Source organism: Equus przewalskii, chromosome 8 (assembly GCF_037783145.1).
Source record: "Equus przewalskii isolate Varuska chromosome 8, EquPr2, whole genome shotgun sequence".
Lineage (NCBI taxonomy): Eukaryota > Metazoa > Chordata > Mammalia > Perissodactyla > Equidae > Equus > Equus przewalskii.
The window spans coordinates 36,919,919-36,992,007 of NC_091838.1; the positions used below are offsets into that span (position 1 = coordinate 36,919,919).

The 72,089-nt window shown below is 36.6% G+C and overlaps 1 long non-coding RNA gene across 1 annotated transcript; it reads left to right on the plus strand.

The window, feature by feature from the left end:
* Positions 1-22,484: 22,484 nt before the first annotated feature.
* On the plus strand, positions 22,485-41,439 carry LOC139085071 (uncharacterized). The gene is made up of 2 exons (XR_011543096.1): positions 22,485-40,541; positions 41,290-41,439. It is a non-coding gene; the product is annotated as an uncharacterized lncRNA (long non-coding RNA).
* Positions 41,440-72,089: the final 30,650 nt, after the last annotated feature.

The window sequence follows — 72,089 nt, forward strand, 5'->3', positions numbered from 1 at the left end:
ATGGATTAAAGAACAAGATCCAACAATTTGTTGCCTCCAGGAAACACACCTCAGCCCCAAGGACAAACACAGGCTCAGAATGAAGAGGTGGAAGACAATACTCCAAGCTTATAGCAAGTAAAAGAAAGCAGGTGTTGCAATGATTATATCAGACAAAACAGATTTCAAAATAAGACAGATAAAGAGAGACACAGAGGGACAATATATAATGATCAAAGGGACATTATTTCTTCTTCATCAAGAAGAAATAATGCTTATAAATATCTATGCACCCAAGACAGGAGCAGCAAATTTCATAAAGCAACTATTAACAGACCTAAAGGAAGAGGTAAAAACAACACAATAATAGTAGGGGACCTCAACAACCCACTCACATCAATGGACAGATCATCAAGACAGAAAATCAACAAGGAAATAGTGGAGCAAAACAAAAAGCTAAAACAATTGGACTTAATAGACATATATAGAACACTTCATCCAAAAACAGCAGAATACACGTTCTTCTCAAGTGCACATGGAACATTCTCAAGAATAGACCATATGTTGGGAAACAAGGCAAGCCTCTACAAATTGAAAAAATTGAAATAATAACAAGCATATTCTCCAATCATAATGCTATAAGGCTAGAAATTAATTACAAGAAAAAAGCTGAGAAAGGCACAAGGAGGTGGAGACTAAACAGTACGCTATTGAATAAGCAATGGATCATTGAGGGAATTAAAGAAGAAATCGAAACATACCTGGAGACAAATGAAAATGATAACATGCCATACCAACTCATATGGGATAGAGCAAAAGCTGTATTAAGAGGAAAACTCATTGCAATACAGACACACCTTAACAAACAAGAAAAATCCCAAGTAAGCAATCTTAAACTACACCTAACTGAATTAGAGAAAGAAGAACAAACAAAGCCCAAAATCAGCAGAAGGAGAGAAATAATAAAAATCAGAGCAGAAATAAATGCTATTGAAATGAAAAAGGCAGTAGAAATGATCAGTGAAACAAACAGCTCATTCTTTGAGAAGATAAATAAAATTGTCAAACCCCTAGCCAGACTTACAAAGGACAAAATGGGAGAAAGCTAAAATAAACAAAATCAGAAATGAAAGAGGAGAAATAACAACAGACTCTGCAGAAGTACAACAGATTATAAGAGAATACTACGAAAAACTATATGCCAAAAAAATAGGATAACCTAAAGGAAACGGATAAATTCCTTGTCTCCTACAATCTCTGAAAGCTCACTCAAGAAGCAGCAGACAATTTGAACAGACCAATCACAAGGAAAGAGATTGAAACAGCAATCAAAAACATCCCAAGAATAAAACCCCAGGACCAGATGGCTTTCCTGGGGAATTCTACCAAACTTTCAGAGAGGATTTAATACCTATCCTTTTCAAGCTATTCCAAAAAATTAGGGAGGATGGAACACTTCCTAACACATTCTATAAGGCCAACATCATGCTGATACCAAAGCCTGACAAGGACACCACGAAAAAGGAGAACTACAGGCAAATATCACTGATGAACATAGACGCAAAAATTCTAAACAAAATTTTGGCAAGCAGAATTCAGCAATTCATCAAATGGATCATATATCATGATCAAGTGAGAGTCATACCAGGGACACAGGGATGGTTCAACATCCACAAATCAATCAATGTGATACACCACATCAACAAACTGAGGAATAAAAACCACATGATCATCTCAATAGATGCAGAGAAAATGACAACATCCAACAGCCATGTATGATAAAAACTGTGAACAAAATGGGCAGAGAAGGGAACTACCTCAACATAATAAAGGCAATATATGACAAACCCACAGCAACATTATACTCAGTGAGCAAAAACAGAGTGCCATCCCCCTGAAAACAGGAACAAGACAAGGATGCGCTCTATCACCACTCTTATTTAACATAGTAGTGGAGGTCCTGGCCAGAGCAATCAGGCAAGGAAAAGGAATAAAAGGAATCCAAATAGGGAGGGAAGAAGTGAAACTCTCGCTGTTTGCAGACGACATGATCTTATATATCAAAAAACCCAAAGAATCCATTGGAAAACTCTTAGAAGTGATCAACAACTACAGCAAAGTTTCAGGGTATAAAATCAATTTGCATAAATCAGTAGCATTTCTATATTCTAATAACGAACTAACAGAAAAAGAACTCAAGAACACAACACCATTCACAATTGCTACAAAAAGAATAAAATACCTCATTGTGAATTTAACTAAGGAAGTGACAGACCTATACAATGAAAATTACAAGGTCTTTCTGAAAGAATTGGATGACGACCTAAAGAGATGGAAAGACATTCCATGTACATGGATTGGAAGAATAAACATAGTTAAAATGTCCATTCTCCCTAAAGCTATCTACAGATTCAACACTATCCCAATCAGAATCCCAATGACATTCTTTACAGAATTAGAACAAAGAATCCTACAATTCATATGGGGCAACAAAAGACCCCCAATTGCTAAAGCAATCCTGATAAAAAAGAACAAAACGGGAGACATCGCAACCCTTGACTTCAAAATATACTACAAAGCTACAGTAACCAAAACAGCATGGTACTGGTACAAAAACAGGTGCACAGATCAATGGAACAGAATTGAAAGCCCAGAAATAAAACCACACATCTATGGACAGCTTATCTTCGACAAAGGAGCTGAGGGCATACAATGGAGAAGAGAAAGTCTTTTCAACAAATGGTGCTGGGAAAACTGGAAAGCCACATGTAAAAGAATGAAAATTGACCATCCTTTCTCACCATTCACCAAAATAAACTCAAAATGGATCAAAGACATAAAGGTGAGACCTGAAACCATAAGGCTTCTAGAAGAAAATGTAGTCAGTACACTCTTTGACATCAGTATTAAAAGGATATTTTCGGACATCGTGTCTTCTCAGAGAAGGGAAACAATAGAAAGACTAAACAAATGGGACTTCATCAGAGTAAAGAGCTTCTTCAAGGCAAATGAAAACAGGATTGAAACAAGAAAACAACACACTAACTGGGAAAAAATATTTGCAAGTCATATATCTGACGAAGGCTTAATATCAATAATATATAAAGAAATCACACAACTCAACAAGAAAAAATCAAACAACCTGATTAAAAGAATGGGCTGGAGACATGAACAGACATTTCTCCAAAGAAGATATATGGATGGCCAATAGGCACATGAAAAGATGTTCATCGTCACTGATCATCAGGGAAATGCAAATCAAAACTAAACTAAGATATCACCTTACACCCATTAGAATGACAAAAATATCTAAAACTAATAGTAACAAATGTTGGAGAGGTTGTGGAGAAAAAAGAACCCTCATACACTGCTGGTGGGAATGCAAACTGGTGCAGCCACTGTGGAAAACAGTATGGAGATTCCTCAAAAAATTAAAAATAGAACTACCATATGACCCAGCTATCCCACTTCTGGGTATCTATCCAAAGAGCTTGAAGTCAGCAATTCCGAAGTCCTATGCACCACAATGTTTATTGCAGCATTATTTACAATAGCCAAGACATGAAAGCGACCTAAGTGCCCATCAACAGATGATTGGATAAAGAAGATATGGTATATACATACAATGGAATACTACTCAGCTGTAAAACAGAACAAAATCATCCCATTTCTAACAACATGGATGGACCTTGAGGGAATTATGTTAAGTAAAATAAGCCAGATAGAGAAGGACAATCTCTATATGACTCCACTCATATGAGGAATTTAAAAATGCAAAGAGATCAGATTAGTGGCTACCAGGGGAAAGATGGGGAGGGAGGTGGGCACAAAGGGTGAAGGGGTGCACCTACAACACGACTGAGAAACAATAATGTACAACTAAAATTTCGCAAGATTGTAACCTATCATTAACTCAATAAAAATTAAAAAAAGAAAAAGAAAATGTGTATTGTGTAGAAAATAGACTAGAGGATATATTTCTCAGTATTAATAATATGTCTCTGGAGTGGTAGGATTATAGGTGATTAAAACTTCTTTTTATTATCTGCCTTCTCTTCAATTTTTTTTATGAATAAGAGTTGGATATAATAAAAATTTTTAATATAAATTACTTTTTAAATTTTTATTTTGTCACATTATGTGATTTTTATTTATTTATTTATTGATTTGATTTTTTTTGGATGTACATAATATTTTAAATTCTGTGTACATTACATCATGTTCACCACCCGAACACTAATTATAGTGCATCCCCTCACATGTGAACCTAATCACCCCTTTTGCCCTCTCCCCTCCCTGCTTCCCCAATGGTAACCACCACTCCAATCTCCAATGCTATGTGGGGTTTTTTTTTTTGTCATTTTTATCTTCTACTTATGAGTGAGATCATATGGTATTTGACTTTCTCCCTCTGACTTATATCACTCAGCATAATACCCTCAAGGTCCCTCCATGTTGTCACAAATGGCCAGATTTCGCCATTTCTTTTGGCTGAGTAGTAGTCCATCATGTATAAATACATCTTCTTTATCCATTCGCCCCTTGATGGGCACCTAGGTTGCTTCCATGTCTTGGCTATTGTGTATAATGCCGCAATGAACATAGGGGTGTAAGTATCTTTATGCCTTTGTGTTTTTAAGTTCTTTGGATAAATACCCAGCAGTGGAATAGCTGAATCATATAGTAGATCTATCCTTAATTTTCTGAGGATACTCCATACTGCTTTCCATAGTGGCTGCGCCAGTTTGCAGTGCCACCAGCAGTGAACAAGGGTTCCCTTCTCGTCACACCCTCTCCAACGTCTGTCATTTCCTGTCTTGTTAATTATAGCCATTATGACTGGAGTGAGGTGATACCGCATTGTAATTTTGATTTGCATTTCCCTGATAGCTAATGATGTTGAGCATCTTTTCATATGTCTGTTGGCCATCTGTATATCTTCTTTGGAGAAATCTCTGTTCAGATATTTTGCCCATTTTCTAATTGGATTGTTGGGTTTTTTTTGTTGTTGAGCTGTATGAGTTCTTTGTATATTTTGGATATTAACCCCTTATCTGATATATGGTTTGGAAATATCTTCTCCCAATTGTTAGGTTGTCGTTTTGTTTTGTTGATGGTTTCCTTTGCTGTGCAAAAGCTTTTTAGTTTGATATAGTCCCATTTGTTCATTTTTTCTTTTGTTTCCCTTTCCTGGTCAGACATGGGACTTGAAAATATGCTGCTCAGACCAATGTCATAGAGCGTACTGCCTATGTTTTCTTCTAGAAGTCTCATGTTTCGGGTCTTACATTCAGTCTTTAATCCATTTTGAGTTGATTTTTGTGCATGGTGTAAGGGAATGGTCTACTTTCATTCTTTTGCATGTGGCTGTCCAGTTTTCCCAACACCATTTATTGAAGAGACTATCCTTTCTCCATCGTATGCTCTTGGCTCCCTTGTCAAATATTAGCTGTCCATAAACATGTGGGTTTACTTCTGGGCTCTCAATTTTGTTCCATTGATCTGTGTGTCTGTTTTTGTGCCAGTACCATGCTGTTTTGGTTACTATGGCTTTGTAGTATAATTTGAAATCAGGGAGTGTGATACCTTCTTTTTTCTCAGGAATCCTTTGGCTATTTGGGGTCTTTTGTTGTTCCATATAAATTTTAGGATTCTTTGTTCTATTTCTGTAAACATTGTTGTTGGAACTTTGATAGGGATTGTGTTGAATCTATAGATTGCTTTAGGAAGTATGGACATTTTAACGATGTTAATTCTTCCAATCCAAGAGCATGGAATATCTTTCCATTTCTTTGTGTCTTCTTCGATTTCTTTCAACAATGTTTTATAGTTTTCGGTGTACAGATCCTTTACCTCTTTGGTTAAGTTTATTCCGAGGTATTTTATTCTTTTTGTTGCAATTGTAAATGGGATTGTATTCTTAATTTCTCTTTCTGCTACTTCGTAGTTAGTGTATAGATTTTTGTACATTGATTTTGTATCCCACAACTTGACTGTATTCCTTTATTATTTCTAAAAGTTTTTTAGTGGACTCTTTAGGGTTTTCTAGATATAAAATCATGTCGTCTGCAAAAAGTGACAGTTTCACTTCTTTTCCAGTGTGGATCCCTTTTATTTCTCTTTCTTGCCTGATTGCTCTGGCTAAGACTTCCAATACTATGTTAAATAAGAGTGGTGACAGTGGGCATCCTTGTCTGGTTCCTGTTCTTAGAGGGATAGCTTTCAGTTTTTCTCCATTGAGAATGATATTTTCTGTGGGTTTGTCATATATGGCCTTTATTATGTTGAGGTGTTTTCCTTCTATACCCATTTTATTTAGAGTTTGTATCATAAATGGATGCCGTATCTTGTCAAATGCTTTCTCTGCATCTGTTGAGATGATCATGTGATTTTTATTCTTCATTTTGTTAATGTGGTGTATCACGTTGGTAGATTTGCAGATGTTGAACCACGCCTGCATCCCCAGAATGAAACCCACTTGATCGTGATCTTTTTAATGTATTGTTGTGTTCGATTTGCTGGTATTTTGTTGAGAATTTTCGCATCGATGTTCATCAGTGATATTGGCCTGTAATTTTCTTTTTTTGTGTTGTCTTTGTCTGGTTTTGGTATCAGGATAATGTTTGCTTCGTAGAAGGAGTTAGGAAGCCTCCCCTCCTCTTTAATTTTTTGGAAGAGTTTGAGAAGGACAGGTATTAAGTCTTCTTTGAATGTTTGGTAGAATTCACCAGGGAAGCCATCTGGTCCCGTACTTTTATTTTTTGGGAGGTTTTTGTTTGCTGTTTCGATCTCCTTACTGGTGATTGGTCTATTCAAATTTTCTACATCTTCTTGGTCCAGTTGTGGAAGGTTGTATGTTTCTAAGAATTTATCCATTTCTTCTAGATTATCCAATTTGTTGGCGTATAGCTTTTCATAGTATTCTCTTATTATCTGTGTATTTCTGAGGTGTCCATTGTAATCTCTCCTCTTTCATTTCTGATTATATTTATTTGAGCCTTCTCTCTTTTTTTCTTGGTTAGTCTAGCTAAGGGTTTGTCAATTTTGTTTATCTTTTCAAGGAACCAGCTCTTGGTTTCATTAATTTTTTCTACTGTTTTTTTTAGTCTCTATTTCGTTTATTTCTGTTCTGATTTTTATTATTTCCTTCCTTCTGCTTATTTTGGGCTTTGTTTGTTGTTCTTTTTCCAGTACCTTTAGGTGCACGTTTAGATTGTCTATTTGGGATTTTTCTTGTTTGTTGAGGTAGGCCTGAATTTCTATAAACTCCCCTCGTAGAACTGCTTTTGCTGTATCCCATAGATTTTGGCGTGTCGTGTTTTCGTTTTCATTTGTCTCCAGGAATTTTTTGATTTCTTCATTGACCCAATCATTGTTCAGTAGCATTTTGTTCAATCTCCACATTTTTGTGGCTTCTCTGGTTTTCTTTCTGTAGTTGATTTCCAGTTTCATACCTTTGTGGTCAGAAAAGATGCATGGTATTATTTCGATCTTCTTAAATTTATTGAGGCTTGTTTATGGCCTAATATGTGATCAATCCTGGAGAATGTTCCATGGGCATTTGAAAAGAATGTGTATTCTGTGGTTTTTGGATGGAATGTTCTGTATATATCTACTAAGTCCATCTGGTCTAATGTGTCCTTTAAGGCAAGTGTTTCCTTATTGATCTGTTTGGATGATCTATCCATTGGTGTAAGTGGAGTGTTAAAGTCCCCTACTATTATTGTGTTACTGTCTATTTCTCCTCTTACGTCTGTTAATAATTGCTTTATATATTTAGGTGCTCCTATGTTGGGTGTGTAGATATTTACAAGTGTTATATTTTCTTGTTGGATTGTTCCCTTTATCATTATGTAGTGCCTGTCTTTGTCTCTTATTACAGTTTTTGATTTAAAGTCTATTTTGTCTGATATAAGTATTGCTACCCCCTCTTTCTTTTCTTTGCCATTTGCATGGAATATCTTTTTCCATCCTTTCACTTTCAGTTTGTGAGTGTCTGTAGGTCTGAAGTGTCTCTTGTATGCATCATATACATGGATCTTGTTTTTTTATCCAGTTGGCCACCCTATGGCATTTGAATGGAGCATTTAGTCCATTGACATTTAAAATAGCTATTGATAAATATGTATTCATTACCATTTTGTCACTTTTTTCTTTTTTGGGGGGTGTTTTAGTAGGTTTTTTCAGTTCCTTTCTTTTTCTCTTGCTCTCTTCCCTTGTGGTTTGATGGCTATCTTTATTAATATGTTTGATTTCTTTTGTCTTACTTTTTTTCCTGCTTGTTATAGGTTTCTGGTTTGTGGTTACCATGAGGATCCTATTTAATATACTATGCATATAACAGTCTATATTATGTAGATAGACTCTTTAGCTTGACCTCTTTCTAAAAGCTCTACTTTTTCACTCCCCTTCTCCGACATTATATGTTTTTCACATCATATATAGTCTTTTGTTTAGTGTGTGTCTATCCATTACCCTCTTATCATTGAAATAGGTGATTTAAGTACACCTGTCTTTTAACCTTCATATTATCTTCACAGGTCATTGGTCCGCTGCCTTTACTATACTTTTACCTTACAAGTGATTTTATTGCCTGTTTTTTGCTGTTGTTGTTGCTTTGGGGTTTTTTTGATAATATTTTTATCTCTATTTGTGGTCATTGCTTTCCCACTTAAATAAGTCCCTTCAGCATTTCTTGCAGAACTGGTTTCTTGGTGATAAACTCCTTTAATTTTTGCTTGTCTGGGAAGCTCTTTATCTCTTCTTCCATTCTGAATGACCACTTTGATGGATAGAGTATTCTTCGTTGTAGGTTTTTCCTTTTAGCACTTTAAATATGTTGTGCCATTCTCTTCTCGCCTGTAGGGTCTTGACTGAGAAGTCTGCTGAAAGCCTGATGGGCTTCCCTTTATATGTCACTTGTGGCCTTTCTCTTGCTGCTTTTAGGATTCTCTCTGTCTTTAATTTTAGACATTTTGATTATAATATGTCTTGGTGTGGGACTTTTTGGGCTTATCTTGTTTGGAGCTCTCTGTGCTTCCTGAACTTGGATGTCTGTTTCCTTCCTCAGGTTAGGAAAATCTTCCTCTATTATTTTGACAAATAAATTTTCTGCCCCTTTGTCTCTCTCTTCTCCTTCTGGGACCCCTATAATCTGAATTTTGGCACACTTCCTTGGTGCCCTTTCTTCCTTTGGGAAGAAAGGCCCTGGGCCATGGTCCTCAGATTTCAGCTCAGAATAAACTCACTCAAATTTTCATTTAAGATTGGTTATGGATTATTTTCATCGACAGGCTGATCCTTTTTATGGCTGTTTGTGAAGCACAAGTCTTCTGCCTCTGATAAGCCTCACCTCCCACCGGACCACATACACTGTCAACACAGTCCTGGTCCATGCACATTTCTAAACCCCCTGGAGCGTACCCCAATGCCCCACTGCAGAGTCCCCCACCTCTCCCCCAGTGCCCCCCACAGTTCACCTGGTCCTTACACAGGCCCTGCCCCACAGAGGCAGACACCCTTGCCTGCCTATAGAGGATAAAGGCACTGAGTCAATGCAGGCTGAAAAGTAGCCTGAGGGCTTGCTGTTAGGTGGGGCCAGTCCCTAGGGTGGCTTGCCTGCCCTGGCTGAACTGGATAAAATCTGTGCTCTAGTGAGTGTGGCAGAGCCCTGGGCTAACAGCCCAAGGGATGCACCCCAATGGCCCCCACTGGTGTCTGTATCAGCATGCCTGGACCAGCTCAGAACAATGGCCCCCACTGAGTCTCAGTCTCCAGAGAGGACCCTCCTCTCACCAAGATGCCCCCAGAGCCCACCAGGTGAGTCTCATTTCACCAAAGCACAGTCAGCCTTCTCTCTAGTGATTTTAGGTTGCTGCAATGAGTTTGTACGTGGGTCCTTTAAGACCCGGATATTTTTGGCTTTCAGACGATAGCTTTTCTGGGGGTGTCCTCACTGCAGGTAATAGCCAGCAAAGCCAGAGAGTAAGACCCCCATCTCAGTTGGGCTGAGTCCGAAGGATGGTTATAGCAGTATTGCACCTGCTCCGGAACTCACTCCTCCAGGGAGGGCTTGTACCTTAGGGTGGCTCCTGCCTGGCTAGCTGAGAAGCTCTGCTGCTCCCAAAGGTGGCTTTTTTCCTGTCCAGCTGGAGTTACTGCCTCTTCTGCCTTCCTCAGGACTGTCCCTTGTCATGGGGGTTCTTTCTATCCAGTTTTCAGTTTTCAATCCAAGGTGATTCCTCCCAAAATTGTTGTAACCTGGTTGTGTTCATGGGAGGAGGCGAGTTCAACGTCTGCTCACATCTCCATCTTGACAAGAATCTTCTAAATTACTTTTTTATCTAGGAGTGAATAAATATTATACTTTAGATAATAAACTTTGAGTAAGGGAAATTTTAAAGACTTCAGATTTAAAATATTTAATTTTAAGGAGGTTAGATTTTAAATAGATTACTAAATAACCTATGAATAGTATGTTGTCTCCTACTGATTTAAAATATTTAAATGTATTCAGATTCATAATTTCTAAAAATATCTTAAACAGGTTAATATTCTATAAGAAATATGAGTGGAATTTACCTAATTAAAAGTTGTTATTGGCTCATTATTTAATCTTCTGGTTTTAAAAACAATATCCAGAAGTTTTGTCTTAAACATCTTCCTACACTGTAATTATCTTTTGCATCCAGGTCATATCTAATAACTTCTACCTTCATATGCACTTATTTTCCATGTACAATGTACTTAACTTGTCATATACATTCATATCCATTAATTATTTATTCTGCATAATTTAGGCCTTAAATTGAACCATTGTGTAATTTGAATATATGGTATCATCTGGTTCATTCTCCTTTGTTGTAAAGTTTTCAGGGCCTGGATCCTGTGTGTTGTGTATTTTATGCCACCCAGGACTTTAATGTAACTCATTAGGCCCTCAACAAGCTTTTATTGATGTAGAGCCATTACCTGGCTCTCAGACTCCAAAGCACTGGATAGTGAGATGAGAGGAAAAGATTTTCCTGATTTGATACTCTTCCCACTGGTCTCACCTCTGCCACAATGTCAATTAGCAGAGATCCTTTGGGATACTTGGTTACAGAGTAGGATTTAAAAAATACATTTTCTTAAAATTCCTACTACAAAATATTGGCTATTCCCCCATTCAAAATATAGGATAGAGTGGACAACTACACAGCATCATCTCTTCCTTTAGAGGGGATATGGACAAGTAAACTTGTGTGATAACTGATGAGATTGGGAGACTAGAGTTGGTGGGGCAGGATGTAAAAGGCATGAACCACCCCTTGCCTCCCCACTTCTGCTTCCTGATATAGTCCTCTCTGTTTCTAATCTCAGTACTTCTTTCCTTCTATCCTTTCTTTCCAATCTGAACAGTACAGGTCCCAATAAGGTAGGGCAGAGAAGAATAGGTCAGGAAAGAAAAATACAAGATTGGACAGAAAATGAAGGCAGTTGGGTGGTAACTCTGAGAGGTATTTTGGGGTGACTTCTGGTCATGCTAAAAGGGAATTAGAACTCTTAGAGGAAAGGGAAAGTCCCTTCCTTTTTTCACTTTAACTGAAGCCCAGAAAATTGAAAACTCCCTGGAAACAAGGAAACCAGCAGATTCGATTTTTAATCATTTTCACAGGAGAGTCAGGTGCATGCTTCTCGTCTCTTTTATAGGTTTCTTTTTGCTTTTTTCTTTTCGATAACTAGTGTGATTGAGCGTTCCCTATCTTTGCCACCACTTCCCAAATCAGCTTCCTTGGACAGGGTATACACTCTCTGACAAGCAGGGTTTTTTGGGGGGTTCTTTTGTAAAGAAGATTGGCCCTGAGCTAACATCCATTGCCTGTCCTCCTGTGTTTTGCTTGAGGAAGATTATTGCTGAGCTAACATCTGTGCCAATCTTCCTCTATTTGGTATGTGGGATGCCACCACAGCATGACTTGCTGAGTGGTGTGCAGTTCCACATCTGGGATCCCAGCCCACAAACCTTGGGCCACCAAAGTGGAACCCATGAACTTAACCACTATGCCACCAGGCTTGCCCCAACAAGCAGGTTATTTATTGGCTACATAGATTTTCTGTCTCTTGCTCCTCAAGATGTGTAGTTGTGTTTTATTTTCCATTTTTCATCCTTTGTTTTATTCCTTGCTATTTTCTCATAAGGAAAAAATTTTTCTGTTTTTCAGCTTATTTTTTTTCTCAAAATTTTTTGAGCAACTTTTTCCTCAGCTTTATACCTCTGATATGTTTATCCTCTGTGATAAAATACACTGCCTGCATGGAAAATATGTACACATGAAGTCATGAAAATAACATGTTTTAGAACGCTTCTGGAATATACCTCATTTACTAAGGTTGATAAGTAAAACTTGTGCTTATTTTTTTGGATTTCCATTTTTAGGTGTAACACTTTGTTTTATGTTGTGGAATATTAATAGGTTAAGGTTACAGAGGCCTCAGGCAACAGAGGCTTAATAATAACCATAAAGAGACCTATTCTTTAAAGAGAATTGGACCACAATCCTGGAAGAGATGCTCAAAATCATTAAATTGTCAGAAGTGCAAATTAAAATAAGATATCACTTTTCATCTATTAGCCTAGTAATAATTAGCAAAAATGAATATATCAACTCTTGATAAATATGTGCAGACACAAAAACCCTTATGTCTTGCTGGAGGGAGAGTGAACTCTGGCAGCCATTCAGAGAGCAACGTGGCAAGAGTTATGCAAATTAAGTGTATACATGCACTTTGACCAATAAATTCTGTTTCTGGATATATAACCCAGAAATTCTTTCATAAGTCCATAAAGACTTAAATTTACATACATAAATGGAAATATTACTGTACTATTATTGTTGTTGGTGGGAGTTGGAAGCAATCTGGGTGTCTGTCATGGGGAATATAGAGAGGTAAAATATGGTTGTATACCACGGGGTATTGTGCAACAATTAGAAGCAATGAATTAGAAGTACACATATCAGTGAATGGATCTTAAAAATATGACTGTGAAAGAGGAAAGATCAAAATGAAATATATCACACAATACTACTTATTTAATTAAAAACATTTATTCACTAATCAGAGCACATTTTACAAGAACACATGCATAAAAAGATATGCATTAAACATAACAGAATGGTTGTATGGAACATAAACAAATAAATAAAATAATACAGGTCCTTACATGGATCAATGGTGATGTATAATAAAATAAGAATCAAGATTAACTCAGCCCTATTCACCTGAGGTCTAAAAACACAAAGTTCAACTGGTAAAGTAAAGATTACATAAAATTACTAGACATTTTTCTGCCATGGTTCATTTTTTCCAAAGGTATAATTTAGGACTGAACTCAGTGTATAATACAAGCAACAAACATGATTACCTTATTCCAGTGTTCAAATAACTTTCCTAGTTTTCCCTTATCCCCCTCATTCTCAATCTCCTTTACTTACTTTTCATCTTCTGTCACCCTTCCCGCTGAAGTATTAGTATTCCTCAGGGCTTCATTTTCAGTCCTTATTTCTTGTACTACAAACATTTCCTGAGAATTTGATTCATGTCTGTGGCTTCAACAACTGAATCTGTCTCTAGCCCCCACATTTCCCGTGCCAATAGCTCCTCACTTGATCATCCCATTGGTGCTATAAGCTCAGCAGATCTGATATTAAAACCAGCTTCTCTTCTTCTCTGCCCTATAATGATATTATGATATAATGATAAATGATACTGTTACCCCAGTATCTCATGTTAATTTGAGAAACATCTTAGACTCTTCTCTCTTCCTCATTCCAGGTATCAAATTGTGTTTATTGTACTTCAGGATTATCTCTAAACCCAGCTCCTACTCATGTCTCCACAGCAACAGAAAGACACGGAAGGGTTTTAAGCACCAAAGTAATATAGGTAGAACGGCTTTAAAAATAAAAATGATTACTCTGATGGAGTGAGAGGAATTTATTGAAGAATTGGAAATATACAGACAAGTTGAGAATTATTGATGCAGTCCAAGAAAGAGATTATGGAGGCTTGGTGACAGTGGAGATGCAGGGAAGTGAATTACTTTCATAGAAATTTTGGTGGTGGAGTAGATGGAACTTGGTGATGGACTTGATACGAGAGGTCAGTAGGGTGGAAAGAGGTGTGAATATTAACTTTCAGGTTTCTATCATCAGCAACTAGGTGAATGGTTGTGCAATTTTCTGAAGAGAGAATAAGGAAGGAGAAAGGATTTTCCTGGGGGAATATTGTGACCATAGTTATGGACATCTTGTATTGTAGGATTTTTTACATACAAGTAGAGATGTTTAGAAATAAGTTGTATAAATAGATCCAGTTATCAAAACCGAGGTCTGGCTATTGATGCAAATTTGAAAGTAGTTAATATATTGATGAAATTGATGCCATGGGGGGGGGGTGTATGAGACCACCCAGGAAGAGAGTGGAGTATAAGAGAGGACTGGCTAGGGTAGAGTCCCCAGGAACAGCCACTTCTAATGGTTGGTAGAGGAGAAGCATTCACAGAAGGGAGAAAGAATGAGATGACAGTGGAGTTAGAAGAGATGCATTACAGAGTAAAGCCAGGGAAAAGTGGGGAAATACTGCTTCAAGTCTTTGAGCATGTCCAGGAGTGTCAAACGTTGCTAATGGGAAGTAGGATGAGTGCTAAAACCAAGCCTATTGGATTTAAAGACATTGTGAGTCACTTTGGTGGAATGGGGTGGGTGGAATTTGAGTTCAGGAAGTTGAGTTGACTAAGTGGGGGGTGAGGAAATGGTGGCAGCAAGTATGAACATTTCAGAGAAGTTTGGATAAGGAAGGTCGAAAGATATATGGCAGTAGTTGGAAGGTTGTGTGGAATCCAAGGAAGTTTTTGGTTCATTTTGCTTTGTTTTGAAGATGTTTGTACTGGTCTTTATCTTTCTTTCTCTGTTAGATGATATTTATCTACTTACATGTCAAACTCTGCTGGTAGATTTTGATTCCCTTGAAAGGAGAACCCATCTCTTATTTATTTTATTATTCTTATTGCTTAGCACCAAAGAAGGCCCACTATATGCAATTAATAAATATTAATGAATAAAATAAGGCTTGACTCCTAACCAAATCCAATTAATGAACAGTTAATCACTTTTGCAACAAGATTCTAATTTGAATGAAAACAAGCAGGGCTCATTGGTTATTATCACATTAAATTAACTGGTGTCACAGTTATTAGTTTAAAGTAAAGCATATGTCTCATAAGGCACTGGTTTCCTCCAAATATGAAAGGACTTTATTAAATAATACCAGTGGAGTCCCTTCCTTCACTTCCTGAGAAGAAGGAACTTTTAAAACAATCTAAGAATAGGAAATTCAGTTTGGGAGGAAAAGAATAAAAAAAAAACAAATGAGAATTATAACAATTAATAGGAAAAAAATGAAAGCATATATCTCTGCCTCTAGAAAGAGATTCTTTAAAAATGGCCATCAGCCAAATTTAATAAAATAATTATTTGTCAGTCATTTTACGAAATGTTTATCATTTCTTTCAAGATATCTTTTTATTTTATTATCTAAGTTTTATCTTCCTTGTAATGTTTTTCTCCCCCTTAACTGTGTTTTTTATATTTTATGTCAACATTCTAAGATATTATATACAGCTTTTATAACTTTATAGTATTTTTTTTCATTTAGTGGCTGCTTCATTGTATTTAAAGTTTATTATGTGATTTAAGTGAGACAAATGTTTCCTGGTTATTGCTAGTTGCTATTTTGAATTTAACTTAGTCCATCAACCTACAATTAATTAAAAGATTTATCACTATTATTGTTTAAGTTAAATGCTATAACAGCCCGGGTAGCATCCTTATTTAAGAACAGTCATTTCTGTGTCCTCTTAGGAATGAAATACGGTCTTTGCTATTTACCAGATGTGCAATGACATTTCTTTCCTTCCTAGAAACTTTCTGACTACTACAAGTGAAGTCTTCATCACTGAGGTAATTTCTTACAGTGTTGTAAGAAATTAAAGTCAGATTTGTTGAATTCTAAATTCCACTAAGCATGTAGAATTTACAAGTATTCTATAACAGATTTTGCTACACGGTCAAACGTAGTTTGGATATTTCTTAAAATGGGATTTTTCTCTCAAAATTTCCACAAATATTGACAATTCAACTATATTTTTGTACCTTATGGGTATGATATTCCAATGGAAAATGTGTTTTTATCTTTCTCTGACCATTTAAGGTTCTATTTCCCTCTGTAATGTTTTGGTGTCTGGCTTTAATGGATGGCATTACCTTGTTGGGTACAAAGAATGTGTTACCTAGGTACAAAATGGCTCTTTTTAACTGCTTCCTCTCTGAGTCTAAAAAACATTTAAAAATTTCTCTTAAAATTTATCTGAATTGTGGATCACAATAACTTTAGCTTGTAGTTAACATATACTAACAACTGATAGCTTGCAATTTGAATTGTGTTAGAAAATTCCATTTATCCTGGCTAATTTCCAAAATTTCCCAAGTTCATCTTTCATTCCTTAATTATATGTGCGTGTATAGATAGATAGCCAATAAAATAAAATGCATAGCAAAATTCTGATTGCCTTAATTGAGTCATTTATCCAACAAATAGTTGTTTATTAAACATCTGCTATTTGCTAGGCATTGTTTTACATGCTGTTTATACTGTATATACATAGATATTCTGCCCTCTTAGCCTTTGTATATTAGTGAAAGGAGTGAAGCAATAAACAGGTAAAAAAGATGGAAATGTAATTTCAGGTAGTGATTAGTGTCTGAAGGAACCAAAAAGGAGATACAATAATGAATGACTATTTGAGCAGAGAATGGTGGATACCACAATCAGTGAACTTCTCTGTAAAGAAGAGGCTTTAAACTGAAACCCAATTGATAAAAAACCATAAGCCCTGCAAAAACCTGAAGAGAAGCAACCTGGACAAAGAAATAAAAAAATTTCCAAGGCCAGCTTGGCTGGGTTTTACTTGGGAAGGGAAATAAAGTCTGTGGTGTTGGGTAGACACAGAGACAGAGAACAGACTGGTAGTGAGCAGAGGCAAAGGGACCTGGGGAGAGGGTGAAATGAGTAAAGGAGGTCAATTGTGTGGAAATGGATGGGAACTAGATTTTGGTGGTGAGCACGTTGTAGGGTATACGGAAGTTGAACTATAACGTTGCACACATGAAACTTCTGAATAATAGATAAATAAATAAATTATGAAGGATTTTAAAAAAGAATATTTTGTCTTCTCAATTGTAATACAATTGCAATAAGTCATTAACCAGTTAATCAGCGAGTAATTATTTATTTTAAATTCACTATGCATTGAGCTGATCCCTTGGGAGATAGAGGTTTAAAATTGCTCTTTTAGAATTTACAAAATGGAATGACAAGTAGTAAAATTCTTTAAAAATATTGTTTTTCAGTATATCAAACCTACAGAAACAGGCAAAGGATAATAATATAATGTCCACCAGATTTAAGAGGTTTAACCTGCTTATATTTTGACATTGTTTCTTCAGATTCCTTGTAGGAAATAAAATGTTACATATATACTTGAGTGCTCTTTGCACGTTGTTGGTGTCGTGATCCAATGTACACACCAGGATAGATGTGGAGAGGTCTGACGGCCACTCTGAGTTTATTATAAACAGCGTTTCAATATATACATAGCTTACATCTGTTAAACATACACAGGTGTTCTGGACAAAGTAATTAGCGAATGCCAAGAATTCTTAGTGATTTCTCAAGGAGCCCTCCCTCAGCCTCTGTTTTGATATCATGTTATTGCTGTGTTTGTACATTTTTATCTCAGAGCATTCAAGGCCTCCTAGGCAACGGCCCCTCTTGCTCCCAATATCGTGTCTCCATCTGTGCCCTCAGGCGACCGTGCCTGGCTTGGGTTGCCTTCCCCAGAGGTCATACCTGTCATTGGCTAACTGGCCTTCTCACCTCCAGGTCACAGTTTGTTGGCAAGCCTTTTCCAGTGATTATTAACCCTTCCTGCGTCAGGGGCGGCTACACACATCCTTGTTTGTGCTATTCTCTTCTCTTCTAGGGTATTTTTGTATGATTATTGACTATTTGGATATCCTCTTTTATAATGTAACTACCATTGTGGAGTTGGTATGTCCTCTTCCCTTCATGTTTCTATAAACCTTTCTTTATGGTGAAACATAGACATAGAGAAAAAGGCAAAATTCAAAAATATATGGATGCATGATTTATCACAAAACGTCATTTAATTCTCACCCAAGCAAAGAAAGAAAAATGCTAAGACAGAGAAGCCCCTGTTGTACCCATGCTGATCACTATTCTCTCCTTTCCCCCAGAAGTATATGCCATCCTGACTTTATTAACAGTTGCTTCCTATAATCTTCTCACCCTTAGATCCCCTTTGTCTGTTTTTTTAAAAAAAGTATGTAAATGGAGTAGTATAGTATGTAGAGTTTGTGTCTGGCTTCTTTTGCTCCATATGTTTGTGAGGTTCATTTATGTTTTTACATGTCATTGCAGTTTATTTGCGTTGCTGTAAATATTTTTTTGTATTCATATGACATCATTTACCCATTCTACTGTTGAAGGACATTTGGATTATTTTCAGCTCTTTGACTATCACAAAGAATGCAGCTACAAATATTCTTGTAAATATCTCAATGCATATGTGTTGCCATTTTTGTTGGGTATATACCTAGGAGTGTAATTGTTGGGTTATGGGATATGTGTATCTTGAAACTTAGTAGAAAATTCTGAACTGTTTTTCAAAATGTTTGTCCTAATTTACACTCCTACCAGCAGTGTAAGTCGTTCCATTGATCCACATGCTCATTACCCAGGCCAGGAGATGCCCACGCATCTTGTTCACTTTGTATTTCAGTTCTTTCAATTTTAGTCATGCCAGTGGGTGTGTAGTCTTCTCTCTCTCCAGTTTTAATTTGTATTTGTCTGTGACTAATGATGTTAAGGCATTATCATATGCATGTTGACCATTTATACCCTCTTTTATGAAGTGCCTCATTGAGTCTTTTGTCCAATTTTTAAATTGGGTTCTCTTTTTCTTATTAATGTGTAAGATTCTTCACATTCTACATACAAACATTTTATAGGTTATATATGTATTGAAGCTATTTTCTTCTATTCAATAGCTTGTCTTTTTACTATCTTAATAGGTCTCTTGATGTCCAAATTATTAATATTTTCCTTTCATGTTCTGTTTAGGAAGAGCTTTCATACCCAAAATTGTGAAATATTCTCCTATATTATCCTTTATAAATTTTATTGTTCCTCCTTTCACGTGTAAACCTACAACCCACCTAGAATTGATTTTTTTACTCTTGTGATCAGTGTGAGGTAGGTGTAGAGTTTCATTTTTTTCTCTGTCTATAGCCCATTTTCCTAGCATCATATAGTGAAAATACTTCTTTCTTCCACTGCTAGACAGTATCGCCTTTATTGTAAATCAAATGTCCTGATATATGAGTGTCAGTTTCTGTGTTTTTTTATTCTATTCCATTGGTCTATTTGTCTATTCTCATGCTTGTAGCACGTTATCTTATTATAGTTTTATAACAATTTTTGATATTTGGTAAGGCAGATCCTCTCTCCTCATTATTCTTTTTTGAGACTGTCAAGACAGTTCTCATTTTACACACACACACATCAAGATTTTGATTGAAATTGCTCTAAAACTATAGGCACATTTGGAGATATTTGACATCTTTATAATAATGAATTTTTAAATTCACAAATAGTGTATTCTTTGATTTATTTAGGTCTTCTTTAAAATTAAAGGGTCCCTAAGTATCCCATTATTATTTTAGAGTTTTCTACATAGACGTCACTGGAATCTTTTGTTAGATTTGTTTCTAGTATTTGATATTTTTGATGTTATTGAAAATGGTTCTTTTAAAAAAAGTTTATTTTTTAACTGTTTTTTACCAGTATATAGAAATACAATTGATGTTCTTATATTGACCTTGTATAAAGAAATCTTGCCATTCTTTTTTTTATTAATTCTAATAATTTTTATAGAATCTTTTGGATTTTCCTTGTATATAATTAAAAGATTGACGAGTAATATTGGTGTATTTTCTTCTGTTTTAATCTTTGATTGGAGGTGGTCATATCAACTATCTTTGTATTGTCCTAACCTCAAAGGGGAAATTTGTTACATTTCACCATTAAGTATAATATATTTCCATTGATAGAGTCTACCAGAGTAACATTTTCTCACTTTTTACTTTTCTTCACATGTCTTTATTTCACTTTCATTGTGAAAATGTTTTCACTGGACATAGATTTCTAGGGTGGAAGGTATTTTGTTTTCAGTCACTGTCACTTGAAAATATTATTCAATTGTCTTCTAGGTTCCATTTTTTCTTTCAGAGGTTCCCACAATAGATTTCACAGGAACTGGTCATCCCAGGTGGATTCTGGCCTCTCCTCACCTAGGCCAGCAGATGCCCACATATCTTACAGCTGACCCCCTCCACTACCCACCAGTGAGTTTCCATCAGTCACCCTCCAACTTGGGCTGGGTGGGGCAGAGTGACTTTATTTATTTTTTATTTCAATTTATTTAAACTAAAACAAAACAAAGCAGCTCACCCATTTCTTATACCCCACCCCCAGCCTCTGACAACCACCAATCTATACTCTGTATCTATGAGTTTATTTATTTGTTTAACTTTAGATTCCACAAATAAGAGAGATCATATGGTATTTGTCTTTGTCTGGCTTATTTCACTTAGCATAATGCACTTGAGGTCCACCCTTGTTACCGGTTTTTGTCACAAATGGTAGAATTTCATTCTTTTTTATGGCTGAATAATATTCCTTTGTGTATATAATATATATATTATTATTTATACATGTTAATTATATATACATTGTGTGTATATATATATCTCTCTCATAGTTTCTTTATCCATTCATTCATTGAAGGACACTTCAGTTTTTTCCATGTCTTGGCTGTTATAAGTAATGCTGCAAAGAATTTGGAGGTGCATATATCTTTTCAAATTACTATTTCATTTTCTTCAGATAAATACACAGAAGTGGAATTTCAGGATCATATGCTAGTTCTGTGTTTAATTTTTTGAGAAAACTCCATACTATTTTCCATAGTGGCTTCACCAATTTACATTCCCACCAACAGTGCACAAGGGTTACCTTTTCTCAACATCCTCACCAACACTTGTTATTTCTTGTCTTTTTGATAACACCCATTTTAATAATTGTGAGGTAATAGATCATTGTGGTTTTGATTGACAGTTCTATGATGATTAATCATACAGAGCATCTTTTCATTACCTGTTGGCCATCTGTTTGTCTTCTTTGGAAAATATCTATTTAGATCTCCTGCCCATTTTTTAATTGGATTGTTTTGGGGTTTTTTATTTGTTTTGTTTTTCTGCTATTGAGTTGTATGAGTTTTTTAATATACTTTGGATATTAGCCCCTTATCAGATATATGATTTGCAAATATTTTCTCCCATTCATTTCTCCCTTTTCATTTTCTTGATGGTTTCCTTTGCTGTGCAGAAGCTTTTTAGTTTGATGTAGTCCCACTTGTTTATTTTATTTGCTGCTTTTTCTTTTTTGTCAGATACAAAAAAATCATTGCCAACACCTATGTCAAAGAACTTTCTGCTCATGTTTTCTTTTAGGAGTTATATGGTTTCAGGTCTTAGGTTCAAATTTTTGTGTATGGTATAAGGTAGTGGCCCAGTTTCATTCTTTTGCATGTGGCTGTTCAGTTTTATTAACACTATTTATTGAAGAGACTATCTTTTTTCCGTTGTATATTCTTGGTTCCTTTGTCATAAATTAATTGATCATATATGTGTGGGCTTATTTCTGGGATTTCTATTTTCTTCCATTGATCTATGTGTCTGTTTTCATGCAAATACTATACTGTTTTGATTACTATGGCTTTGTAATATAGTTTGAAAGCAGGGAGTGTGATGCCTCCAGGTTTGTTCTTCTTTCTTAAGATTACTTTGATAATTTGGAGTCTTTTGTGGTTCCATGCAAATTTTAGGATTCTTTGTTCTATTTCTATGAAAACTGCCATTGGAATTTTGGTTGGGATTTCATTGAATCTGTAGATTGCTTTGGGTAGTATGGACATTTTAACAATATTAATTCTTCCAACCCATAAACACAGAATTTCTTTCTTTTTATTTGTGTCTTCTTCAATTTCTTTCACTACTGTCTTGCAGTTTTCAATATATAGGTCTTTCACCTCCTTGGTTAAATTTATTCCTAGGTATTTTATTATTTTGTTTTTTGGTGAGGAAAATTGTTGCTGAGCTAACATCTGTGCCAATATTCCTGTATTTTATGTGGGATGCTGCCACAGCATGGCTTGACGACAGGTGCTAGGTCCACGTGCAGGATCTGAACCTGTGAATCCTGGGCCACTGAAGCAGAGCACATGAACTTCACCACTATGCAACTGGGCCAGCTCAGGTATTTTATTCTTTTTGATGCAGTTGTAAATGGGATAGTTTTCTTAATTTCTCTTTCTGATATAATATAATATAATGAAATATCACATTATTAATGTATAGAAATGCAACAGACTTTTGTGTAGTGATTTTTTACCCTGCAACTTTACTTACTTCTTTTATTAATGCTAACAGTGTTTTGATGGAGTTTTAAGGGCCTTCTATATGTAATATCTTGTCATCTGCAAATAGTGATGGTTTTACTTCTTCCTTTCCAATTTGGATGCCTTTTATTTCTTCTTCTTTCCTAACTGTTCTGGCTAGGACTTCCAATACTATGTTGAATAAAGATGGCAAACGTAGGAATCCTTGTCTTGTTTCTGATCTTTGTATCATGTTAACTGTGGGCTTATCATATATAGCCTTTGTTATATCAAGGTGTGTTCCCTCTATACCTGCTTTGTTGAGAGTTTTTATCATAAATGAATGTTGAATATTGCCAAATAATTTTTCTGCATCTATTGAGACGATCATATGATTTTTATCCTTTATTTTGTTAATGTGATGTATAACATTGACTGATTTGTGAATGTTGAACCATTCTTGTATCCTTGGAATAAATCCCACTTCATTGTGGTGTATAATTCTTTTAATGCATTGTTGAATTCAGTTTGCTGATATTTTGTTGGGGACTTTTGCATCTATGTTCATCAGGGGATTAGCCTGTAATTTTCTTTTCTTGTGGTATCCTTGTCTGGTTTTGGTATCAGAGTAATACTGGCTTCATAAAATAATATTTGAATAGTTCTTTCCTCTTCTTTTTTTTGGAAGAGTTTAAGAAGGATTGATATTAATTCTTCTTTGAATGTTTGGTAGAATTCATCAGTGAAGCACTCTAGTCCTGGATTTGTGTTTGTTAGGAAGTTTTTGATTACTGATTCAATATCCTTACTAGTAATTGGTCTGTTCAGATTTTCTATTTCATTCATGATTCAGTCTTTGTAGTTTGCATGTTTTAGGAATTTATCCATTTCTTCTAGGTTTTCCAATTTGTTGGCATGTAATTGTTCATAGCGGTGTCTTACGATCTTTTGTATTTCTTTGCTATCAGTTGTTACAGCTCTTCTTTCATTTTTGATTTTATTTATGTGAGTCTTCTCTCTTTTTTTCTTTGTGAGTCTAGATAAGGGTTTGTCAGTGTAGGGGAGGAAGACATTTCCTCTATCTTCTCTGGGTTCTTCTGGCTGGAGAATGAATTAAATTCACATGAGACAGAATAACAGGAGAAAATTCAACAAAGCTTTATAACATGTATACATGAGAGAGGCTCAAGCAACCTGAGCAATGTGCCAAAATGACTGAAGCCACCACCTTAAATATCATCTTCAGCTAAAGACAAAGGAGGATGTTGGGGGTGGGGGGAGTCAGTTATGGGAGATTACCACACAAGTACAGTAAACAAGAGTCAGGTTATTATGCAGACTTGAGTCCTTGCCTTCCACATTGATGAGAGTTTCTAGAGATAAGGTCATCCCTTCTTCCTGGTACAGAGAGGGAGACAGATTTACAAATGGAGGTTTCCTTTACAATGTAAATGTCTCTTAACATAGAGTAGGTAAATTCTACTTTTCAGAGTTTCTTTCCTGTCCACAGTTTTAAAAACTATCCAGTCCAAAATAATCCTCATGCCAAAGAGACATATCTTGGGGTGACAAATTCCAGTCCCCCATGTTAGTGTTGTATATTTTTTCAAAGAACCAGCTCTTAATTTTATTGATCTTTTCTGTTTCTATTTCATTTACTTCTGCTCTAATCTTTCTTATTTTCTTCCTTCTACTAACTTGGGCTTCATTTCTTCTTTTTCTAGTTTCTTGAGGTGTAAAATTAGGTTGTTTGTTTGAGACTTTTCTTTTTTCAATCTTGGCAAACAAGAATAATAAGTTCTGTTTTATTAAAAGGTTAGCTGTTACTCCTTTGAGGGTAACATCTTTTTCACCCTCCTTCCCCAAGCCTGGCTACTTTTAAGATTTTCTACTTATATTTTCACCATTTAAACTTTTACGTGATTAGGTGCCAGCTTCTTTTTTATTTGTTCTGTTTGGGAGTTATAGGATTTTTTTTATTTCTAAATTAATGTCTTTTTTCAGTTTTGGAATGTTCTTTTCAACTATCACTTCTGCTTCCCCCCTCCCTTCTTTCTAGGACTCCATTTGCATGTGTTTTAAGCTATATCACTATTTTTATCTCTGTCTCCTACCTTCTATTCTCTATCTTCTTTTATTTTTCTCTGTGCCTACTAACTCCAACAGCTATAGTCCTTGTTGATCTATTTCTATTCCCTGTTTCTGCTGACTTTCATTCATGCAGATTTGTTCCCTTGGGTGTTTTATTTTTGATTATATAACAGATATTGTATTTGTAAAATTGTTTGTAATCTTATGTTCATTCAGAGAGGATTTATGTTTGAATATACTAGGTTCCTTGGAGGTATTAGCTATCATGAATCAACTTTAAAAATCTCCATGATTGACATGATTCAAATAGAGCTGCAATTCCTACAAAGAACTGTCTAGTTATAGTTTACCCATGCTCTAAGAATTCTCCTAGATGATCCAATCCAAAGCTACCAAGAGTCTTCAACACTTTCCACCTTACCCCTGGAAGCACAGCAAATCTGTTAAAAGCAGGCCTCAGCCTCTCTGTCATTCAGCAGCACCTTCTACAGTTAGCAAATGCCCTCGAAGATTAAGAATCTAAAACACAGGGTCTCTTTGACTTTCCTTTTGCCTTGGTTCTTGGTCTGGTAATTTTTCAGTAGTTTGTTATCTTTCCTATGACTCTGTGTATATTAAATTTTTTTTGTAGTATTTCTAATTGTCCCCAGTGGGATGACTGAATTGAACAAGTTGAAGCTCCATCTATTCACAGTTTATACTGTGACCATATGTGTCCAGAAACTTGTTTCTACTACTTACCATAACCTAATCTAGAGATTTGGGATATGTCATTGAAAAACCAGTTCTCTGCCATTGTGGAGTTTACAATCTAGTTTAAGTATTGAACTTATGTATTTGAATCATATAAAATTTTACAATGTGTTAAATGTTATGAGACAATAGAGGAGAATAAGGGAATTTGGGGAATGTGACCACTGCTTTTACAACTGTTGTTTGAACTTCATAATAATCCTGGAATATAGGAGAGCATTCATAGATATAAACTGCTATTCAGAGATTATAAATGCTTTGACTAACGTCATATGTTTAGGAGCTAATTATGAATTGGCAGGAATTAGAACTCAGGTCTATTTCTGCCACTAACATCATTGCCTTCTCTGATTAGAAGACAAGTACTGAGCATGCCAAATATTTTTCATATTTCTTTGCCACTCATTAGCTACATGGCCTTGGAAAAGTTATTTAAGCTCTCCATCTTGTATTTTCTCAAGTCTAGAGTAACACGACCTATGTCAACAGGTGGATATATGAATTATAGGAATTATATTAGATAATACATGAAAATCATTCCTGTGTAATAGTGAATTTGACTGGTCTTTATCCCTGGTTCCAGGGAGGTAGCCTCTAAATCCTTGGAATTTCTCTAGTGATAGGAGTATCTTTGTTGTTCATGATGGGCCATGATAGTTTATGCTAACAAGAGGATTAATGGTGGGCGCCTTGACATTTTAAGCTGATGAGTTGATTCAGGACAGGGACTGCTCATACTGGAGAGACCAATCATGTGCATAAAGAGTTAGAGCTTTAGCAATGTGATGTTAGCCTGACTTCCAGGTCAGAGAGAGGGGTTGGAGATTACCTTCAACCTCATGGCCAATGATTCAATAAATTATGTCAATATAATAAAACCCCAATAAAAACTCTGGACTCTGGGGCTCAGGTGACCTTCTCTGTGCATTGTATTATATTGCATAGTGCTTTTGGTGTATTGTCACACATCAATGTGCCTGGAGGGTGATATGTCTGACTCCCAGGAGAGAGGACAATGGAAACTTTGCATTTAGGACCCTCCCAGACCTTGCCCCATACATTTCTCCCTTTGGCTGCTTCTGATTTTTATTCTTTTGCTGCAATAAAACTGTAATCACAAGTATACTGATTTCCTGAGTTCTATGAGTTGTTCTAGCAAGTTATTGAACCTGAGGGGGTAGTGGGTACCCCTGAACTTATAATCATCTGGTGAGACATTTGAGGACCTCTGTAGCCATCTGGGGACTTCTGAACTTGTGTTGGTGTCTGAAGAGAGAGTAGTCTTATGTAGTACTGTCCTCTTAACCTGTGAAGTTTGGCATAACTGTGGGTGATTGTCATGAGAAGTCATTACAATCACCTAGCATAGTGTTCAGCAAATAATAGGTGTTAATTAATATTTATCATCATTAGTGATCAGAAATGTGATTCTTATATTCTTAATATGATAAGAATAGATGCTCAGTCACTACCACATATGGGGCATTTAAGTTTATCAATGCATATAAGTTAGTGAACAATTAATGAATTTGTTGAAAATAATTTCCTTTCAGTCAAAATGTATAATCACTGAGTAGTTTTACACCTGTATTCTTAGGTGGTTTGATTGACTAAAGTTTGAAAACTGTTCTTCCATTATGTGATATCGTATAGATAACAAGAACAATTCTTCCTGGATTATCTTCTTATAATCTATATTTTTAAAGTCTCTATTTAAATTTATGCCAAGTCCTCAACATTCACTGAGAGCCTTCTCTGTGTTAAGCATAATGCCTAGTCAGAGATAGAAAGTGAGGTAAGACAAGATCTCTCCACTCCAAGGCTCATTATCTAGTGGGAAAGGTAGGCATATTAACTAACAACTCTAATAAGATGGACTGTAATAAATTTTTTTGGCATAGTTACAAGCAAAAAGCTATGGAAATATAGGGGAGGAAAATATTAGTGTCAGATATTAAACTCTCTTAACATAGACTTAAATTCTTCACATAATTCAAATGTTATAAGAGAAATTTCTCTATAAATTGCTGTTGAGAGTTTCTTCCTTTTACTATTGTACCATTTACTTGTTCGATTACATCATGGATTCTCAATTGTTTGTTCTCAGGTAGTCTGTGATCCTAGAAAATTTTTTCCCTTCTATTTACTTTCTGTTTCTTTGAAAAATTATTGTGGAAAGATCCTTATTTGTTCCACATTATATGTTACAAGTATTCTTCCATTCCAAGTGAGTGTTAGGGGAAAGGGACATAAGAATCATGCAATGGATACTAGTTGTCATTTCATGATTTAAGTCTGACATAGTTTCTTATTGATGAAAATGAAATGTATATGACCTTGCCATTGTAATTAGTGACATCTGTCTTTGTTTACAACAGATTGGTTTAAGATGAAATATGTTAAACTTGAGGGGGGAATAGTAGTCAAAAGCTGCAGCACTTCTAGTATGACCATGTTTTTGCAAATGGAAATGGGGGACAAGGCTAGAAAAATGCCTTACCTTGGCCACCCTGAAAATATACTTTACGACGCTGATCAATTTTGTGTAAATGCTGGCAATTCAGTGCCTTGAAGCATAAGAGTTAGGCCATGGTATATCAGGCTTCCATAATTTGACTTTTCCTTACATCTCCAGCCTTGTCTTTCAGAAGCACTGTGTTGGTGTCTCTACTTTCTAGTTCTGTTTTTCCCAGAAGGGAAGAGGTGTTTCCAAGAGTATTTATCTCTGCTTGTGCTACATTCCCTGTCTAGATTGCCCTTTGCATTTTGGTCTGATGAATACCTACCCATGTTTTAAGACTTAGGTGATACCTAGGTCTTTATAAAGTCTTTCTTGTCACCTCTTACAATGAACTGTGTGGTAGACAACTTATAAAATATCCCCCAATGGTACCTGCCTATTGGTATTCACACCCTAGTGTAATCCTCTCCTCTTGAGGCTAGACTAGTGACTTGCTCCCAACAAGTAGAATACGTCAGAAGTGTTGATATGTCATTTCTGAGATTAAGTTATATAAAGACTGAGACTCCTTTATCCTGCTCAATTTTTATCCATCTCCTAGCAGTTTCTCCACTAGACCTAGCCTTGGAGAAAGCCCTGGAAAGTCCATCTTGAATGTTGGCATATGCTAAACTACACCTTCTTCTTCAGACTTTACTTTTACTAAGCCGTTATTGGAGTGGGCAAACCTATCCCAGTTTCTGTTGTTCTCAAATTATCTTGTGTTGCTTTCTAGAACTGTTGACTATTTTGAGGTTCTCCTGTTTTCAGATCCACCAGACATCCCTTTACTTCCTCTACTTCCTCCTGCAAGACCTATATCATGTAGGTCTTATGGCTATAGGTAGTTTGTTACCAAATATTTGTATTTTGACAAGGGATACCTTGTCACTTAGTTTTCTTGTAACTATTGCTCAGAAGTTTTGGGTTTTTATATTTAGTTGTTTGGGAATCCCAGCAGATCCAAAAATTATGATGCTTCCACTGCTACAAACAATCTAGAATTCTCTACCGTTTTTATGTTTTGATATAAGTACCTCAATGTTATTCTAGGGAACCAAACTCTTTCTCACTCTTAGTCCATGTGCTTCCGAAGGTGTTGCCTCCATCCCTAGGCTCCAGTGCTGGGTATGTGTGTCAAGCCTGGCCAATTAAAAAATTACATTTTAATAGTGATTGAATCAGTGAGAAACCAGTGATTCAAAAAGGAATTTTATTCCTAGGATATAAAAATTTAAATTTAAAATTCCTAGGAATTTTATTTGAATTATTGAAAAATACATATATTCTATTTTTGACAAAATTTTAACTGGTTGGCAAACATGTGGAGCCCAAGAATGATGCAAGCTTAGAGTAGTGCAAAACCAAGAGACAAAGAGAGAACAAGTCCTGACAATGTCACTGGGACCTCCTGATCAGCCTGTGCCTAAAGAAATTATACTCCCTAGACTTTTCACTTATCTGAGCCAATATATGTCTTCTAAAAGTAAACTTAAATGTGAAAAGTCATCATATAAGTAATAGTCAGTAAAACTTCATGCAGAGTTAAAATTGAGTTAACTCACAAAGAACTGATGGAATTTGGTTGAAGAAGAACACCAAAGAGGGGCTTTCATGTTGGAGAGGCAATAATAGAGGGATTATATAATGTATTTTCCAATCCAGGACCCTCTTAAGAGTTTAAGGGGTGTTATTAGTGATTACACTGGGACAACAGACGTAAAATGGGACTGTCCCAGGCCAACAAAGATACTGCTTTCCCTAGCCATGAGAAGGTGATGTGGGTAAAGGCAGGGAGGCAGAAATAAACCTGCTGAACTCAAGGGCACAGGGACTAGTGGAGTCATGCTGCCACACAGGAGTCTCAGATGACATCATGATTAATGAAATTTCTGATGAGCAAGTTTATGGGCAGATAGTAAAGGTCCTTGACTTCTAGATTAAGTAGTTCTATTTCTTATTATTCTTTCTGTGGGTTAAAGGGCAGATTGGAAGCAAGAGAAATGACTGAGCAAACAATCTGCTTGCTTGATTGGTCCTGAGTAAGAAAATGTAAAGAAATCAAGTGTCCCCTCTAGATATCATCTTAGGTTGGTAGAACTTGAGGGAGGCTCTCCAGTGATGCTTTCAGTTCCCAGAAGGGATGTCCTGTTGATGGCTCAGAAGCAATGTCGGTTAGTGGAAAGATACCTAATGCTGTTGCCACCTAGCCACATTATCTTGGACAAGTCACTTGATCTCTTTGTGCTTTACCTAGTGGTAACAGTAGCTCATACTTACTGAGTACTTACTATGATCTAACCTCTGGGGGTTACCTTCTTTACTTGCATGGATTCACTTAATTATGGCAACAACCCTGTAAGGATGCCTTCCCTATTTTTTTTTCCAGATAGGGAGAGAAAGGCTTAGAGAAATAAAATATGACTTGTTCAAGACACAGCTTCTAAGGGAAAGACACAGAATCAGAGTCCAAATCTCCTTGATCCTCAAATCTGTGCTCCCAACCATGTTTTCATGTGATTTCATCTTTATCTATAGAAAGGGAGATAACAAAGTTCTGCTCAACTCACTTAGCTGAGACTCAGTGAGATAATATATGGCCAACATGGTGTCCCAAATCTGGAGTGCCTATTCCAGTACAAAGGTCTGAAGATTATTCAGTTTGGCCCCAAAGTACTGGTAAGAGGCATCCTCATAATCATTCTCCTACTTGTCCTGGGAATCCCTCTTTGGGTTATGGAGATTCTAGGGTATTGGATTTGGAGATGTTCTAGGGGCTATGTAAAGTCGTCATTCCTGGTGAATAGACAAATCCTTTCTTACAGCTAAACAATACCTTTACTGTGGTCCTTAGCTGAGCCTATTCACCTGCTTTTCCTTGTGCCACGGCCTTCTTCCTCAGATTCCCAGGGCCCCATCTGATCATCAAAGAAACTTGCTCCTCCTCTCTGATTCCCTCACTAAACTCTCTATTTAAATCACATGAACTCTCCTCCCTGCCAAAACCCTCTATTTTCATTTGCTTTCATAAAGGCTTTGATGGCCCCATAAACTCAGAATTCATATCAAACGAAAAACTGGTTTCATTTCTCTGAAGTCAAGAAAAGCTCAAACTTCAGACACTCTTAGGAAGTGTGGGAAAATATAGACATTCTATCTTTCTAATTCAGTACAGAAAAGAAAGGTGAGCAAAACAATTGTTTCTATAATAAAGCATGTCGAATGCTCATACCATGTCACATATATGAAAGTGCTTTGAAAACTGAAAAGTGATCCAGAAATTCAAAGGAACATAAAAACCATTGAATCGCCCCCCAAGACTTCATGAATTTATTACTGAAGTATTCTGATATAGTGAGGTTTTCTAAATTTCTTCATACACATGAACCACAGTAATTGTTAGACACGCAACAGGCACACACACCTTGTGATTAATTAGAGGTTTCCTTAATAATAATGTATAATTCTTCAGGTGAGCATATTGGTTAACAAATATACAACTGAGAATAATACTCAATGGTATACCAAAAATTTATACATATTAACTCTTTGTCAATTTATTTAGAAACTTATTAGAAAAATGGCCCAAATAGCATTAGACAGTTTCATTGCATTTTTTGAGTGAGAATGAAGTGTTATCTTTAAAAGAAAAAAGTTGAGCTGAAAAGATGCTTAAAATAAAACATCCATTTTTACTGCAGATGTTAAAAATGGAATAATTAAATATAAAATGAAATAAATATTACTGAGCCATGATTCATCTCCCTCATTTGATAGGAAACTGATATGTCTCTATCATAACAATAAAACTGCCATCTGGCAATAAGCACGTGTGTGTGCGTGTTTTCATGAGCATATAATTTCAGAAGCATATGATTAGGAATAAGAAAGAAACTTAAATGAGCTGCCTGTAGGATCAATTGAGGTAAAGGAAAACAATGGAACAAAGGAAAAATCTAAGAGAAGAGATCAAGAAATAATTGGGAGATGATCAAGAAAACATGTATTTAAACAAAAAGATAAGACTTTGTGCAAGGATAGGAGTTGGAATTCTTCATATGAAAAATGAGGCTTCTCTCTCAAATCTGTGAGGTAGAGCAGGAAGGAAAAAGAATTGTGGTTGAATCACTCAAGGCCACAGAGCTAACAGCAGAGGTTCAACTCTATTCCATGATATGAAAGAAGAATTTCATGGCCTCGGGGTTGCTTATTTGACACAGGAGAGGAGAAGCAAAGGAGGGAAGGAATTCAATTTGGGCAGGTTGGCTGAGCCACCTAGATACCAGGTAGCAGGGTAAAGGCAAACAGGCATTTTTCATACTTTGAGTCTCTGAGGTAGAGTTGGGAAAAGGGGGATGTGGCAGGCTTTGGAATCACAAGGCAATGTACCAGCACTCTCTACATCTTGTAAGGGAGAGCCCAGGAGAGGTCATGCAGCAGGGACTCTGACAGCTGAGGGAGGGCAGCCCTTATGGAAGAGCAGGATTGGGCTCCTGTTCTGCACCCATCATCCCAGAAAACACCTTCAGATTTGAAGAACTGACCAGGTCCTTTCATTGGGAGAATCCTCCACTGGAGGGATAAGGAATTCAAGAAGAAGATGCACATTTTCTGGGTACTCAAGTCTGATGATCTCTTTGTTACCACTGACGGTCCTACAAGAATCAGGCAGGAGGCTTTATTGTAGAGATGCTGATTCCAACCTTAGTGCCTTCTTTTTTTCCCATTACATCACTAGCAAAGTGAAGAACATTGTCCCACAGTATATTGGTGTCAAAAACTGGGATAGTTTTGCATATTTCTTCCTCAAAAAATAAGAGGAAAAAAATTGCATGAGGATGATTTCCTGATTTTCTTTTATTAGGCAAATCTAAATTGTTTTGGATTATTACCTCTGTATTAATTACAAAAATAAAATAATGTTGGAAAGCTTATAATAAAGTACTATTCAGAAATGTACATTTGCACTCAATCCTCCCCTTTTTACTTCAGCACCATCAAATTTCACTGTGCTGGATGTCTCCAGTCTGGAGTCCCTAAGGATCAATTTCTCAGAGAGTAAACATCTGGTTTTCTGGAGAAGTTAGAGGTATTAATCTGGCTGTGCAGGATGAAGGGGCGGGAGACAGGAAGAAGGATGTCTAATTACTCCATATGCAAATTTTTCAACTAATTTCCAGCTCCATACCTCACTATGGCCAACCAATATGCCTAGTGTCTCAAGTTCCGAATTTCCAGCGGTCTATAGGGAAAAACCTACTTTTTCGCCTTGTCTGCAACTATAACGTCCTAGGTTTCAAGTTACTTTTACCTACAGAGTCAGTTGCCACCATACTATTTGCTTTAACATTTGTTGACATTTTTCACTTACTCTTATTCCCATTTATTTTTCCTTTGTTCTTAGGATTTATGCTTCTTTTTTTTATAGTACTGACATTTTAATATTATTTCCATTGGGAGCAGAAATAAACGCAATTTGCCATGTCTGACTGGAAGTCTTAACTGATATTCTATATACTGTAATGTGGAGGATTAGATGAGAAAAGCTGGGAGAACTGTTTAGGAAACTATTCACTGGATTTCTTGTCTCTGAATTCCTCTGAATTATGTAGCAGGCAGCATTCACCTCTCACTTTTCCATTACTAGTCATTCATTTGTTCTTAGACTCTGTAGTGAATCGTTTTCCTTCAGCTGGGGAAATTTCAGGAACCTTGGCTCAAATCTTTCCCTTGAGTTCTAGAGCCATGTATGTCTAATTGCCTTCAAGACCCCTTCCCTTGGAATTCCCAGAGGCAGATCAAAATGAGAATATTTCAGCCTGGCTCACCTCCATCCCATCCAGCTCCCAACCTCTTCTCTTGCTTTGTTTGCTGCCTCAGCAAATGGTACCACTATCCACCCATTTTCCAAAGACAGATAACTGGGATTCATCCATACCTCTTCTCCCGCTCACCACACTTCACCCCAAACCCAACATTCAACCAATCTCTAACTCCTCCTATCCATTTACTGCCACAGTGTTGCTCAACTCCTCCCTCTGTGCTCTTTGTCTACATTTCTAGCCTCCTCCATTCCTCACTTAGATTCCAGCAACAGCTTCCTCCTAGCTAGTGTCTCTGTCTTTATATATTTCCCACTCCAGTTGATTTTCCATGTTGAAGTCAGAGTGATCTTTCTAAAGCATAAGTTTGATTTTTTTATTTCCTTATTTGAAACTTGTAATGGATTTCCACTGTACTCAAAATAAAGTCCAAATTTCATGTCATGATCTGGTCCCCTTTCATCAAATGTCCAGCCTCACTTTTCAGCACTTTCCCTCACCTAACTTTACACTTCAGCCCTTCTTTTTTTTTTTTTTTTTTTTTTTTAGGAAGATGAGCCCTGAGCTAACTACTGCCAATCCTCCTATTTTTGCTGAGGAAGACTGGGCCTGAGCTAACATCCATGCCCATCTTCCTCCATCCATGTACTTTATACATGGGATGCCTACCACAGAATGGCTTTTGCCAAGCACTGCCTTATCTGCACCCGGGACCCAAACCGGTGAACCCCGGGCCACTGAGGACCAGAATGTGCGCACTTAACTGCTGCGCCACCAGGCGGGCCCCAGCCCTTATTTTAGTTTCCTGAATGTGTCATGCTCCCTTTCACTGCTGGGATTTTAACATACATTTTTCTTCTCTTCCTGGAACAGCATCTTTCCTTCCCCTTTCCAGCATAATCTAGGGAGCAGTTGTTGAGTTAACTCTTATGTAATCTTCAAGACTACATTTAGAGGTCATATCCCTTGGGACAATTTCTCTGATGCTCCCTCATACAGGGGTAGCTATTTTTCCCATGTGTTTTCACCAACCCTCTGTTTATTCATTTTAGTATTTGTCACCTTGTATTGGGTCTCTCCCACTAGACTGTAAGTTCTTTGATGGTAGGAGTAAGTTCTTATTCACTGGTATCTCTGGTACCACAATTTTTAGCATTTATAGTAGGTCCTTATAAATATTTATTAAATAGATTGATGAAATAGTATAAGTACCTGGTTCAGTGGCATTCTCTTTGTTGTGGATCTTACTCTGATCATATACTCTGGTACTATTGACTTTTATTCTTCCTTTCTTTTTCTCCTTCCTTCCTTCTATCCATCCATCTTTGTTTTATGTTCAAACTATGTTTTCTAGTTCTAATGAGTTGCTTCCCAGCCATGAGCCTCATTCTTTGGGTTTGCGTTCTTATCAAATCTCAGGACCTGGCTCTGTCTGCTTGCTGAGATTTCAGTTATACATTCATAATTCAGGAGTATTTATTAAGCATCTACTGTGTTAGGTATAGTACTCATTCAGAGATAAAGCAGTGAACAAGATTGGCTTAGTCTCCGCATTCATAGAGCAAAGATTCTAGTATGAGACTATTGGGGGCAGAGAGCAACTTCTTTAGTTTCACAGGCCCACAGATGGAGAGGAATTGTATCCCAGGAGCTGTACTTCATGGATTACACCCAGGACTATCATTCTCACCTGGACCTGATTTAAAGGAGATTTTGGCCTTTTAACTGATGTTACGTTAGGATGCTATAATAAGAAACTTGGGAAGGAGATGAGTATATTTTGCATGTGAGAGGGATATAAATTATTAGGGGCCAGAAGGCAGACTGTAGAGGATAGATTTTGAGATGGCCCCCATTATTCCCACCTCCTGGTGTTCTCACCTTTTTCTAATCCCCTCCACTTGACTGTGAATGGGACCTGTGACTTGCTTCTAGCCAATGGAATGTGGCAAAGGTGATGGAATGATACTCCTGTGATCATGTTATATTACATAAAACTCCATCTTGCTAGCAGACTTATTCTAGAGACTTTCTCCTTTGTTGGCTTTGAAGAAGTAAGGGACCATGTTAGGAGGCTCCTGTGATAAGGAACAGTCTCCGGTTGACAGCAAGAAGCCAAGGCCCTTCAGTCTTACAGTTGCAAGAAAATAAATTCTGCCAAGAGCCTAAGTGAGCTTGGAGGTGAAACCTTCTCTAGTGAAGCTTTCAGGTGTAACCTCAGTCCTGGGTGACATCCTTAATTGCAGCCTTGCAGAGGATGGAGCTCAGCTGCCTGGACTCCTGATTCACAGAAACTGTGAGATAACAAATGTTGTTTTAAGCTGATAAGTTTGTTCTACAGCAATAGAAAACTAATACGCAGAGACAGAAAAATAATACAGGGAGACAGATAATAAGCGGGTAAACAAATAGATAAACAGGTAGTTTGGATGGTGTTAAGACATATGAAGGAAATATATAGACTGATATTATAGAAAGAAAGTTGATACAGTGGCTACCTCGGATGGAACAATCAGGAAATGTTTCTCTTGAGGAGATGCTTTTTTGGCCAAAACCAAAAGAATGAGAGGGTAACAATCTTGGGGTAGATTGGAGTGTAGAAAAACATTTCAGCAGAGAGAATGTTTGATGCAAATGCTATGAGGTAGGAAACAACTTGACACATTGGAGGAACCAAAGGAGTCCACTGTGTAAGCAAGAGGGACAGAGTGGCCCCAGTGTATAGATTTTTGGACAAAGTAGTAAGGAATTTGCATTTCAATTGTAGTGCACTGGGGAGTCTTTGAAGGATTCTTAGCAGGAGAGGGACAAGATTTACCTACTAGTTACTCTGTGAGGAGTAGATTAGTGTTGGTGTCTTAGGATAGTGATGAAATGAAAGTGATATAGTCATTTAGGAGGCTATTTTAGATGAGAATTGATCATGACTTGGATAGAGGTGATAGAAGAGGAGATAAAGGTGTGGGAGTGAATGTCCCTCAAAGGTCAAGATAGAGCACAGGCTCCTCATCATACATATAAGACACTTCCTGGTCTGTCTCCTGATTACCTCTCCACCTTTAGCTCTCAACTCTTCCCCTTGTGAACTTCTGTCCCTTTTGCCAAGTTCTCAGTGTCAGCTCTCTCTGAAGCCAATGGGATATGACTGAACCTCCGTATTGTTTTCTATTGCATATGGTACCTTTCATTTCATACCTTTTTCTGTGCATCTCCCAAGCCCTTGGGTACCCCCTGTCCCTGTCTGTCCATTCTGATGCTTCCTGAGATGCAAGTTTGCTGAAATAACAAGAAAAGAAAAAGATTAAATAAACAAGGAAAAATAAAAATCATCTTGTGAAATGTTATTCTAGTAAAATTAGTATTTAAATCATTTTCTAGATTTATCAATTTTTCTGTTATTCTGACCCTTTCTTCTTGTGGTGAATTCTGAATACCCCTATTTATTATGTTAATAAGAAGCAAGAGAAAGTGGAACAGCACGTATGCTAAAACAAAAATGGGGGAAAGCCCTGTAATTGATCTCATTTACATTCCTAGAAAGAACATTTGCAATTTAACTTGGCCTCTGGAACATGAGAAATAAAAAGAATAAACAAGTCACTGATGTACATCTAAAGGGGCTATTTTGTTTCTCATTTTGTTCAACATATTTCAGGGTTTGTGAGGAATGGATATAAACTAACATGAGGTGAATATGCGTATACAACCATATCAGTTTTTATCTCAAATAGACAGTAATGTGGCCTCCATTGAATATAAGACAACATATATTTCTATCAGTATTTTTAACTCACTTAGTTTTACATGAAATAATACAAAAAGTTTCTCTATTTTTTTTTTTAATATTGAATTTCACAGATAGTGGTACTCAGCCATTGTGAGACAGTTAGCATGCTGTGACAATATGGGAATGTTTTCTCTTGTTAGAATGTTTCAGACTCTTAATCATAGTACTCAAAGTCCTTCCTACTGAGTCCAGCCTAGAACTGTCCAGCAGCTTGAGCCTCTATACCCATTCTTGCCTAAGGCCTGGAATCTAACAACACTGGATCACTTATAATCTATTCCCTCTTACCCATTATCCCTTAAGATGCTTACAATTCATCTCCTAATCTTGTTTAAAATGAAGATTATGGGGGCTGGCCTGGTGGTGTACTGGTTAAGTTTGTGCACTCGCTTTGGTGGCCTGGGTTTCGTGGGTTCACTTTCCAGGTACGGACCTACACTGCTCATTAAGCTACACTGTGGCAGTGACCCACATACAAAATAGAGGAAATTTGACACAGATGTTAGCTCAGAGACAATCTTCCTCACCAAAAAAAAAAAAAAAAAAGCATTTTATGATTTAGTAGATCCAGAGAAAAGCCAGACATTCTGCATTGCTAATAACCTCTCTGGTGATGCAGATGCTGCTGGTCTGTACCAGACATTTTCAGTAGCAAAATTGAGTAACTATTTTTTTTCTGACCATGTCATTCAACCTTGCAGATTCCTTCTACATGGAACCTTTACTGATGGCATGACGCCAACCCATTCTCATACCTGCAAGTCAAATCTTACCTCCTTATGTGAAGGATTTTTTTCTGTTAAGGGAGAGAATTCATAACTTCCTACTCTAATGGCTTTCCCTTACATTTAGGATAAAATGCAAAGTCCGTACCAGGCTTAGAAAGTCTACCTTTCCAACCCCTTTTCCTACGACTTTCCTCCTCACCCCACCACACTGATCTTGCACTATTGCAATATGCCAAACATTCCCTAGCGTTAGGGATTTTTTTAAAATTTGCTCTGCCCATCACATGTCCTCATGGCTTGGTCCCTCTTTTTCTTCAGGCCTTTGATCAAAGATCTCCTCAAACAGGTCATTGGATTGAATTGACCCCTACACAAAGCTACCTAGATGAGACTGAAATGAAGGCTGAAATCCAGCCTCTGCTTGGTTTACTAGACCAGATTAAGATTAATCTGGTAGCAGAGGGCAGGAGAAGTAGACAGAAGAATCACAAAACTCTTGCAGTAAAGCAAATATGAGAAAAGTAAGAAGCTAAACTGGGGCAATTGCCATGGAAATAGAAAGCCGTGCTGGTGCCTAAGAAAGGCTGTGCATGCATGGAGGAAGTTGTGCCTTTTAGTAAAGTGCTCAAAGGTATTAAATGGTCTAGCAACTGGCCAGGTCTCAGAGTGGTCTTCCTTGATCACCCAGTTTAAAATACCAACCTCCTCACTATTTCTATCCCCTTACTCTGCTTTAATTTTCTTAAAAAAAATGATGAATCAGACATTTTGTTATGTATCTTGATTTCTTTTTGTTGTTTCTATTTGAAACTCTGAATGTCAGCTCAGTGAAGGAAGAACCTTTTTCTTTGTTTACTGAAATATGCCTACAGCCTGGAACAGTATGTACGGTATAAAATAAGCATTCACATAAATATTAATTTAATTAATCAATGAATGAATACTCAGAGCCTCCATAAAACATACAATATGGAGCTATAAGACAGATATAGGTTCAGGTCCTAACTTAACTACTTAGGGAAGTTACTTATCTTCTCTGAAAATGTTTCTTCATCTGTAAATGGGAATAATAGTAATACTTGACTCACTGGAGGGTGGGGACAATGACATGGCATAATTAATGTAAAGTTCTTAATTTATTTCACACCTTATTGCAGTTGTTTACTTTTGTTTTTTCCCCTTGGCTATGAGCTCCATGAGATCTCTTCTTACAGTGCTTAGTGTATAATATGTAGTGAAGAAAACTTATTTTCAATAATTCATTCACAAATATTGTTCACTGAGTGACTACTCTGTGCCAGGTGCTCTGTTCTGATACTTGGGATACACAATAAAGAGTGTGTGGGACCTCATGAGCCTCACATAGCTTCTGTGCAATAAGGGAAACAGACATAAACAAATAATCAAGAAAGCAAAAACAAACAAGAAATCTTCTATAGCTTGTAATGTTACAAGAAAGAAAGAAACAAGGAACTGTCGTAGAATGACCATAAGGAAATAGTTCTTTAACATTTTGGAGGAGTGAAGATTATGGGTAATATTTGTATTTGTTTATTTTAAATATCTACTGATATCACACTGTATTTTATTAGCAATATCCTCTTTTTTGTCAATGAGACATAAAACAGGTATCAAGGGTATTTGCAATCATTTTTGACAAATTTCTCAGGTAGATGGCTCCTAGTCAGTGGAAGATCAGGTGATGTTTATAGAGTAGTCATTTCCAGCTCTACCCTTCCAGAGTGCCCAATGCTCTGACTTTCCCTGAGCTCCTATGGGAGAAGGGTGTGATGTGTGATATAGGGCTATCTCCAGGGTTCTGACAGCAAAGAGAAGCATGCTTGGTGGGTTTAACTAAGGAGAAGTTAATGAGCAGAACAATCACTGTGGTGTGGGTGGAGTTAAGTGAATGATCAAAGACTATTGAGATATCACAGACTAACTGCAGGGGAAACCATTACTGCCCATAGGCTGGAAGGTGCAAGAGGAAAGGATGTGTTGCTGGAGCCAGGAGAGATCTTGGAGCCAGAGAGGAGTGGCTGCTGTGATGGGAGCTAGACTATCAAATGCAGGGAGTAAAGTAGCAAAGCAGGAAGGAGAGGGGCAGAAATGCCTAATCAGTCTTTCTTCTTCTATGTTGCAATTTTCCTACTGGTAACTCTTTTAGCCAAACCTAAATGGAAGCTGGAGAGTAAAGAAACCTGGGTGACAGAGGCCATAAAACGCAACTTCCTCTGGCAGAGTGCAGGATGGTGAAGAGCAGGTAATGGATCTGGTGCTTGGAGTGGAGGACAATGGACACAAACTGTCCCACATGTTTTCTTCCCTGAAGCTGTCCCATGTTTTCCCATGAAGTCTACCTTAACGGGTCTGAATCATCTCTTTTGATCATCAACCCAAGTCTGAAATACTCCTTGAAACCGGAAGGCACAAGGATGAACCCTCTTAGCCATCCCAATGATTACCTAAGGGATATTTTTTTCTTTATTGGCAGATTTTTGTAGGCATGAGAAGGACATACATGGAGCATAATCAGAAAACTTTGAGAGCTGTTGGTAGGGAACAACTCTAGTGGATATTAATGAAAAATGGGAATGGCAAGATTCTGGGATGGAGAGTTGCAAAACCTTTGGATATATTAGATGATAAGATTGTGTTCTATTTATAGAATGGTAAATTTCCAGTAGGTGAATGGTGAACTTCTAATCCTTCTCCTTTCTTACTGGTATCTACAGTCATTATTTACATCATTACTTCTTTCCTTTCTTCACTCTCATTGCTCACCTTACCATTTCCTTTAGTGGTCACATGTGTCAAATCATTCTTAAACCTTTCTCTTTTATTTTTCTCTATGTTCTTTTAGGGAGAACTATCTTCCCTAATTCTCTTTGTTGACTGATATGAAAATATATTGTTTGAAAAACCTATGCAATAAACAATCTCTGTCATTAAGTCATGGTGCCACTCTTTATATGCGATCTAACCAATTTTTACCCTTCTTTCTTCTCCAGACCAAATGAGTTCAAAGTTACTGAAGTGATCTGGAAGATAAAAGAGGCGGTTTGGGTAAATGTTCCAAAAGGAAAACGAATTAACTTGTTATTCTTTGAGATGTGTTGAATCACTTCCACCAATAAAATAAACACACAATTTAAAAACCAGTCATGGCAATTTTTTTCTTAAATATTATACCACTTTAATATAACAAAAATAAATTTAGATTTATTTACTATTCAGGAGTAATATTGTGAACAAAAATATCACAATTATTAGTTCTATTTTTAGCCATATGGCTTCTCCCTTTATTTGTATTCTCATTTTAGAACATACATTATATGTGTATTAATTTATGCATTCACTAGTTAAGCCTGTCTTCATTGCCTTATGTATTCATTGAGTTGTGCTGTTGACTATTTGCTTAGTTTATTTGTAAAAAATGAAGTGTTCAAAACACTTACTACACTACCCTTTATAACAATTGAAAGAGTTACTATTTTAGAGTGGCATATCAGCCCTGTTTTTCTCTCAGCATTTAATGAGAGGCAGTAACTTGAATCACTTCCATCAGCCTGAAGCCTGAATTTCCAAATGCTGCATTATAACTGTTCATTGGATTCCTGTTTCATTCTAGTAGAGATGTTCTTCTAATGGATTTTGCCTGCAGCTTGTGGTATTCACTGAGCAATGGCAGAAATCAATTAAATTATCTTTTTTTCCCAATAAAAATGGATGATTTCACAAAAGTGCAAATTTTTAAAGGGAAATATTAAATATTAATGTATAATTTACCTTGAATTCACATTCAGTCTATTCTTAATAACCAGATCATTCTTCAGGAAGGGAGATGCAATGATTCCACTAGGTACAATAGACAAAATTTCATTTAGACCAATTCATTTTGTACAATTGAGAATTTTAATTGTTTGGCATGTTCAAAATTTTCCATTGCTTAAGGCCACAGTTAGAAAGAAGAGCATGAAATTCATTCTTTTTCCTTTTTCATCCCCAAAGAAGGCTATATTCTCGTGGTACATTATAGCGTAAGCAAGCAAGAATAAAAGGAATGAGTATGGAAAACGGTAGTCTCATAATGCTATAAGAATTCATTATTTGTAGCTTTTAAATATGATGTACTTTTCCATAGTAAATTATGATTATTGTGCTAGACTATACCTACCAAAAAAAAATCCAAAATATGGGAACAGTTTAGTTTAACATTTTCCTTTTTTTTTTTTTTTTTGGAAGATTAGCCCTGAACTAACTACTGCCAATCTTCCTCTTTTTGCTGAGGAAGACTGGCCCTGAGCTAACATCCATGCCCATCTTCCTCTACTTTATACGTGGGATGCCTACCACAGCATGGCTTTTGCCAAGCAGTGCCATGTCTGCACCTGGGATCTGAACTGGCACACCCCAGGCCGCTGACAAGTGGAACGTGCGAACTTAACCGCTGTGCCACCAGGCTGGTCCTAGTTTAACATTTTCTGAGTCCTCCTGTTGAATCATAAGCATATGAGCCTCATTAGAAAAAAATGCTGAAGAATTTTTGTGTTATAACTTTTGATTCAAATGAAATTATGTTTGCTTCATTTGTCAAATCTATTTAAACTAAAGTAATTTTTTCACTTTGTTGATTTTGATAGGCTAACATTGGAGAATCAGCATCACAGGATTAAATTCTTCACGTATGATTCAGTAACAGCATATAAAACAGGATACTTCCTACCTATTGTCCAAGTCATACTCCTAATGCATTTTTTAATATAAATCATTTGACTGCCTCTTAGTGTGTCCTACTTCAGCCCCTTTTGCATGTTTTTATTAAATACCACTTTCATTGTCATTTCTGCTCTTCAGAACCATTCATTTACTCATTCAAGCAAGAAACATCTATTAAGTGCCGGCTGTGTGCTAGACATTAAGAGGAATGCTGAGGATCCAAAAACACATATAACACATTTCCTGTTTTTCTGTGCTTGCAGGAAGCAGGTAGAGGGACACAAATAGGTGAGAAATCAGTAGATTAATAAGACAAATGCTATACTCTCCTAGCTAAACCCTATGGGAGAAAAGAGAAGAATGTGGTTGACTTTTCCTAGAGAAGGTATTCTAGAGGACAAAGCATTTCAGCTGAAATTTGAGGGATACATGAGAACTGCATTGAAGTCAAGCAGAATGAGCTTTATAACAGTAGAGGGAGGAAAATGTTAAAAAGCATCAAAAAGAAAATGTATTTTGTTAATTTTAAAATTCTTCACTTAGTTTTTACAGCCCTCAGCAAACTGTTAAAAATTTTTGGAACATTTTTGGTACAGTTAAGTATCTCCTTCCACTTTTCAACACTCCACTTTTGCTCAGATAAGTACTCTTCATTGTGCCCTACATTTGCCACTTCTTATTTTCAGGCTTCACGTACTTGTTTAAGCAAAGCTGCCTTTAACCTACCATCTAATCAAACTTCTTCCTCAGGATAAGCTGGGGACTCACTTTTCCTTTGAAGCCTTCCATACAGAATTGTACCTTCACAGAGCTTCTCTATTTGGGTTCACATTTGCACTCAAGGCAATCACCTCTTAAATTAGCACATAACTAATATTTCTAGTTTTATTTGCAATCATTATTTTTTCTGAATAACTTGGGGAGCACCATAGTTTTGATCTGAATCCTGGGGATTATTCTTTTTAATACATGGCCTTGGGTAAATATTTCCCTTCCTTGTAAAATGGGGATTATAAAACATATCTTGAAGGGTTTTTATGAAGATAAAATTAAAAAGGAATATGTTGAAAAAGTAGTTGGCCATGCAGAGTTGGAATCACCTAGAAACCATGGGAAATACAGGTGGATAATCTTTATATATATAAATAAATCTATACGAAAATGGGTAGAAAGGTGATCAAAATAAGACATTCCAAGACAATACAGTGAAACAATAGATATTCTTTTTATAGAATATGTTGACTATTTCAGTGACATAGGGAACATAGAGGGGATATAGGTGAAGAATTAATTCAGAGAATTTCTAGCAGCTTAGCAATTACAGGTAAAAGACTTGTGCAAAGTGAGATAGGCTGTATGCTCTAGCACCAGAGTATTTTCTTTGTGTCAGGCCTGGGTATAACCTCTCCAGTGTATACATCATCCAATCCTTACAATGATCCTATCTTATTATCACTACCACTTTATACCTAAGGTAACTGAGGCACAGAAAAGTTGAGTGACTTGCTCAAGGTCATGCATTTAGCATACAGTAGTACCAGGATCCAAACCAGAAGCTATTCTCTTAACTCTACAACATACCTACAACCACCCCTTGCAGACATAGTGTTCATTTAGGACAAGGTAGTTTTTGAGTATTAAGAATCTTGAAGGGTTTGGAAATTTGAATTCTACCTCATTAAAGTCCCATATTATGAGCCTCCCAGTATAGTGGGTATAATATTATTGCCAATCCAAATAGGCTCTGTGAAGCCTAGGATAAGCTGTATTCAAAGTCCAAGCACATTGAGGATGTTAAGGATAATGGAATGGGGTTCTAGTAAGAATGATATTAACATTAGTAGACCAGAGCCCTAGGAATTTCTGAACCCTGCTACCTCTTCTTCCAATAAAGTCCCTGTGGTAGACACATAAAAAAGGAGGGAAGGCCACACAAAAATAATACATATTAACTAGGATTTAGTCTTAAATTCCAGTGAAGACTTCCAGTGAGTGAGGCTTGAACACATGAAGAGTTCCATTTTCCTAAGTTTCATAGGCATTAATTCCTTAAAACCTAAGCAGTCTGGAATATCTACTCTGGTTCTTCCATCAGTGTCCAGCTTGAGATTGGAAACCAAACACTCTCCTGGGGTTCCAGCCTCATGTTGATGAAAATAATCCATAACCAATCTATAAATGAAAATTTAAGTGAGTTTATTCTGAGCTAAAATGTGAGGACCATGGCCCAGGACCTTTCTTCCTGAAGGAAGAAAGGGCTCCAAAGAAGTGGGGTGTACAGAGTGATTATACACCCCCAAACAGGATGTTTCACATATGATTGAAATGTCCTTTTTACAATAGTCCCGAGACTGCTCTGTCGGCACAGCGATTGATGGACACAGCAGGTAGGTCTGCTGTCTCAGTGGACACAGCACAGTGGCAGGTCTTTTGTCTCGTCTCAAGCTGGGTGGTCACAGGTGAGCTGGGTGGTCAAAGGTGAGCACAGCCATCAGTTCCTAGCCGAAGGAAAGATGTTTATCCTTAAGAAAATGCCAATGTGGGGGGAAGTTGCACCTTTATCTTAAGGCCATTTGTCCTTGCCATAGTAAATGTTTAAAGCAGATATACAATGCATGCTCAATGGCCATGTCAGGCCCTTTTGAAAAAACAAAGTCAGGCCGAATTAGGTCAACTTTCATGGTAAGGAAAGTTGACAAATAGAAATGGCAAGCAATAGGATATATTGGAGTATATGAGGAAGCCATTTGCTACTAGTAGGTGCTAAAATGACTATCTTTATTGATAATTAGATCACTAGTCATTAATAAATTATTAATGTCTGCATTGTGTCTACTCAGGCGAGCTGCATATAAAGTAGCCATCCTGCTCCTTTGTCTCATCTATCACATACAAGCAATCATTAAATTTTGCCTATTCTACCTCCTCAATATCCCTCACGTCTGTTCATTTCTTGACTTCACCAATGTCATAATATCTCATTTCACATACCTGTCATCTCTCATCTGTTTAACTGTGAAAACTTCTTAACTGGTTTCCCTGAATTTCATATTGCATACCTCCAATCCACTCTCTGCTTTTCATCTAGAATTCTATAAATACAGCAGTGTGTGTGTGTATAAATTCAAGTGTGTTCATATCATTGTCATTACCCACTAGATTAAGTCAAACTCCTAGCCTAGCACAGCAAGGCATAACATGGCCTGCTGACATCTCTGGCTTCATCACCACCAACCTCACCCATTGTAGCTATTGAGATCTAAGTGTGATCCAGGTTCACAGTTCTTTCACTACTGAAGAGATTCACATGCATCTCCTTGTGCCTAAAATACCCTGGCCTCATGGCTCCCACTTCTAATTTCTATTTATTCTTCAGGACTTGGTTTTGTAGTTATCTCTAAACATGGGTGAGAGTGAGATTCTCTTCCTTCAAGCTTTCATACCTTGTGCTGGCCTCATCATAGCTCTTGTCACACAAGATCATAATTTCATCCTTGCTGTAGGTCTGTCCAGTTACATCAGCATAGTTCAAAGTATGGTCCAAAGACCACCTTCCTCTGAGCCATTTAGGAATTTTGTTAAAATTGTAGATCCTAATATGCCACTCTAAGTCTACTGAATCAGAATATCTGAGAATGAAGTCCAGGGTCCCATATTTAAACACATTGCTCAGATGTTTCTGAAGTCTACTGAATTTGGAGAACCATTATAGTAGGCTCTAGGTCCTTTTGAAGACAGAGTGACTTGGCTATTTTTTTACATACATCTCTTTATGCCTAGCACAGTGCCTGGCATGGTAGGTAGGCAAGAGAGAATTATGAATGTTTTATCCATTTTCATCTTATTGTTCAATACAAAAAAAATATGGTCTTCGTAACTCAGCCAAGACTCAACCCAGATTTGCTTGGTTAACTAAAAGTATTAAAACAATGTAAGATTTACACACTTATCACCAAACTGTTTAACCAAGTGTTTCTAATTTACCGATTATTTTCTTTTCCTTATGTTTCTATTTAAGCTTTATTTCTAATTATTACTTAACATGAGTGAAATTTTAAACAAATTCTGATTTTTCTTTCTAGAATTATTTTCTACACTTTGTTGATGAAAATCTGGGGCTCTAGGAAAGAGACAAAGTTTCAAAGATGCATTGTAACATCAATGTCTCTCCATTATTATTAGGTTTTATATTTCTAAATGAAATTTAAAAGTAAATTTTAAACTTTTAGTTAAAAAAATCTATAAATAATATTTTATATCTAATTGAAAGTTGAAATATAAGCTATATAATTATTTAACTCAATAGTTTCACAAAAAACAGGACAAAACAAAAGAATCACTTCAAGAAGTGCCTATATTCCTGGTCCTCTCTTCATTTAAAGGGTCAAAAGAAATTGACCTCTGTAAGTTTTCACACAATTACTTATATAGTGGTAAAGTGATGAATATAACAAGAATTCAACCAGCAGAAAAAGACAGCTGGCCCACCTGCCCTGACCCCAGATCAAGCACTGTATGACTGGTTCTGGCCAATAGTTTGAGAGTGCAACTGCTTACGTCACTTCTGGGCCAAAACACAGAAGACCAACTGTGTGATCTCTAGGTGATATCTTCTGCTGCAACTGTTGAGAGGGAAGAACCACAAGATGGACATATCTGGATGACTGAGCCACTGCATGGAGGCCAGATGCCCTGGAGTCACCTGATTTCTATTAGACTTCATATGAATGAGAAATAAATCTTTGTGTTGTTTGGCTATTGAGATTTTAGGATTAATTTGTTACCACAGCCCTGACTAGCCCATCCTGACTAATATAGCAGGAAGCTTTTTACTAACAGAAGAGGTGGGAGCATGGCATGTCACAAGAGTCCTGGAGGCAGGCCCTACATTAGTGAATGTGTGAGTGAAACATGGAGATGACTTAAGCAGAGCAAAGAAATCAATCATGTTTGAATGCTACCTCAGTTGGTCAATAGCAGATATTTAGATTTATCCAGTGTTGAAAGACTTAAGTAGAAAGAATTAGCTTTTGGATCAACTGACTTATGGTGCTGCTGTGTGTTTTAATCCTCCCTTCACAATTGGGGTATCACGACCCAGTTATATTTGCTTCCAAACAGAATTCCTTACTTCAGACACAGTTATAATCCTTACAAGAGGGTGTGTTGGGAGTGTCTATGGTAAGCCTGGCAACTCTTTTTAATTAAAAATTCTCCAGATTGGGGCCCGCCCAGTGGCTGAGTGGTTGAGTTCAAGCACTCTGCTTTGGCGGCCCAGGGTTTCGCCAGTTCAGATCCTGGGCGCAGACATGGCTCCACTTGTCAGGCCATGCTGGGATGGCATCCCACATGCCACAACTGAGGGGACCCACAACCAAAATATACAACTGTGTACCGGGTGGCTTTGGGGAGAAAAAGGAAAAAAAAATCTAAAAAAAAGATTCTCCACATTGTGTGGGAGTAAGCACAAGAAAGTTGTCTTTTTGAAGTTAGTGAAACTGTTGGTTCCATAGGAATGATATTTCTTGTTGTTATAGTCATCATACCAACTCTCATTTGTATAATTTTTACGTAAGGAGATTACAAAGTGTTAATACTTCTGCATGTGGTCCTTGTGACAACTCTGTGGAATGAGCAGGGAAGGGATTATTATCAACATTTGGAGGCCAAGGAAACAGGCCTAGACTAAGTAAGTCCTTTGTTCTTAACAAGGAAGTGTCAAGACTGATACTCAAAATTCTGACTTCAAGGCCGTCACTCTTAAGGTGTTGAGGTCTACCTACTGACCCCTTTGCATTTCTGATGAAAACCATAGGCTCTACACAGCAAAATTTTTGTGGAATTACAAAACAGTCATTAATTCTATAATTAAATGAAAGCCAGAATGACTCAAAAGAGGATACATGGCTCACAAGATTCAGTGAAAGTGCTCAGTACCTCGGAGAGTGTAGATCATCAATAAATGTTGGGCAAAGTGGTAAGGCAGCTCTGCAAAGCAGATCTATCTCTGAAACACGAGGTTAAATGAGGGGAGGAGTCTTCCTCATCTATGATAGATTGAAAACGACCCTACAATACAACTTTCTTCATTTTATCTACTCCAGTATCATTGAAAAGAATAACAGCAATCTCATTCTGATTATAAGTTAGAAGTTCTTTATTTTCTTTTTACAATGCACAAGCTCCATGAAAGTCATCACCATTGATCATCTGACACTTATATGTTTTACTATCTCCAGTTGTAATCAGCATGCTGACTTCAATAACAGATAGTAATAGGATCTTGTTAAATGGCTGTTTAAAGCTTTACATTTTTTGATTGATGATTTTGCTTATTGCTATTATTTTGAAATACTTGTAACACTTTATTAGATTTTTTTGTCTTATCATTGACCTCTCTTGCTATGGATAAGCTCTAAATCAAAAGCAGACAGACATATAGGCTGTATCATCTGTATCATGTTTAGAAATGCCCAGTTCTCTTATATTAATATGTTATTCTCTACGACCCAAATTTCATGCTACAAACTTTTTTTTTTTTTTTTTTGCCATTTCCTGGACACAAACAATTTTACATTTTATCTACGTAGCAAATCTTGCCTTTCTTTTGTCAAGAGTAGGGCCTCCAGGTATTTTTTAATTATTTACAGTTTATTTCTATCTTTGTTTGATCCTAGTATATTTATAAAGTAGTTGCAGAATTCCAGTGAGAAACAAGTGTACCAGTTAGAGTATTGTGTTTATGTACAGGTCTTTTTATTTTTAGATTTACAGCATCCAGTCAAATCGCTGTTTTCCAAAGTTACTTAGGTCAGCTTCTCTCTTCCCCATCCCCTCCTGTGTGCTCATGTTATTCATTCACGATACAGTTCAATTCAATTATCACAGATTGCTTTCTATCTTGGATTCCCTCTCTATCTTGGTTGATTAAAAGAATTTTACATACAGCAAAATTTACTCTTTGTGGAATACAGTTCCATGAAGGTTGAAAAATGTATGGAGTTATATATCCACCATGACAGTTCCTTAAAGAGCAGTTCCATCATCCTCAAAATTCCCTCGTGCTCCCCCTTTGTAGTTTACTTCTTCCTCCCACTCCCCAAACTCCTAGCAACCACTCTATAGTTTTGTCTTTTCTAGAATGTCATATAAATGAAACCGTACATTATGTGGACTTTCACTTAGAAAAATGCATTTAAGATTCATCCGTGTTGTTTCTTGAAGTAACAGTTTATTCCTCTTTAATTCTGAGTAGTATTTTATTGCATGGATATAACATAGTTTATTTATCTTTCACCCATTAAAGGACATTTGGGTTGTTTCTGGTTTTTGGTGCTTATGGATAAAGCTACTATAAATGTTCACACAGATTTTTGCATGAATGTAAATTTTCATTTTACTTGGGTAAATACCTAGAAGTGGTGTTGCTGGCTTATAGGACAGGTGAACATTTATCTTTATAAGAAACTTCCACATTGTTTTCCAAAGTGGAAACCAACCAAAGTGGCTGGACCATTTTTCATACCCACTAGCAGCATATGACAGTGACACTTACTCTGCATTCTCTCCAACACTTAGTATTGTCAGGGTTTTTTTTTTCTTCCTTGCCATTCTAATAGGTATGTAGTGGTCAAGGATTTTAATCGATTATATCTATTTTTTTCTGTGATCATATTGGGGTAAATTCCTCCTTAATACATGCCTCATCTTTCTGGTGGTTAAATATGTTTAGAAAGATTTTCTGTGCTTTTCTTTGCCCATTTATGTTTTATAAGTGTAACCTGGCTAGCCTGTGGCAAGTTATCACATGTAAATAGAATCCACTAGCTTGAGAATATAGAATCATGCCTCTGATAAATGAAGATGATATGAGGATTAAATGTGAAAAAGAATGTGAAAACTGTAAATTGTGAAGGGTTACACAAATAAATGATTATTATTCCAATTGGTCATTCTATCTTAATGCCCTTATGTCAGCTGGCTGAGAGCCTGGTTGAATTAGTCAACCAGAAGGATAAGGATAAGTATTTTAAACATCTAGCATTCTATGTTTGAGAACCTCCTGTGTCAGAATTTCCTGGAGTGTGACAGACAATACACCAAATGGACAATGGTTAGACTATATATAAAATTAGAACTCTGACCCACAATATGTAGCAACAAGCCCAGGAAGCCAACCTAGAGTACCTAGAGTAACTAGTCCAGGAAATGAGACTACTACCTGTATCAAACATTCCAGGAAGCCAAGGAATATCCCCTTAACAACTGGACCCAAGTAGCTCCAACTCGATTGATAACTGACAGCATCCCTAATTTTTGCCCCTACTTCCAATTTAGGACCAACTAGAGAAAGCCAAATATGTACCTCTAACCATTCAGATAGCATGCCCCATTTCTACTTAGCTTGCCTGCCCCTTCCTCATGCCAACAGCCTCCAATCATGGCATGATATCTTAATCTGTTCTGGCTGCTATAACAAAAATACCATAGACTTGGTGGCTTAAACAGTAAAGATTTTTTTCTCACACTTCTAGAAGCTGGGAAGTCCAAGCTCAAGGCACTGGCAGATTGGGTGTCTGGTGAGAGCTTGTTTCCTGGTTCTTAGACAGCCATCTTCACACTGTGTCCTCCCAGAAGGGTGGGAGAGTTCTCTGGGGTCTCTTTCATAAGGACGCTAATCCCATTGATGAGGGCTCTATCGTCGTGACCTAATCACCTCCTAAAGGCCCTACCTCCTAATACCATCACACTGGAGGTTGAGATTTCAATATGTGAGTTTGGGGGAGACACAAATATTCAGTCCATAATATCCAAAGCCTCCCTCCCGCTTCCCTGGTATAAAGCCTTCTCACGCCTCTGCTTGTCTTTGCCAAGTACAAGTGATGAGGCTGACTCCCTTGTTATAGCAAGCTCTGAATAAATAGCCTTTGCTTGTTCTCATTTGGTGTTCTTCGTTTATTTACATGGGTGCTTTCTAAATATTTATATTCCTAGGCCTTACTCCAGACCTACAGAATCAGAATTACTTCAGTAATTTTGTAATTCATCTGGGAGAGGCCCAGATGTCTGCATTTTAAAGAAGCTCCCCGGGGTGATTTTTTACACATGAAATTTGAGAACTGTACCTGATGGCACTCCACAGAACTTCCTCCTAAATTTTGCCTTGTTTAATATTCCTATAAACATTTGGATGAAGATAGATGTGCTAATCATATTTGTGATTGTCATAAAGCTATGAAAGTTAGCTAATGTGGTAGACATCAGAATCAAAGTGATTTTTGACCTAAAAATTGGGAAACATGGGCTAAACTTAAGAATGTGAGGTCTAATAGGAGCTTGTGTGACACTGTGTTAACATTTAATTTTATGTAATGTGTACCCATGTACATATGTATATGTATTCCCTGGGAAATGATTGATTCATGGACCTTTATATGAAAATGACCTATAGAAGTGAGTTGACAGAGCTTTTAAAATTTAGTATAATTAAGAGATTTATAACTTCAAAGCCTGTTAAGAGAGTTAATGATTTCATTGTGTGCTGTACTTGTTAGATTACCTGAGATATTATGCATGGTTTGAGATCCACATTTTAAGAAAAACTAGTGTCTAAGGAATAGCTCTCAAAATACCTCAAAATTTAGTCACCTTTTAACAAACAGAATGTTAACTGAGGTCCAAACTTCTGCTCTGTTACTCATAATCCAAACTTTAGCATTGATATCAATTGTCCATTCTTTTGTGAAATTTCTATAAAATTTTCTAAAAAGATTTTATTTAAATTCTATCCTCGAGAGAGTTTAAAATGAATTTTATATAATCATGTAATTCTACTGGCAGGATATGAATGCATAAAAAAATTTAATCTGCATTTTTAATGTGAAAATATTCAGGATTTTATCAGATTGACAGCAGGAGATTTGAGTTGTGCATTTGTTATAGCCCGATACTCTTCTCAATAGCCAAATGAATCTTACTATAGAGATTTTGGAACTTAAAACTTGTCTGCTTCTCTAAGGTTAAATAAAATGCAGTCTGCTGTTTGTTTTTCATTTTATTGCACGCTTTCATTCATTCATGTATTTATTCATTTTTGCATTCATGCTTCAGTTTGATAAATATAGAGCACTTCCAATTGTGAGTGCTATACAATGACTAGCAAGCTATAGATAATTCACTAAAGAAGATCTGATCAAATGAGAAAAGTAAGACTTTCAACCACATGACTGACACATGATATAGAGGGTATGGATCTTCATATCTATGGCATCCTTGATCTGCCCTCAGTCTAACCCTTACTGTCCAATATAGTACCTCAGCCATATGTGACTATTGATGCTTGAAACCTGGCTAGTTCAGACTGAGATAAGCCAAAAGCACCAGATTTTTAGGATTTAGTACAAAAAAAGAATGCAAACTATTTAATTAATATTTTTATATTGATTACATGTTAAAATTATACATTTCACATGTTGAGTTACATATTATGATATATTGGGTTGAAATAAAATATTATAAACTTACTTTCTTCTATTTCTCTTTACTTCTTAAAATATGGATCCTGGAAAATTTAAAATTACAGGTGCAGCTCTTAAGATGTCATTTTTAGTGCCTCTCATTTTAAGGCAATATTAATGTTTACAAGCTCAGGCTCCAGTGTTAGATCCATGTTTGCATCCAAGCTCCCCTGTTTACTAGGGCAGTTGTGAGGTTTAAATGAGAAGATGATAACAGTAACAATAAAGGCAAGGATCATTAACATTCAGCATAGCATTTACTAAGTGCCAGAACCAACTAAATGCTTTAGATACATTAATTCATTTAGTTCTCATAACAATCCTTTAGGTAATTGATATTATTATCTCCTTTTTACAGATGAGGGAACTGAATCATAATGAGACAATCTTAAAATATAATAAAATGCTTAGAATAGCAAATAGTATTACTTCTATTTTTTAGTAGTTCTGTTATATTCCCAGTCTTGGGGGTGGCCAGGATATTGAGAATAGTGGTTGAGGAGGCAATACCTTGCTTGATGGGAGGTGAAATCAGTTCACGAGCTGGCAAGTTGTGTAGATAGGGTGGGTTGGATTAAGAATTTGCTGTAGTAGATGTCATACTTAATAAATGCTACAACAGTGGTTCTCAACTGGGGGTGATTTTGTTTGGTATATTTGACAATATCTAGAGACATTTTTGTTGTCAAAACTGAGGGGCTATTCCTGGCACCTACTAGAAAGAGACCAGGGATTCTGCTAAACTTCCTATGCACAGGACAGTCCCCAACAAGGGAGAATAAACTGGGCCCAAATATTACTGGAGTTGAACATGAGAAATCCTGTGCTATAGGGAATGAAAAAAAGAAAGATGGCATGTGGGATGGAAAGATGAAGGGAGGGAGAGAGGGAGAGAGGAAACAAGGGAGGGAGGGAGACAGGAAAAAATTAATATATATATTCATTTTTCTACTCCTAGTCATGCCTTTATTGGAAAGATGACAACAAAGCAGTATTACAGTTCACGTTAATATGACCACAACAAAAGTTTAAGTACAGATTTATTATTTCAGTATAATTCTTAGCAAAGTTAGAGTTGGAGAAGTGAGACAGGGGTCCATCTCTAATGACGTTTTTACTCCCCATGGAGTGATAACACTGGGACCATTTATTCCTGGCCAATGACTGGTTAATAAAACAATCAGTTCATCTGACCTTGTTGTCTGTTTTTTTTTTTTTTTCATGTGTGGTTTTAGAAAGTAAGTGGTGCCTCATCAACCAACTCTCTTTTGCCCTCAATGTACTATTCTGTTTTTCTGGGTCTAATTTTGAAGATTTCTTCAATGCAGAATTGTAATATCTTTCTTTTGTTTAGATGAGATTTGAGAGAAAGATGTGGACTGGAAAGTGAGTGATATAGAGGTTTGGTTGTGAATCATTCATTTATCCTTACTTAGTGAGTTTTGCATACTGACTTCAAATGATGACCATTTCCTGGGGCTGAAGGCCTTCACTCTCATCTCTGTGAAGACAAATGCCTGAAAGTAAAGACTAAAATAAATCTCTCAAAGAAGTCCAAAATCAGGCTGTTTGGATATGAGGAGTGCTTAAGACATTTATAAAATGTGAAAATTTAAACACTAGAGAAAATTCATTGGTTATAATGGTTAAAATTACATATTCTGTAATCTTTTTAGCAATGAAACTTTTTTCCAATGGTAATTTATAAATGCTATTTCAAGGAGAATGGATAATTATATTGGTTTTCCTTTATATGTGCAACTCTAATTGAAAATTAAGAATCAATTGTATTAAAACACCTTGATTTTCTATTGGCTTTATTTTTTAGGAGTCCCAGACTTCATCTTTATAAATGTATAGCTCTATAATAAAATGAAAATAATAAGTAGAATCTTCCATCCTGTTTTACTAGGATGCTTTTTTATTGTCAAGCACTGGTGTTTAATATATTTAAAGGCAAGTCACAAGATGAAGTCCATCAGAGATGGCAGGACTTTTGTGGAAAAACTTTGCAGTGGCACCACAAAGTAAACACATTATAAGTCATTTATACTTTGGAATAATAAGGAGTCTTTACAAAACATAGAGGTTGCTATGTATGCACTGACAAAGTAGGATTTTGAAGCCACTGTTAAGTTTAAAACCACAATTTGCAGAGCAACTTGTAAAGATAATTTATGGAAAAAAAAGAAACATGTATAAGTACACACATAAATATGCAAATATTTAGAATAGGAATAGAACAAAAGGCTGAACACAAAGCCTTCAACAGTGGAAAGGGAGAGAACTTGTAGTTCGGGGTGTGAAATGCAAGGGACCTCTGGATTTATTTTATGAACATAATATTTATTTGAATTTTTAAATGTAAGAATATAATCATATATTATTGACATTAAATAATGAAAATAATGTTTTCAACAACGACTTCTTGCTTTCATAATTTCCCATGTCTAGTTTTAGTTTAGGAAGGCATGCATGCGAATGCACACACACACACATACACACAAGACTCCTTTGTATGTCTAGAAATTAAGGCTTTCATGGAAAGCTTCATTTGACTGCTCACTGGAAACTTTGAGTGCAAAGTTATTTGGGGATGCATTCTTCAATCAAACTGGCAGAGAAGAAGCTTCTGCTTGCATAGCGGTAGTACTTAAAAGGAATACTTTTTTTTCTGCATGAATGTTAGGGTGGGAAAGTGCACTAGAAAGGAATTTAAGAGCTGGGAAGTTAGCACAACTGCACTCAATTTTGAAGAAAAATGAGATTTAAAATGGTGCAGCCTCATGATTCGTCCTGTCTTTTATTTAGTTCTGACTGTGTGGCCTGACTTCACCTCTCCCCTTAAAGGAACGTGGGACTGGAAGTTGGACTTGGACTTGGGTTTTGGTGTTCTGCATGCCTGGAAGGCTTGTTTGCTGACTTCCAAAGTCATAATGTTTTGTTTTTGAACCTGACAAATAACAGACCATGGAAAGTACTCAGTCATGAGACAAGGTTTCTTCAGATGACTTTGAAGTCATCCAAAAGAGAGTACTATATTCTTCCTAAGTGGACAAGTTAATTTTCTTAGAAACTTAGCTACTTATTTATTTATTTATATCTGTCTGTGTGTCATAGATTTGTGGCTTTTAAGCTTAGACTTGGTAGAAATGCACAGGATTCTCTGAAATGATGAGTTTACCCCCTTCCCCTCTCTGTCCACACAGAGAAGAAAAGAACCTTTTATTGCTTCCTAAGTCTTCTGTGGGAGGCAGACAAGTGGTGTTACTGGAACACGCAGTGGAGGAGGAGCTAAAACTTGTATTCCTGCTTTAGTTGATACCAGCTATATGACCATGGAGACATTAATATCTCTGAGTTTCAATTTCCTCATCTTTAAAGTGAGATTAATAACTCCTTTGCTTACTTCACGGGATATTGTTGAAATAAATGTGTGTAGATGTGTTTTATAAGGAGGATCTTCTCTTGTATATCTCTATATCTGTATTCAGTAGATTGTTTTGTAATTTATCGTTTTTCAGTTGTTTGCCCCACTTCAAGGGAAGAGGCTATGCCTTATTTAGTGTCTTTGTATCCTTAGCCTGACACACAGTAGCCATTTAATAAATGTTTCCTGCAACATTGCCAATTATTGAAATATGACTTATGGAGCCTCAAACTTGTTGATGATTATAAAACTCCAATGGAACAATTTTGGATTAGGACCATTTAATTTTCTCCACAAAGGGAGTGCATGAGGATTAATTTTCTTTTCTGCAGGATTTCTTACTTCCTAGGAGAATTTGACAATATTATGTGACTAAACTGAAAAAAGAATATAAAATTATTGCTTAATTTCATTTGTATTTATTTAGCTCAGTTGGTTATAGTGCTTTCCAATCTTTTCATATCATGGCATGCATAGAAAATGACAATGTTTGTATGGCACTCAACGTACTTGGCTGAAGCTTCATACAGTGCCAAAGACTGTGGACGTTTCCTACCCTGTGCTCCTCCCAGCCATCCTGAGGGCTGAGGAAGAACCATAAACTATAATTTGTCACTTGTAGCCATTTATTAAAAAGCAACTAAGAAACTCTGGGTTAGAGTATGTACTGGGTTGAATAGTGTCCCCCCAAGTTCATGTCCACCCAGAGCCTAAGAATGTGTCCTTATTCGCAAGCAAGGTCTGTGCAGAGTTTAGTTAAGATGAGGTCATACTGGATTAAGGTGGACCCTAAATCCAACCACTGGTGTCCTTACAGAAGAGAAACATAGAGACACACAGAGAGAACTCTATGTGACAGCAGATACACCTGCAAGCCAAGGAACATCAAAAATTGCTGGCAACCAACAGAAGCTAGGAGAGAGGCTCTCCCTCAGAGTCTCCTGAAGGAACCAAACTTGCTGGCACCTTGATTTTGGACTTCTGGCCTCCAGCATTGTGAGAGAATACATTTCTGTTGTTTTCAGCCACCAGTTTATGGTAGTTTTTTTCGGCAGCCCTAGGAAACCAATATAGAGCATAAGACAAAATAATCCAAGCTCATGGATATTTTTTTGAAATGCAAACCCAAGTTTGAGAATGTCTGCCTGACCATGCATCAATAACAAAGAGCCCATTGCTACCTCTTCTTACAATAATTTGTAAAATACATTTCATCAGACACACAACAGATTCCATCATATAAACCCAGTGATGTTGTGAAAATGCCTTAGATAATTATTTCTCGAAGTGTGGCATCCATGGCAATGGGAACAAGTTAGAAAGGCAAATTCGTGGCCCCTCCTAGACCTATTGAATCAGAAACTGAAGGTAGGGCCCAGCAGTCTGTGGTTTAAAAAGTTCTCCAGGGGATTCTAAGTATTGACCTCCTTAGAAAATTGGTCTATGTATTGCAATAGGGGAGAGAGATTGAACTCAACTTTGCTGAAACAAAAGATGGGAGCATTTTAAGTGATGGGATGAGCTAGTGAAAAAGTACTGGAGGATATTATGGGGAGGTTGGTCAATGTGATTAGGTCATCTGTGTTTGCTACTTATCAAAGGTAGGCTCCTACCCTGCCACAGAGACTTGGATTGAGGAGTGCTATCTTTCTTGGTGATTACCTTTAGAAGGGATGGCTCCCAGGTTCTTGAGAAAGACACTCCTGGGTTTTGAAACTGGCAAGAGGCTTGGAAAAGATTATTTATATCTTGGAAGGGCAGAGTAAGAATTTGCAATCACAAGTTTTCTAAAGTAAACACTCTAAAAGAAGTGAGGTCAGGGGCTGGCCCTGTTGCTCAGTGGTTAAAGTTCTGAGTGCTCATTTTTGGTGGCCTGGGGTTGGCAGGTTCGGATCCTGGGTGCAGACTTATTCCACTCATCAGCCATGCTGTGGAGGCATCCCACATACAAAGCAGAGAAATATTGGCACAGATGTTAGCTCAAGGATAATCTCCCTCAAGACAAAAAAAAAAAAAAAAAGGAGGATTGGCAACAGATGTTAGCTCAGGTGAATCTTCCTTACCAAAAATAAATAAATATGTAAATAAATAAAGGGAGGTCAAAGGTTTCTGGTCAGGAAGAAACCTATCTAAGCTGAGGGGAACATAATCATTTTTTAAAGCATATGTTAAAAAATTCTTCCAGACTCACGAAATATGCCTATCATAGTGATGTTTTTTGTTGCATTTTAGAGTTTAATTTTTAAACCACTTCTTAACTTCAAATGAGTGCTATTCCCATAATGAAATGATAGGAACTACCCTTTTATCTAGCCTATGGCTTGACTTCTTGCATTGTTGGAATTTTAAACATTGGCCATGTGGGTATGATGAGGCTCTAAAGTATAATACTGCAATTTGGAAAAGACAAGCTAGTTCTCTTCCTGGCATCTGAAGAGTATCCCTTGTCTCTGACAACTCATTCAATAAATATTAAATAAATTTTAGATTCAATATACACATCTGCGTCTTGGTCCTGTTTAGCTTCCTATATTATGTGACCCTAGAAAAGAGAAAACTGGAACAAAGAAATATGTGTTAATACAGCTCTCGGGAACTGATTTGGTTGATTTCCTGAAGTCAATTGAAACCCATTCAGTGAAAATAGCAAAGTCAAGCCAGTAATTTGTCATCACACAAACCTCAGAAGAACAATCCTGATATTGAACTTTTCCCTTTGTATGTGATTGGATTTTACAGCTACCCATAGTATAACATTATATATGTACAGAAGACAATTGGTATTTTTATAGACTGTAAATGCATCCAAGAAGGTTGTTCCAGATACTATACCATGTAAATTATATACCTTTAAACTAATTTAACCCTCACGACAGCCCTGTAAGGCATGTGCTATTATTGCCATTTCACTGATAAAATATGGTCAATGAAGTTAAAGGACTTGCCTAATATCACATGTGTGGGAAGTGAAAGAGTTACAATTAGAACCCAAGTTTGACTCCAAAGCCTGTGCTCTCTTTTCCTATGCCCATCAGTTCTTTGACTTCTTGTTTCTTCTCTGTAATTGAACATCCAGCAGGTGACTTTCATACTTTTTCTAAATATAAAATTAGATTAAATTTAAAAGTCTGTGAATGATTTAAAAGAAAAAACATGTTTAAATCTATGTCTTTCATATAAAGATACAGCTTGGCACCATCCAGAAACCTTGTTGGAATGTTCTCAACTCTAATGCCTGAGTCACTGCCAAGAATAAAACATGAGTTCTGGGTTTGAGTGAGCTGTTCCCTTTATTTCTACCCCTTGAACTACAGCTAAATGGACATTCATTGGCCAGTGTAGGATACCCACACAGCACAATAGGACACCTGAGAAACCCATGCAGCTATACATCTGAAGGGGGATGGACTGGCCTGCTGGGAAGTGGTGGAGAGGGGTGAGAATTCCCCTGCTCTTCCCTAGAAGCCCTGTGCATGTGCATGAATGCTTTCCCAGCTAGTGCAAGTGCCCATAGTACTGCTGCAGCCCTGAAAGTGGGAAGGTGTCTCAGTGCAACTGTGGGAACAGCCAGTGGTGGCCCTGAGTCCAAGCATGATCACATTCTTGGCCAGAGGGAGAGCCCACACTGCTGCTGCAGTCCCAAGGATTGGCTCAGTCTCAGATCCTGCGAGGAAGCCCCACCAACCAAGCACAGTGACTGATGTGACCATAAGAAGAGGTGGCAGCAGATCTACACCCTGGACCAATGCTTTCCAGCTGGCACAAGTGCTCATAGTTCCACCCCAAATTCCAGTAGAAGGGGCTGGATCAGAAACAGACCTCCAGCTTCTCCCCAGGTGGAATCTGTGATCTGATACTACCACAAATACCTGGGGAAAAGATTAGTGCACCAAACACTGTGAGAAGCTACAGCAAGAATTCTGAGAAGAAGGAAAATGATAACATTCTGGAAACCAACCCTGAAGTCACAGAAATTTACAATCTAAATGACAGAGAATTCAAAATAGCTGTCATAAAGAAACTCAAAGCATTACAAGAAAACTCAGAAAGACAGTTCAATGAGCTCAGGAATAAAACTATTGAGAAGGAATACTTCACCAAAGAGATTGATACTATTAAAGAAAAACAAGCAGAAATTCTGGATATGAAGGACACAATTAATGAAAATAAAATAATCCAGAATCCATAAAAATAGAGCTGATGGTACAGAGGAAAGAATTAGTGATTTATAGGATAGAAATATAGAAATGCTTCAGGTGGAGGAGGAGAGAGAACTAAGATTTTTAAAAAATAAAGGAATTCTGTGAGAAATATCCAACTCAAGTAGGAAAAGGAACAAAAGGATTATGTGTATTCCAGAGGGAGAAGTGAGGGAGAAAGGAGCAGACAGCTTGTTCAAAGAAATAATAGCTGAGAATTTCCCAAACCTTAGTAAGGAACTGGACTTACAAATACACAAAGAAAATAGAACTCCTACTTACATCAATGCTAAAAGACCTTTTCCAAGGTATATAATAGTAAAACTGGCAAAAGTTAATGACAAAGAAAAAATATTAAGGGCAGCAAGGCAGAAGAAAATAACCTACAAAGGAACCCCTATCACGTTTTCAGCAAATTTCTCAGCAAAAACCTTCCAGACTAGGAGAGAGTGGAGTGATACATTCAAAATACTGAAAGACAAAGCCTTTCTGCCAAGAATACTCTATCCAGTGAAACTATCCTTCAGATATGATGCAGAAATAAAAGCTTTCCCAGGTAAATAAAAGCAGGGGGAGTTCATCACCTCTAGACCTCCCCTACAAAAAACGATTAAGGATGTACTCACACATGAAACAAGAAGGCAAAGGTCTACAAAACTTTGAGCAAGGAGATAAATAGACAGACAATATCAGAAAACTGCAGCTCTCTTTCAGAACAGGGAAGCAAATAATTATAACATAAAAGATAAAGGGACAGAAAGCATCAAAAGTAAGTATAAACACCTCAACTGAGTCACAAACTCACAACACAAAACAGAATAATTTGTGACAACAATAACTCAGAAGGGGAAGAGGAAAGTGTTGGAACCTGCTTAGGCTAATGGAGAAAAGAGGCTATCAGAAAATGGACTATCATCTCATCTATGAGAACTTTTATATGAACCTCATGGTAACCACTGAACAAAAAAATCACAGCTGAGCCACAGTTCATAAAAAAAGAGAAAACTGAGAAAACTTCCACAGAAAACCACCAAATTAAATGGCAGTCAGAAATACAAAGGAAGAGAAACAATGGAAACAGAACAACTGGAAGACAAGAGATAAAATGGCAGTATTAAGTCCTCATATATCGATAATCATGCTAAAGGTAAATGGATTGAATTCTCCAATCAAAAGACAAAGAGTAGCTGAATGGATGAGAAGACAAGACCCAACTATATGCTGCCTCTAGGAAACACATGTCAGCTCTAAAGACAAACATAGGCTCAGAGTGAAAGGAGTGAAGATGATACTCTAAGCAAATGGCAAACAAAAGAAAGCAGCTGTTGCTATACTTATATCAGACAAAGCAGACTTCAAAACAAGAAAGACAATGAGAGACAAAAAGGGGCAGAATATAATGATAAAAGGGACTTTCTGCCAAGAGGACATAACACTTATGAATATATATGCACCTAACACAGGAGCACCAAAGTATATAAAGCAGCTATTAACAGACCTAAAGGGAGAAATTAACTGCAAGACAAAAATGGTAGGGGACCTCGACACCCCACTTACATCAATGGATAGATCATCCAGACAGAAATAGTGTATTTAAATTAAACACTTGATCAGGTGGACTTAATCAATATATAGAGAGGATTTCATCAAAAAACAGCAGAATACACATTCTTCTCAAGCACACATGGAACAGTCTCCAAGATAGACCATATGTTGGGAAACAAGGCAAGCCTCAATAAATTTAAGAAGGCTAAAATCATATCAAGCATCTTTTCTGACCATAATGCTATGAAACTAGCAATCAACTATAAGGAAAAAACTGGGAAAGTCAGAAATATGTGGAGACTATACACCATGCTACTGAACAACTATTGGATCAATGAAAGAATCAAAGGAGAAATTAAAAAATACCTGGAGACAAATGAAAATGAAACTACAACATACCAACTCTTATGGATGCAGAAAAAGTAGTTATAAGAGGGAAATTCATAGCAATACAGAGCAACCACAACAAACAAGAAAAATTTCAAATAAGTAATCTTAAACCACACCTAACAGAACTAGGAAAAGAAGAAGAAATGAAGCTGAAAAGTCAGAAGAAAGGGAAATAATAAAAATTAGAGCAGAAAGAAATGAAATAGAGACTAAAAAATCAGTAGAAAGGGTCAATGAAACTAACAACTGGTTCTTTGAGAAGATAAACAAATTGAGAATGCCTTAGCCAGACTCACTAAGAAGAAAAGTGAGACGGCTCAAATAAATAAAATTAGACATGAAAGAGGAGAAATTACAACAATACCATAGAAGTATAGCGGATTAGAAGAGAATACTATGAAAAACTATATGCCCACAAATTGGATAACCTAGAAGAAATGGATAAATTCTTAGACTCATACAACCTCCCAAAACTGAATCAATAAGAAATAGAGAATCTGAATAGACAAATCACAAGTGAAGAGATCAAAATAGTAATCAAAAACCTCCCCCAAAACAAAACTCCAGGACCAGATGGCTTCTCTGGAAATTCTACCAAACATTCAAAGAAGATTTAATACCTATCCTTCTCAAAACATTCCAAAAAATTGAAGAAGACAGAACACTTCCTTACTCATTCTATGAGGCCAACATTACCCTGATATTAAAGCAGGCAAGGACAGCTCAAAAAAGGAAACTTACAGGCCAATATCTCTGATGAACATAGATGCAAAAATCCTCAACAAAATGTTGGCAAATCAAATACAACAATACACTGGAACGATCATATACCACAATCAAGTGGGATCTACATGGTGGATGCAGAAATGTTTCAACATCTGCAAATCAATCAATGTGCTACACCACATTAGCAGAATGAATAATAAAAACAATGCAATCATCTCAACACACGCAGAGAAAACATTTGACAAGATCTAACATCCATTTATGTTAAAAAAAAAAAACTCTCAATAGGATGAGTGTAGAAGGAAATTATCTCAACATAATAAAGGCCATATATGAGAAACCCAGAGCCAACATTCTTCTTTTTTTTAATGATTGTCACCTGAGCTAACATATGTTGCCAGTCTTCTTTTTTTCCCCTTGTTTTCCCCAAAGCCCCCCAGTACATAGTTGTATATATTCTTAGTTGTAGGTCTTAGTTGTGACTTGCTTTGTGGGACACTGCCTCAGCATGGCTTGGTGAGTGGTACTAAGTCTGTGCCCAGGATCCGAACAAGTGAAACCCTGGGCCACTGAAGCAGAGAATGAAAAATTAACCACTTAGCAATAGGGCCAGCCCCACAACATCATACCTAACAGTGAAAAACTAAAAGCCATCCCTCTGAGAACAGGAATAAGACAAGGGTGCCTACTCTCACCACTCCTATTCAACATAGTACTGGAGATTTTGGCCAGAGCAGTTAGGCAAGAAAAAGAAATAAAAGGAATCCAAATTGGAAAGGAAGAAATGAAACTCTGTGTGCAGATGACACGTTCCTCTATATAGAAAACCCTAAAGAATCCATCAGAAAACTCTCAGAAATAATCAACAAGTACAGCAAAGCTGCAGGGTACAAAATCAACTTACAAAAATAAGTTGCATTTCTATACACTAATAATGAACTAGCAGAAAGAGAATACAATCCAATTTACAATTGCAATGAAAAGAATAAAATATCTAGGAATAAATTTAACCAAAGAAGTGAAAGACCTAAACATTGAAAACTATAATACATTATTGAAAGAAATTGAAGAAGATATAAAACAATGAAAAGATATTCCATGCTAATGGATTGGAAGAATAAACATAGTCAAAATATCCATATTACCTCAAGCAATCTACAGATTCAATGTAGTCCCAATCAGAATCCCAATGACATTCTTCACAGAACTACAACAACAAATTTGAAAATTTATATGGAACAACAAAAGAACTCGAATAGCCAAAGCAATCCTGATAAAAAAGAACAAAGCTGGAGGCATCACAGTATCTGACCTAAAAATATACTATAAAGCTATAGTAATCAAACCAACATGGTACTGGTACAAAAACAGACACACAGATGAATGGAACAGAATTGAAAGCCCAAAAATAAACTTACACATCTACAGACAGCTAATTTTTGACTAGGGAGCAAAGAACATACAAAGGACAAAAGAAAGTATCTTCAATAAATGGTGTTGGGAAAGCTGGACAGCCACATGCAAAGGAATGAAAGTAGACCATTATCTTACACCATACACAAAAATTAACTCAAAATGGATTAAAGACTTGAATGTAAAGCCTGAAACCATAAAACTCCTAGAAGAAAATATAGGCAGTACACTCTTTGACATCAGTCTTAGCAGCATCTTTTCGAATACCATGTCTACTCGGGCAAGGGAAACAAAAGAAAAAATTAACAAATGAGACTGAATCAGACTGAAAAGCTTCTGCAAGACAAAGGAAACCATGAACAAAATGAAAAGACAACCCACCAGTTGGGAAAAAATATTTCCAAATCATATATCTGACTAGGGTTTAATTCCCAAAATATATAAAGAACTCATACAATTCACAACAAAAAAAAAAAACAACTTGATCAAAAATGGGCAGAGGATATGAACAGACATTTTTCCAAAGATGTACAGATGGTCAATAGGCACATGAAAAGATGTTCAACATCACTACTCATTAGGGAAATGCAAATCAAAACTTCAATGAGATATCACCTTATACCAGTCATAATGGCTATATTACCAAGACAAAAAGTAACAAATGTTGGAGACGATGTGGAGAAAAGGGAACACTCATACACTGCTGGTGGGAATGCAAACTGGTGTAGCCACTATGGAAAACAGTGTGGAGATTTCTCACAAAATTAAAAATAGAAATACTATACAATCCAGCTATCCCACTATTGGGTATTTATCCAAAGAACTTGAAATCAACAATCCAAAGAGATTTATGCACCCCTATGTTCATTGCAGTATTATTCACAATAGCCAAGATGTGGAAGCAACCCAAGTGCTCTTCTACGGATGAATGGATAAAGAAGCGGTGGCATATATATAAAAAATGGAACACTACTCAGCCATAAAAAAGACAAAATTGTCCCATTTGCAACAACATGGATGCACCTTGAGGATATTATGTTAAGCAAACTAAGCCAGACAAAGACAAACACTGCATGATTTCACTCATATGTGGAAGATAAACACATGGATAAAGAGAACAGATTAGTGGTTACCATAGGGAAAGGAGGTTGGGGGGTGTGCAAATGGGGTAGGGGCATACATATGTATGGTGATGGATAAAAACTAGACTACTGGTGGTGAGAATGATGCTACCTATATAGAAATTGATAAATAATAATGTACACCCAAAATTACATGTTATAAACCATTGTGATCTCAATAAAATAATTGAAAGAAAGAAAGAAAAGAAAGAAAGAAAGAAAGAAAGAAAGAAAGAAAGAAAGAAAGAAAGAAAGAAAGAAAGAAAGAAAGAAAGAAAAAGAAAGAGAAAGAAAAAGAAAGAAAGGAAAGAAAGAAAGGAAAAGAAATTCTACCCTGTTATTGCTGCTACCTGGCATATTCCATTAAAAAAACAAAGAAAATATAAGAAAGAACATTGTATTCCTTTATTTGTATGCTTGGCCTATTTTTAGTTTTCTAAATTAGGACATACCAGTAGGACAAATATTTATCTTAAACACAATATCTGCAATAAGGAAAATAAAGCTGTCAAATAAGTGGGTGACAATTTTCAAGTCAACTTGATTTAAGGAAAGCTAGCAAACCAAGTAGCAGGAATGAAACTGAGCTGAAGACATTTATGGGAAATTTTTGACAACTATGAAATATCAAATGCTTTGAGCAGTTATTTGTTAAAATTGTGCAGTGTACTGATTGAGCTATTTTAAAAAATTTTTAGTATGATTTCCCTTATGCATAGTTTTCCTACTACAGGGCTCAGTAAAATTGAAAATTAGACAATCCACTCAGCACCAAATGGCAGAAAGAGTATTTAGTGTAGAGAAAAGTTTTGGTGTACTGATTTGCGGTTTTGACCACAGCTCTGGCACAAAGTTGTATAATTTGTGGAAAGTCACTGAAATTTTCAGAGCTTCAGTTACATTATCCCTATCCTTATCTTTACATCCTTATAGTAGGGCAAAGACTCTCTGTTCTACCTACCTCCTGGGTTATTGGTACTCTCCCATGCAGTAATGCAAGTGAAAGTGAATTTAATCTCATTATTCTTATTCCCCTAGGAATCTGAACTCTCCTGGGTTTTAGTTCTTGATCTTACTGTCTTTTAGTTGACATGACTTTCTTGAAAATATTTCTTTTTAAATATGGAAGACTGAGAAGTCTTTAAATTTTGAAGAAGAAAATTGTGATGGTGAAATTTCAGACGTCTTAACAAGATAAGTCAGTTCACCTTCTGGACTTTAATCTCTCCACCTGTGTGATTAAAGTGTTTGCAAATTGATTGCACAGAAGAAGAATCACCTGATGAGCTTTCAAAACTATAAATTCCTGGGCCCCATCCAAGATCTATCAAATCAGAATTGTAGAAAATAATCATGGAAGGTAGTAACATTTAAAATGAGTAATGAAAAGGCTGCAGTTCTAATAATACTCAGAGATTACATTCTACATGATATCTTTATTAAGAAGAATAATGATATTCATAGCAGTAATAATAAAAAGAAAAACAGTAAACATACTTGATCCGTTCAGTGTGGCTATTTTTGAGATAATAGAGGGTGATATGACATCAAATTAGTTCCATTATAAACCCTTTTTATTGATAAAACAGAATAGATGAACATATCAGATGACTTTAAAGGGTCCAATAGGCTGCTCCTCAAAGTATAATTCTGAGATTTGAGTAGCTTCTACCAGTAATTTGGAATTTTCAGCCTGACTATGCCTTAAGTGTTGTGTTTAATGATGTGTCATATTGTAGCATAATAAGAAATATGTATTTGGTCTTCATCCCTGGTTCCTGGCACAGAACCTAAATTTCTAAAGCCTTTGAAATTTCCTAAATGATAGGGTGAGAGGAGTGTCATTATTTATAATAAGCCCCTTTCAAGGATACCTGAGTTTACGTTAAAAGTAACTCTTGGTGGGCCACTAGACAACTTCAGGATGGAGGCTGGTTGCCAGAGGAACCACATGTGCAGAGGGTTTGAACTTTCAGTGCCCTCCACCTGACCTCTGGGGAGGGGAGAGATGCTGAAGATTGAATTAGTCACCAATGGCTGATGATTTATTTAATCATGCTTATATAATGGAACCTCTATAAAAAACCTAAATGACAGGATTTGGAGAGCTTCTGGGTTAGTGAACACACAGAGGTGCTGAGAGGGTGATGCACCCAGAAAGGGCATGGAAGCTCTGTGCTCCTTCCCCCATGCCTTGCCCTATACATCTCTTCCATTTGGCTGTTCATGAGTCATGTCCTTTGTAATAAACTGGTAATAGTAAACAAGTAAACTGTTTTTCCGAGTTCTGTAAGCCATTCTAGAAAATTATGGAACCTTAGGAGAGGGTCATGGGAACCCCCAGTTTATAGCCAGTTGGTCAGAGTACAGGAGGCCCAGGATCTGTGACTGACATCTGAAGTGGGGGTGAGGCAATCTTGTGGGACTGAGCCCTTAACCTATGGGTCTGCTCTAACTCCAGGTAGTTAGTGTCAGAGTTGAATTGAATTATAGGACACCCAGTTGGTGTCTGGAGAGTTGAAGAATTGGTTGATGTGGGAGAAAACCTCCACACAACTGGTGCCAGAAGTTCCATGAGTAGAAACAGATCTTAAGAGATACAAATAAAAAGACTTAAAACAATAGAAAATACAGAGCCAAAGTCATTATTTGGTACCATACAACACAAATTTGGCCTTTAGAGAATTCAGATTACTAAGAAAGAGTTGACCTTTGGAAGATTATGGAGACATATCGAAAATGTGTAGACATTCGTCCTAATACTAGATATTATTAACTAGCAAAATGTGATTCATTTTTCTCCTTACTTCCAGGTTTATTCTAAGAAAGAGAAAACGTAGAGGGCATCTCAAAAAAATCATAATAAAGTTTAGCTTTAATTGAGGCACTGGTTAGAAAAACAAAACAGTGAAGGGTTAAGTTTTTCAGATTTAATTCATTTCAGGTTCAAAAAATCATTGATTTGGCAACGTGCTTTACTGGATATTTGTTAGTTAAAAATAGTGGTGAGCTTATACCTGAAATGAATATTACAAAGCTTGGGGAAAATATTTTAATTTTGAAATTTCAGATGGGTTCCATAATTATCTCAGGCACTTTTTCTGTCTGAGTATAGCATTAACAGTGCTACTCCCATAACAAACTGAGGACAAAGTAAAATCACTCCACTCATTAAAGGAAAGGAAGTGCAGATGGCCATTATTAATATGAGGATAAGAGATAATAATTATGAAAACTCTGAAGCTGAAAAATAAGTATTAAAATGGCTATAGTATTAATCATACCAGAGACATAGATTATATCCACATAACCAAACTTCAGATAAAGAATAAGAATGAGATAAAATCCACCATCAATCGTTTGACCACATCATACCATCTGGATAATTGATTGACTTCATCATTTTTCTTGACAGCTCCAAATCAGTGAGTTTAAGGATACTTACCATCCCTTTTTAACTTATCTGTAAAAAAATTTGAATATTGACTAATTTCATTTCTCACAGAGATAAGGCTTAATGGGAATTCTTAGAAGAAATTAACATAAAAATACAAATCTTTTTAATAGATAATTTTAGGTTGAAGTTTTTTCAAAAATAGAAATTAAGGCAGAAGACCCAGGATTTCTTGGTACAGCAATTTTACTAATATTTAGGCGAATGTACTGAAACAAAACAGAACAAAGAACAACAAAATCAGTCCACATTGTTTTCCAAAATAGGTAAATGTATTTGTCATCATTATTATTTTAAAAGTCCTATTTGCCATCTCATACATACAATGCTTTTGTCAGCATGTCTGGAGAAGGTAACCCAAATTCCCACTGCTTTAATGCTATTTGCACAGTCAGTTGGTGTTCTCATAGAACCATGAATTGCACATTAGGCCCTAAAAATATCCAGATGCGAAGCAATAAAAATGTTAAAACAGGAGCAGGCCCAGTGGCACAGGGGTTAAGTTTGCACTTCCGCTTCAGCGGCACAGGGTTTGCTGGTTTGGATCCTGGGTGTGGACTTACGCACCACTTATCAAGCCATGTTGTGGAAGGTGTAGAGCATATAAAATAGAGGAAGATGTGCATATGTTAGCTCAGGGCCAATCTTCCTCAGCAAAAAGAGAAGGATTGGCAGCAGATGTTAGCTCAGGACTAATCTTCCTCAAAAAACAAACAGACAAACAAACATAAATGTTGAAACATTAGGGGAACAGAGGAAACTTTTATAAATGTAATTAGATCAAACTGACTTTACCCCAAAGGTGCAAAGCAGACTTTGTAATAATATAAAAATAAACAAGATTTTAAAATAGCAAATAAAGGGGGTAATTCATTCCTTTTATCATGGAACTTTCTTTGAAAATATTCTACACCAGATCATAAATAGAAATATAGGTTTGGGTGTGTCTGTTATGTAATGTTGTGGGTAGAGACTTTGCTCACCACCCATGTAAAAGTCCAATAGAGTTTTACACTGAAAAACTAAGCCTTTTTAAAAACGGCTTTAAAAAGCCTCTTTAAGAAACAAGGTTTTTTTAAAAACAACTCAGAACCTGATCTTACATCTCCCTTTAAAATGCATAATTCTTTAAAAGAAAGGCAAAATGCCAGCAGGAAATGCAATCGCTAATGTCATTATTGGTCTAAATTCTCTCCTTCCTGAATAGGAACGTACAAATCAGAATCATTCTCAATAAAAAAGGTTTATGAAATCTCAAACTTTGAGTTCACCTCATGAATAAGGTTTAATTATACCCTGCCCTGAAGTTAGCAGCCCCTGTGGTCCCTGAGCTGGTGAATGCTTTTGTGATGTTGCCACATCACAGTGGTCCTCCAAGTGTGGTCCCCAGACCAGCAGCATCAGCATCCCCAGGGACTTATAAGAACTGCAAATTCTCAGCTTGATGCCACACCTACTGAATCAGAAACTCTGGAGGTGAGCCCTGCAATCTGTGGTTTAAAAACCTTCCAAGTGATTCCGGTAATGCTCAAGTTTGACAACAGCTGTTCTAAGTCACATTAAAGAAGGTCCAGAATGATTACAGAGCCGATGAACTCTTTCAGCTAGAAGGATCTCAAAGTTAAAATATCTTCCTTATAGATGAGGCGATCACAGCTCACATTGTTACTTGTTAAAGTTGGTATGGAACTGGGACTCGAAGTCAGGCCTACTTACCCCTGGTACAGACACTGTTTTATTCCCTGCTACAATACACCTCAAGCCCCATGCTTCCCTCTTTGGCGTTATAAACACTATTGGTATTTAAGAGTGACTAAGTGTGACATTGTCTATTCTCGTTTGAGGGTGAATCTATTAAGACATTCTATAATTTAAGCAAAAGTTCTCTGCTAATTAAGCATGGATACTATTATGATAATAGATGTTTTGATACAGTAAATTTTTTTTATCATATTGACAATTTGGTTAACCTGTCATAGTTTTGTGGGTGCTGACAAAAGGCACAAGAATTTTGGTTCAGAAACAAAGAACATAATTACTTACAGCCTAGCATGTAGCATGACTTCCTATTTCTGTTACCCTGACCCTGGAGTGGCTCAGGTGGGTATTGCAAATGCTTTGGGTTTGCATGACATCTGAGGAGTTTGACTGAATCTTTTAAAATAGAAACCTCCTGACCTTGGTCTAGGGAGAGACAATGTATTTATTAGACTAGACAGCAGACAAATCTGCCTGCTCCTTCACAGGTAGACTATATCTTCCAAGACTCTTTACTATATGAATATTCTTAAAAATAC